The sequence below is a fragment of the Terrapene carolina genome, unplaced genomic scaffold, assembly GCF_002925995.2.
Source record: "Terrapene carolina triunguis isolate 2854851 unplaced genomic scaffold, T_m_triunguis-2.0 Scaffold833, whole genome shotgun sequence".
NCBI classification, from domain to species: Eukaryota; Metazoa; Chordata; order Testudines; family Emydidae; genus Terrapene; species Terrapene triunguis.
In genome coordinates this window covers 2,395,465-2,457,002 of record NW_020665184.1, presented here as the reverse complement: position 1 = coordinate 2,457,002, position 61,538 = coordinate 2,395,465, and the positions used below count along the sequence as shown (strand labels likewise).

The 61,538-nt window shown below is 45.7% G+C and overlaps 1 protein-coding gene across 8 annotated transcripts; it reads left to right on the top strand.

Moving 5' to 3' along the window:
• Positions 1-5,606: 5,606 nt before the first annotated feature.
• On the top strand, positions 5,607-56,906 carry SMARCA4 (SWI/SNF related, matrix associated, actin dependent regulator of chromatin, subfamily a, member 4). Of its 8 annotated transcripts, none has more exons than XM_026660567.1 (35): positions 5,607-5,698; positions 14,649-14,898; positions 16,618-16,750; positions 17,525-17,923; positions 18,836-18,934; positions 20,314-20,572; positions 21,125-21,251; positions 22,030-22,203; positions 22,557-22,730; positions 22,893-23,060; positions 24,267-24,314; positions 25,321-25,451; positions 26,100-26,157; positions 28,205-28,323; positions 32,160-32,310; positions 33,735-33,898; positions 37,716-37,782; positions 38,361-38,471; positions 39,605-39,847; positions 40,713-40,826; positions 41,976-42,083; positions 43,155-43,241; positions 44,977-45,023; positions 45,222-45,388; positions 46,263-46,426; positions 47,405-47,632; positions 47,852-47,950; positions 48,214-48,291; positions 49,537-49,764; positions 51,014-51,267; positions 52,765-52,873; positions 54,669-54,770; positions 55,152-55,284; positions 55,991-56,130; positions 56,424-56,906. In XM_026660567.1, the coding sequence occupies exons 2-35, from the start codon at positions 14,677-14,679 to the stop codon at positions 56,454-56,456; spliced, it is 4,938 nt and encodes a 1,645-aa protein (XP_026516352.1). In that variant the 5' UTR covers positions 5,607-5,698; positions 14,649-14,676; the 3' UTR covers positions 56,457-56,906. The 8 variants fall into 8 exon arrangements, with proteins under 8 accessions (XP_026516352.1, XP_026516353.1, XP_026516351.1 ...); XM_026660568.2 differs by having other exon boundaries at positions 24,264-24,314; positions 49,537-49,755; XM_026660566.2 differs by having other exon boundaries at positions 24,264-24,314; positions 52,768-52,873.
• The last annotated feature ends 4,632 nt before the right edge of the window (positions 56,907-61,538 follow it).

The following is a 61,538-nucleotide window of genomic DNA, read 5'->3' as shown; positions in this document are numbered from 1 at the left end:
ACTCATATCGTCCCTCCCCCCATGAGCACCACCATCCCTGGGGCACTACTCCTAGTAGCACTGGTCTGCCCCCTTTCCCCCATCCCCAGGGCACTGCCCCCATTAGCGCCTGCATACCTGGTACACTCCCCCTCGTTATTTCTCCCCCATTAGCATCCCCATCCTCAGTGCACTGCACCCTGCTAGCATCTCTTCTCTCCCTATCAGCACCCCCATCTCTGGGGCACTGGCACCATTAGCATTTCCATTCATTCTGGGGTTCTGCCCCTCCTCAAGCATACTGTCCATTAGCATGGACCCCTCCTGCCACCCCCATGCATTAACAACCTTCTCCATCCTCCCCCCAATACTGCCTCACCCAGGGGCTGTGCCCCCTCCTCCAATCAGCCTCTTTCCTGCATCCTTTCTCCTAGTGATACTGTGCCTCCACCTCATTAGCATCCCCCTCCACCCAGGAATACTGTCCTTTCCATGCTCCTCAGTATTTTTAGGCTGGGTGCTTCCCCACCATCAGTGTCTGTTACCCCATCCACTCTACCCCAAGGTTACTGCCCCCCATAAGTATCTCCTATCCTGTGCGAACCAGTTTCTCCCATCAGCATCTCCCCCTCCCCTTGGGGTACTGCCTCTATTTTAGCATCCTTCTGCCAGGGGACATGCCTCCATCAACCCTTTCCTCACCTCATTCTAGGGATCCCGTCCTCACTACCATCATCTGCCCAGCCCCGAGGAACTGCTTTTCCCCATCTCTTCCCTCTAGCCTGCTGTTCTGCCCTCAAGAGCTATTCCCCCCTCCCCCTTTACCTTCATGTGATGTGAGGGGCTTGGCCTTCGATCCCTCAGGCCTACAACCTCCAGGCTGGACCTCCTACACATGTGCATGCTTTCCATTCATGTATATATTGTGGGGAGGGTTCAGATTTGCCACCTGCCTGGGACAGATCCACAGAATCAAGCCCAGTCACTTGTGCTTGCAAGAAGGGCTAGAAATCCTCTCCCCTAGCTGTATCCCATTGCTCATGCTCCCACTTCCTGGCGAGACACCCCTGTTCTCATATGTTGGGGGAGGAGGTTGAAAGGTGCACCGTTAGCAGCAGCAGCTGCACCAAAAAGGCACGTAACCACAGGCAACTCCACGGGCAAAGCCCATTGTCAGATGTGTTGGGGGAAGGGGTGAAAAAGAATTGCCCCAGTTCCACTCAGCTCATTTACATGAATTTGAGGGTGGGAGCGATTTAAAGAGGATCTGCTCACAAAGCCAATTCATAACCACCCCCTCTGCCCACAGCATTCTCCTCCCCTCCACCCCCGTGGTTTTCTAATACACACAAAGCACATTTAAATATGAATGGTTTCAATATGTAGCACAACTTCCAATTGGAAATAAAGGCAATATTTACTGATGCCCCAATATTCTAATAGTGGGTTTTAACTGTTCTCCTTTATCTCCTGTTTTGGGGGCAAATTTGTATCGCCTTTGTTGGTCACACACCAGTTAACAATGTAGTCTATTGTTTTAGGGCAGAGGCTCTTTGTTATATTTTGTAGCATGTAGCAGGTTTTTAATAACTGTCAAATATATTGTCTAACACTTATTTTTGTGGTGTGTGTTTCTAGTGATCATTCAAATAAAAAGTGTCTTTTAATTCAACATTCAAAACCTGCAGTATCTTAAAAAATGTAGGGCATTTTGTGATGTGTATAAACTTGACACAAATATTAGCCTGTGTTGAAGTCTGAGACATTTAACTATATATTAAATAATATCTAGTTCTAAATGTTAGATGTTTTTACAAATGTTTTCTCCTCCATTCCCATCTTTGAGAGAGAAATTACCCTAAGTATCTGAATTTCTCTTCTGCATAATTGTTTTGATGTCCAGATATTGGGTGCCCTATCTTTATTTTAAAGTACTACCCAGTTTTCTGCATGTCTCCTTCAGAGACGGAGGAGAGTGACAGAGATTTGACATTTGCTGGGAGGATTTCTTCAGGTTTTTCACTTCCTTTTTGATTGGTAGACTGGATGTATATCTTCATATGTTTTGCATTCATCTTTCTTTGGTCCCCCAGTGTAATGACAGATAAATGGTATGTAGCGTGTTCAGATCGCTGTGCCTGTGCTTTGCTAATCTTCTTGCCATTAAAATATGAAAGGGGATAGGCAAGTTAACTGAGAGAATCTGTTAATTTTCTGTGTTAAAATAATTTATATTTTCCTTTTTCAAAGATCAGAATCTAAAGAGAAGCAGAAGTGGGGATATAATTAAAGGATTTGTGCAGCTGTTTTTTAAAATTCATGAGTTGCATTAAGATCATATAAAAATGAGTGGCTTTTAAGTGTCTTGTAGCATATTTGATTACCTTTCTACACAGGTTGGGTTTTCAGCATAGTGGAACATGCTTATCACAGCAGACAGTTTAAGAAGGAGGTCATCTCCAAGTGAGACTTCTGTGGCATATTTCCTTATTCTTTACAGCTGGTATTTTCAAAGCAGTTGAGGGGATTTGGGTACCTGACTCCTTTGTATCCCATCCTTTGTGTAATTCAGGGATGAACATCAAGAAGAGAAAATGTGCCTTAATTTTATTTTTAATGCCTGAATAGTTTTCAAAGGTTTTAAACCTTCCCATGACTTTTATTCCTGTGTAATGAGAATTCTGCTATCATTTTCTCTGTCAAAGAAAACTCATAAATAAAGCTGATACACCACAAATTATAAAAGATACTTTAGCAAATAACTGTTAAAATTGCAAATGCTTAGTTTAACAACTAAAACAGTAACATTTTTGAAGCAAGCAAGCTTTCTTTCAGACTAGATAATTAAAAACATAAGAATGGCAGTACTGGGTCAGAACAATGGTCCATCTAGCCAGTATCTTGTCTCTGACCGTGACCAGTGCCAGATGCTTCAGAGGGAATGAACAGAACAGGGCAATTTTGAGTGATCCATCCCCTGTCACCCAGTCCCAGCTTCTGGAGTTGGAAATTTAGGGACATGGGGTTGCATCTCTGACCATCTTGACTAATAGCCATTGGTGGACCCCTCCTCCATGAATGTAGCTAATTCTCTTTTGAAGTCAGTTATACTTGTTGTGCATACCAAATCCTATGGCAACAAGTTCCACAGGTAGACTGTGCATTTTGTGAAGAAGTACCTCCTATTGTTTGTTTTTAAACCTGCTGGCTATTAATTTAATTGGTTAACTCCTAGTTCTTGTGTTATATGAAGAGGTAAATAGTCACTTTCTCCATACCAGTCATGATTTTACAGACCTCTATCATATCTCCCCTCTTAGTTGTCTCTTTTCTAAGATGAACAGTCCCAGTCTGTTTTAATCTTTCCTTGTATGGAAGCTGTTCCATACCTTAATAATTTTGTGTTGCCCTCCTTTCCACCTTTTCCAGTTCTAATGTATCGTTTTTGAGATGGGATGACCAGAACTGCACATAGTATTCAAGTTCGAGACGTACCATGGATTTATATAGAGGCATTATGATATTTTCTGTTTTATTATCTATCCCTTGCCCAATGATTCCTAATGTTCGATTAGCCTTTTTAACTGCTGCTGCACATTGAGTGGATGTTTTCAGAGAACTATCCACAGTGACTCCAAGATCTTTGTTGAGTGGTAACAGCTCATTTAGACCCCATCATTTTATATGTATAGTTGGGATTATATTTTCCAATGTGCATTACTTTGCATTGATCAGCATTTGAATTTCATCTGCCATATTGTTGCCCAGTCACCAAGTTTTGAGAGATCCTTTAGTATCTCTCTGTAATCAGCTTTGGATTTAACTATCTTTTCTAATTTTGTATTGTCTGAAAATTTTGCCATCTCACTGTTTACCCCTTTTCTCTATCATTTATGGACATGTTGAACAGCGTAAGTCCCAGTACAGATCCTTGGAAGACCCCGCTATTTACTTTTCTCCATTGTGGAAATTGATCATTTATTCCTACCCTTTGTTTCCTATCTTTTAAACAGTTACTGGTCCATGAGAGGATCAGTGAATTACAATAGTCCCTTCTGGCCTTATAATATGTGAATCTAAAAATGCACCAGAATGCTTTGGAAATAGGAAAAACATTACAAATGAATTAAGTATAATGTTTTCTGAGATCAAGAGGGAAGTAATGGTTCTCTAAGGTGGTACTATATTAATTTTTATTTCGATTGAAATTATGGCTATGAAATAAATAAGATGTTTTTGTGTGGAGAGAAGTGTGAGATCCCTGCTGCTTTAACAAACACGTTCACACAAAGATCACTAGTTTTGATTCTTGAGGCAGTGAATATTTTATAATATTACTTTAGCACTCGGGGTTTTGGTCTAGATCAGGGCTCAGCTGTGCTAGGCTGAGTACAAATACAGAATTGTCCATCAGCCCTGCCCGTCGGAAAAGATGACTATTCTGTGAAGGGTTCGGGGAGTTGGAGACAATCACCTATATATATTTTAAATGGAATATATGGAGTTTTTGTAATCATTTCAATAAATGTTGAATTTACTCAGCTGCACCCCATTATGTTAGAATAGCACCTGGGACCTCCAATCAGGGTCAGAACAAACCATTGGGTCACCCTGAACAAATATTTAACATTGTCCTTACAAAGTGTACTTTACAAACACGCAACAAAAAGACAGTGCCTGCCAGTATCTGTTTGTAGTGGATTGGAGCTGGAGAACATAGTAACCAGAGCAATGATGATGATCCATGCATAAGGGGCAGCATAGAAGAAAGCAAAAAGGTGTTTGTGGGAGGAGTGAACAAGTGGCAATTGAGGCTGGCATCAGTGTAAGGTGTGGGTTGTGATGAGATAAGAGTGGATAAGTAGGGAGGGGCAGAGTTGTAATGGGCCTTGGAGGTTAGATGTCTTCACTAATAATAGCTGGTGCTTTTCATCAGTAGATCTCAAAGTGCTTTACAAAGGAGTTCAGTATAATTGTCCCGGTTTCATAGATTGTGAAACTGACGCATCCAGTGGGGAGTAACTTGTTCAAGGTCACCCAGCAGGACATTGGCAAGCCAGGACTAGAACTCAGGTCTCTTGAGTCCGAGTTCAAGTCCAGTGCTCTGTCCACTAGCCACACAGCCGCCTAAGCTCCCCCGTTAGGGTTTATCTCAGCCAGCTAACACGGGTTAAAACGGTAACTGCCCTGTCAATGCTAGGATTACAACATGGGTTTAAAAATGCACTTTTTCTCCTTGTACAGATGCAGCCAAAGAGGGGAATGATGTGGTCAGTGTTTTGTATGGAATGACTGTTGTTGTTTGTTATTCGTATTGTGGAGGTGCCTAGCAGCCCAGAAGAATTTTTTTCTGTATTTTAATGGAAAGGCAAATAAGTTAAAATCCATTAAGTGCAGCAATTGTTAGTTTCCCATTTAGAGACACATAGCACAAATTGTAGCACACTTAAGTGTCTGGCTCTCCACCAGCAAAACTTGTTTGAGTGAAATGCAGCAGTTCTTACAGCATTAGAAAGTCTGAAAGGAGGTGAGCCAGTCATTTTACATCTTGACAAAGCAGATCTGTTTATTGGATAAATATGAGTTTTAGACAGAATAGTAATGACCAGTTTTCTTCTACAGCACTGAATTAAAAACTGGTAATCCTGAGACCTCAATCCCTCCTCCATCACCACATGGACTCTGGGCTGTGAGATATCAGAGACCTCAATGTCCACAGGTAAGTTCTGGGCTGCTGACTTGTTCATCTCTGGGCCAGCATTGATATTTTACATGCTACAGAGGTGAGTTTTAATCGTGGTTTATTGAAATATCACTTAGCTGACATTCGAAAGTGGAGTATCTTTCAATTTCAGTCACGTTAGAAATATGTTTGAGGAGCATATAATGCAGGGGAGAAAGAATCTTAGTGTTGCCGCATTTTCAGATCTGTAATAAACTGAACTGGGCGTCCTGTTAGAAAAATGGGGCTGTAGTGTCATTTCAGGTCTTTTGGATTCTTTTGTTGGTTCTAAGAGCAGACTTTCTTTCTAGCTAGAGCACTTAAATTACATTCGTATTCCTTGAAATACGGTATCATCATTTCATTTCAGGGCATTTGCTCAAAGCAATATTTTGCCCTTGAAAGCATTTGAAATCCTAGTATGGTGCAACTGGCAGATCACATTATCTGTTGACAGCAAGAGAATGAAATACATAACTTGCAACTGTGCCAATAAAGAATATGTCCCTTCATAAATTTCATTGACCATCTGTAAGCTGCAGGTTTGTAGGTCAGCCATTGCAAGCTATGAATCTCCTGCAGTGAATTGGGGCTCAGTCTTTTGTAGGTAATTGGGTAGTGTCCTCCTTTTTTGTCAAAATAAGATATTTAATTGTTCTTTGTTTTCCATTAGCTGTTTGGAGGGTGGGGGGGGGAGAAGTTGTGTGTGTTTGTTTTGGGGGGTTTTTTTGTGCCTTTTTTTTTTTTTTTTTTTTTTTTTTTTTTTTTTTTTTTTTTTTTTTTGTTTTTTTTTTTTTTTTTTTTTTTTTTTTTTTTTTTTTTTTTTTTTTTAAGGAAAGGGAAGAGGAAAATGTGCAATGACATGTCAGAAATTGGTAAGATTTCTGAGGACTGGAGAGCGACATGAGTGGAAAGACAATAGTCTAGATACAAATGCCAGAAACCCATCTACAGCTGAACAAAACCTATGATAAATGATGGACTTTGGCTTTCGTTTGGAATGTTTATCACTGGACACGTGTCATTTTAAAGATGTAACTTTTAAACAAATAAGTCAGTTGGCTGCTCCGTGCAGCACTAGAGAGATACAGCTATCAACGTTGTTCAACTTCTTAATTCCACATGACAGTGAAAATAGGTGCATCTGACCAATTCAGTTTCTGCTTCCAAGGACTTGGCCACTTAAGTGTGTTTACATGTACACAAAAGAAATAAACAAACTAAATCCAGAACTTAAAATATCCAAAGGTTTAAGTAACATTGTAGATAGGCTTTTTAATATTGCTTTGCTTTTGTTCTGAATGGGACTATTCTAAGCCTTAAGAGTCCTAAGGTTTAAACACTAATGTTGCATGCCTTTGCATTGCTTGATAACTGTTCTGTGAGCAGGATCCTAATGAAAGGCATCTTTAGAGTGGAAAAGAATCCATAATGTACTAAAATGTGCATTCTTCTAATGGAGCAAACCATTTGCACAGAAGAAAAATCTTACCAGGAAGAAAATCTAGTCAGTGGCTGGCTAGCCATCAGGACAAGAACTGAAACCCAAACTTCTTGAATATGGGAGAGGGCTAAACACAGTGGCACTGTGTAGCAAGTTTATCAGTACCGTTGGTAAATTTGCTCCCAGTGACAGCTGTGACTAAATATCTGTTTCTTTTAAATTCTGACTCATATTTGTGCTCAGGTCTGACTGTTTGAAGAGGAAACCTCCACTATGTCCAGGATTGGAAGGATTAGTTTTTTAGTGGCAAATGTTGGTAAACGTCAATTTCACTGTATATACATAAACCACCCAAAAAATTTCTATTGAGGGATCGTCAAAATGTACAGATAGAGTAAGAAAAGGACTGCTTGAGAACTTATTAGAGTTTGGTTGCAGGATATTTACTTTGTGTATTTTACATTTAATGTTGATAATTTGTGTTTTAACAGTTATGAAGCTTTAACTTTTTTTAATCTCAGCATCTGCTATCATTAAATAATTGTCTGACCCCCTCATAATTTCCCACAACTCTGATAATCTAAATAGATAAAAATTGGGGGAGAAAATGCTTAAATTTTCACAGTTGCGCTAAATTAGAGGTTTTAAGTCAATAAAATTGGGAAAGAATGCTTAAAATAAACTGATATTATTGATAAATTGATATTATCAATCTTTAAATGATTTAAAAAAATCAAATTTTGCCAAGCCTCATTATATCAAACTAAAATCTGGACTCCACTTGCCTTCCCATTTTCTTTTCTACATTTCCTTAACATATTTGTATCAAAACCATGCATTGCTCCTTTATAGTCTTGTCTGCATTTAATTCTGTGGAGTAATCAAAATCAGATTTGTGACCTCATAATCACTTTTGGTGATGTCATAGATACAGGCTTATGACTTCACAGCAGGATCAACAGAAGGTGAGGGTGAAAGGATGCAGGCAGACTTCCTTTGTGCCTTTTAATAAGTGCTACGTACGTCTTTGATTAAAAACGTTGTGTTATAGCCATTCCCTCTTCTTGTGATCAAGAATTATTAATCCCAGAGATTAGTTAGTGTGCAACTCTTTCTTCCCTGTCACCTCCTTGCATTGTCTATTTGTCTCTGGCTCTCTACAGATTCTTCCAATGAGCTGCATTTAGTTGAGGTCTAAGCTTTCAATGAATTTCATTGCTAATGCAAACTTGCCCTAGATTTCTAACCTCAGAGGTCCCAAAGGAATGCTGGAGGCAAAAACCAAACTTGTCACAATGTAGTGAGTGACTGCCACTACCTCTGTAGTTGTGATTCAGGAATCTGAAACTGGACATAAGATTTACTCAAATGCCATAAGGCCTCATGGAAAAAAGGATCTGCTCCAAATTCCTAAACCTTTGGCCTTATGCAGAGAAGCAGTGTCAACTGCTTGTTCGGGGGGAGGGATAGCTCAGTGGTTTGAGCATTGGCCTGTTAAACCCAGGGTTGTGAGTTTAATCCTTGAGGGGGCCACTTAGGGACCTGGGGCAAAATCAGTACTTGGTCCTGCTAGTGAAGGCAGGGGACTGGATTCAATGACCTTTTGGGATCCCTTCCAGTTCTATGTGATAGGTCTCTCTCTCTCTTTTTTATATATATATATATATATATATATATATATATATATATATATGAAGAAGAGGAGGTGACATTGGGAATAGTAAGATGAGGGAGGGCAGAGGGTGGACAGCGGATACGGGCAAGGAATGTGGCATTCTAAAGATCAAGTTTCTTCAGACCCATGTTGCAGCCAATAAGAAACATTTGCCCTCTGGACACAGCACGTCTCAGGGCACAATTTGGTCCAATTTTTACAACATGCAATTACGTCTCTTATCTGAGTGCAAGTAGATGCTGTAATCTGCAGGAAGTTTTAATTGAGGGGAAACCACATCTCAGTGCAGATAACTAATTTGTCTAATTTATCTCAGATTACCCTTTGTTGGAGTTAGCAGCCTTGCTTGATATCTGACACCTTCATATCTTTCAGGCTTGATTACTGCAAGTAACATCTGATATTTGGTAGTAAATTTGGTAAAGTAACAGCCCTCGTGTTAAAAAAGAACCACCTGTTTAGAACAAACTTCCCCAAACTGATGGGAGACAGTTGGGGAGACTTACATTTTTACAGGTCTCTGACAAGCAGAATTTTGAATTTTAGAGATAAAACTGATATATAAAAATTAGGGCTGTCATTTAATCGCAGTTAACTCATGCGATTAACTCAAAAGTAATTGCGATTAAAAATTTTTAATCACGATTAATCGCACAGTTAAACAATAGAATACCAATTGAAATTTATTAAATATTTTGGATGTTTTTCTACGTTTTCATAATTGTAATTGTGTTGTAATTGAAATCAGTGTATATTTTTATTACAAATATTTGCACTAAAAATGATAAAAGAAATAGTATTTTTTAATTCACCTCATTCAAGTACTGTAGTGCAATCTTTGTCATGGAAGTGCAATTTACAATGTAGATTTTTTATTATATAACTACACTCAAAAACAAAACAATGTAAAACTTCAGAGCCTACAAGTCCAGTCAGTGCTACTTCTTGTTCAGCCAATCGCTAAGACAAACAAGTTTGTTTACATTTACAAGAGATAATGCTGTCCTCTTCTTATTTACAATGTCACCAGAAAGTGAGAACAGGCATTTGCCTGGCACTTCTGTAGCCAGCATTGCAAGGTATTTACGTGCCAGATACGCTAAACATTCGTATGTCCCTTCATGCTTTGGAAGCATGTCCTCTGGAATGGTGGCCATTCTGATGACGCTCATTGAAAAAAAATGTGTTAATTACATTTGTGACTGAACTCCTTGGGGGAGAATTGTATTCCCCTGCTGTTTTACTTGCAGTCTGCCATATATTTCATGTTCTAGCAGTGTGGGATGATGACCCAGCACATGTTATTCATTTTAAGAATACTTTCACTGCAGATTTCACAAAATGCAGCGAAGGTACAGTACCAATGTGAGATTTCTAAAGATAGCTACAGCACTTGACCCAAGATTTAAGAATCTGAAGTGCCTTCCAAAATCTGAGAGGGACAAGATGTGGAGCATGCTTTCAGAAGCCTTAAAAAAAGGAGCAACACTCCAGTGTTCAGAACCTGAACCATCAAAAAAAGAAAATCAACCTTCTGCTGGTGCCATCTGACTCAGATAATTTAAAATGAATGTCGGTCCCCACTGCTTTGAATTGTTATCGAGCAGAACCCGTCAGCATGGATGCATGTCCCCTGGAATGGTGGTTGAAGCATGAAGGGACATATGAATCTTTAGCGCATCTGGCACGTAAATATCTTACGACGCCAGCTACAACAGTGCTGTGAGAATGCCTGTTCTCACTTTCAGGTGACATTGTAAACAAGAAGTGGGCAGCATTATCTCCTGCAAATGTAAACAAACTTGTTTGAGCGATTGGCTAAACAAGAAGTAGGACTGAGTGGACTTGCAGGCTCTACAATTTTACATTGTTTTATTTTTGAATGCAGTTTCTTGTACATAATTCTACATTTGTAAATTCAACTTTCATGATAAAGAGATTGCATTTAGGGTGACCAGACAGCAAGTGTGAAAAATCGGGACAGGGGGTGGGGGGGTAATAGGAGCCTATATAAGAAAAAGACCCAAAAATCGGGACTGTCTCTATAAAATCGGGACATCTGGTCACCCTAATTGCACTACAGTACTTGTATTAGGTGAATTGAAAAATACTATTTACTTTGTGTTTTACAGTGCAAATACTTGTAATCAAAAATAAACATAAAGTGAGCACTGTACACTTTGTATTCTGTAATTGAAATCAATATATTTGAAAATGTAGAAAAATCCAAAAATATTTAAATAAATGGTATTCAATTTTTTAACAGTGTGATTAATTGCAATTAACTTTTTTTAATCGCTTGACAGCACTAATATATGAAGAACATAGGGTTTGTAAGACTGGATCTGACCCAAGGACCATCTAGCCCAGAATCCCATCTCTGGCAGCAGTCAGTACCAGATGCTTTTGAGGAAGGTGCAAAGAACTATGCAGTAGCAAATGTGAGATAATCTGCCCCCCATGAGGGTCTCATCCTGGTCTGTAACAGTTAGAGATTGGCTTAAACCCTGAAGCGTAAGGTTTCATATCCCTTTCACAAATTTTGTTCTGATCACTCTGAATGGTTTTATATCCATATAAATGTCCCTCTTTTTGAAGCTTGCTAAATTCTTGAGAAACTTCCTTATTTTCTATCATGCTTACAGATGAGGGAGGGAGAGGAGGGACAGAAAATAAGGAAGGGATTAACACTGGAACCTTATCTAGCAACATTGATTGCTATCTAGTATTGACCAATTGACAGTGTCTTACAGAGAGAGATCTAGAATAAACATTCTACTTTATCAACACTCTGATCATAAAAGACAAACACAAATCCTTGAAGAGTAGTATATTTTTCTCCCGCAGAACAAGAAGCTAAAGAATTCTCAAATATTTAAGCAATACAGCTTGCAAAGTAATTTAAAAAAAAAACAAAAAAAAACGACTTTGGATTGTTCTTTTCATGACTGTGTCGGAGACATAAATTTAAAAAGCCTCCTTTAACAACCCAAATCTAGTATTTTAAACACTGAGATTTGTTATTGTTGATAATATAGCAGAACAGGTTTGCATTCTGTTCTTTCAGTTCCCACTTTTTGTGCTCTCAGCTACAATATGTGTCAGAGCATGAAATCCAGAAATGGATTTGGTTTCCCATGTGGCAGTTGGTTGTAAACATTTACGTGCTCCAGTGTAGCTTGACAGTTCTAAGAGAGCTGATTCTGGCGGGGAATTGTGTACATCTTTTCCCCAGACTCCTTGCTCTGAAAAGCTCTATAACTTGAGAAATGATAACACTGCATCCTTGTGGTTTTTATTTTTAAATCAGAAGTTTAAATTATATTGCCTGCCTCACAGGCAAGTGAAGCTTTTCTTGCGTAATCTGTTAGACTTTAATCTGGTCTGGGCAGTGAATATCTAGGCATTTTCTATCCTGTGGAAACTTCAGTATGGCTACGTTGATAAGTGAGACTGCAGGGATGCTACAGGTTTTGCCTCCATAACTCATTCTGACATGGCTGGGAGCAAAGAAGCATAAGCAAAACTGAATACAATAAATGTTCTCTTCCCCATGGCTTATGTTAACTGGGGATTGTGTTCTCTTTAACCATCGGGAATCTTTAAAAATATTTATAGTCAAACCTTTCCCCATACTTGAAATGAAAGCGGTTTTCAGTTGTAGAAATTGTAGGGCTGCTATCTGGACTCTTCTGATGGAAATATGCAGATGTGTGACTTGGAATTTTTATTCCAAACTGTACTTTGGAGCTACTGTTTCCATTGAATTTAACAGATTTTAACATACAAATGCAATAGTGGTTGCAGTTGTTGTTAACACAGTATTTCCACCTACCTGCGTTTTTGATGTATCAAAAATACAATCTGTTATGTCAATTTTTGTTTAAGAAAGGGACTTTCTAATTTAAATGGAAAAATAAATGAAACCTGGCCACATTTATTATCAGACAGTGTATTTAATTTGGCTTATGCTGTCACAGTTGTGGACTGTGGTTTGCTACCACAGGGGTTCCATTTTGCTGCTAACGCAGTCTATACTACCCAGGTCCCATCACACAACACAATTTCCTAGATTTGGTCACACAGGACTGGCAGACTTCCCTTGAAAATGTTCCAATGATTTGGATTTGACTCCACATGAGTTTGTCTTATACAATTTAGGTTCTATGTCAAGTTTTCTATTTGAGGTTTTCTGGTATGTATTAGTGACTTAACCCTTAAAAAATACTGGCATTTTACAGACTATGAGCCAAGCCAATGCTTTAGGGCACATACCTTCTGCAAAGAGTTAAATGGATAGAAGAATGTTTTCTGTAAGCATATTGATCTCTTCCAAATTAACATATTGAACTGTTATAGTTCTGACCTGGGTTCAAATTCCAGAGTTTTACTTCGAATACAAAACCTATCCAGGTGTAGGAGCAACAGAGACTGGAGACTTGTTTGCACCTTCGGAACAGCTTTCCGTGGTTAGCGATAGATTCTCCATCACTTGACATTTTTAAATCAAAACTAAGTGTTTGTAAAAGATGAGCTCCAATTCAAACAAGAATAAATTCAAGGAAGTCCTATGACCTGTGTTATACTGGAGGTCAGATTAGGTGATTGCAATGGTTCCTTCTGGCTTTATAATCTGAGTCTACACAGAAGTTACACTAGTTTAACTTAAATTGGCTTAAAAAAAAGTTTTGTTAAACCACTGTTTACGTGGATGCAGTGATATCATTTAAAAATAGATTATATCAGCCGAATTTGCAACTATGAATTTACTAACTGATGCAAATTAAACAAATATAAGACAGATTTAAATCAGTTTGTCTCCACACAGAAAACTGCACCAGTTTAACAAAAATTGGTATAAAATCACACTTTTAGTTCAACTGGTGCAACTTTGCATGTAGAGCAGGCCTTATTGTGATAACTCCTCCTTTGCATACACATAATGCCCAGTAATATTGATGGGTGTTAAGCACATACATTGCAAGGAAAGTAGACCCGTTAGTGAACTTCGTACATGCTAACGATAACGGTTTACAAGTTTTTGAAGGGTGTGAAAACAAAGGGGGGACTGGAATTATTGAGGGTGGCCCTAGTGGGTGCTACTAGAGTTAATGGGATGAAATTAAAGGGGAAATTTAGTCTGAATATCATGGAAAAACTTCTTGAAAATGAGATATACAAGACTGTGAAATCATCTCCTTGAAGAAGAGGCGAAAACTGCATCATTGTTGGGACATTAAAACTAGTCTGGATTGAGCACAGGGGAACAGTTCTCTCCTGGCTTCAGGGGGTTGGGGTAGGGGTAGGGGTGGGGGAGAGATTGGATTAACTGATCTTTTGTTTCTCATTCGTTTGTCTTTCTGACAAATGCAGACCAGAATAAAACTGTTAATGTACATTTTTATAGTGGTATAATTTCTATGGAATTTCTATTAAGCCCATAGTCTGGCTGCTTGGAACCCCATGCATCCAAGTATATGGGCAGCTTCCCACATCTGTCTTCTGAATTTGTTTCCCATGCTCATGCTCTTCTTTGGCAACATGGCCATTTCAAAGACTGCTATGTGTATTGAATAGTAGGGTGCTCACTTTAGTCAACCGCTGCTCCATGGAATAAAATAGTACTATTATGATTTATTTATTTACACTATTACCGTAGTGTCTAAGTGTCCCAGTCATGGATATATAAACGTATACCCTTGACCCCTCTCAACTTTATGGGGCGACACCTCTGTCTTCAAAGAGGCCAACCCTCAGTTTGCCATGTTGCAAGCTACTGACTGACTTACACTGGCAGTTCTAGCTAAAGGCATGCTCTCTTGCACTAGGATACTACTTTGAGCAATTCCATTGAAGATGTCCACTCCAGATCCTCCAATGGGAGGAACTCCTCGCCCAGGGCCTTCTCCTGGACCCGGCCCATCACCTGGTGCAATGTTGGGCCCCAGTCCTGGACCCTCGCCTGGCTCTGCACATAGTATGATGGGACCCAGCCCTGGACCACCTTCAGCAGGACACGCTATCCCACCTCAGGGGTCTGGGGGCTATGCTCAGGACAATATGCATCAGATGCACAAGGTAACCAACTGTAACAGTGCTCTGTTTGAGTGGGGTTTTCTCTTTTCCTGGCAGAGCTTATACGTTCCTTTTTTCCCTAGTTATTAAAAATAAGTGAACATAAAATGAAACGATTAAGAGTTGCCCTAATTTTCTACAGCATGCTATTTCCCCATAACTGGTAATATGTAGAGCAAGATATGATTCTTCCTAGGTCTTATCTTTCATGGTGGACCAAACCTGAAAGCAGGCGAGTATAAGTTAAAGGTGATTTGTGAAGGAAATAAATAAAGGCTTCTGCCTCATTTCTGTTTCTTGATAATGGATACAGAAGGCTTGGAAAGTAGTGGGTTTTTTTAAGTTAGTTTACTTTGTTTTTGATACCTGAGGGATCTAAAATATGGTTTTGCTGGAAAACGTGGGTCTCAGATGTATAGAACCCTGTAAATCTCCAGATAGCCACAGACCATGTTTGTGGATTGCGGATGGACGTGGATCCAAATTTTGTATCTAGAGCCCTGAAAATCTGCAGATATCTGCTTGATATCCGTGGACCATGTTTGCAGATCGCATGCGGATCCAAATTTTGTATCCATGCAGGGCTCTACAGATGTGAACTGAAAACTTTCTTGTCCCTAACTGAAGGGGCAGGGGATTTGAAACTTATATGTATACAAACTCGTACAAGAAAATTACTTTTATAGTGTTTTTGTTAATGTTCATTTCACTCAAATGCCTAATAAACTCATACAAGAATATAAAATATTCTTGTATGAGTTTATTAGGCATTTGAGTGAAATGAACATTAAGAAAAGCAAACAAACCCTCCCCCACCCCACATTTTAAGTCTGATTAAAAATATCTTTCCGTGTTAGTTCTCAACTTTTGTGATGTCAGAATTCATGAAGTTCTGTGGCCATCCATAGAGTTCCAGGGTGGAGAAGACCTCAGTTTTTAATGTAGTAAACAACTATGAAAAAGATTTAAAGAAAAACAAACAAACAAAAAACCCTCTTTTTTTTTTTTTTTTTTCAGGCCCTCTTCATACAAAATAAGAAAGCAAAGAAAAGGTCCAACCTCTAATTTTTTACCTCCTTGAGGTCACCTTTATCACACCCAATACACAGGGTGTTTTAAAAGTTGGTACACTGTGTTAAGGCATAACCTATTTTTCAGTTGCTGTTATGTGGACTGCAAAATAACACAAAATTGGACTTGGATCTCAAGGAATAAAGCATTTAGTCTTCGAGAGTTATATCTGACATTGTTTAATGAGATCCACCCAGCGCCTCTCAGTCTCATGCCACTGAGAACAAAGAATGCAAGATAATGTAATAACTGATGCCAAAGGCAAATTTTACAGCCTATGAGGAAATTTCACTAGATGCCCTCCATGCTTAATGTGGTTTTGTACTAAAATATATTTTTCCTTAAATATTTCTCCTGTGTTGATTTTCCTTCGCTTCATTGAGTGCTGTCTGTTTATATGGTATCCTGAGTGTGGCCAATAAATAGATCTTCCTTTTGAAGATGGATGTTGGTAGCATCTGGATCAGCATGCTACAAATGGTGCATCATTAATGTACCTAGGACACTACTAACCTAAATACAAACTGTACCACGCAATGCAGCAGCCTACTCTCTGCTTCCATCGGTCCTTTGCCTCTAGGAATACTTAGCTTTTTCTTTGATAGTAGTAATTTTTAAGCAGGTTTTGCGCTGTTCCTTTTTCCTTTGCAGCCAATGGATTCCATGCATGAGAAGGGAATATCTGATGATCCTCGGTACGGCCAGATGAAGGGGATGGGAATGAGGCCAGGTGGGCACACAGGAATGGGGCCTCCTCCAAGCCCAATGGATCAGCATTCTCAAGGTCTGTTTTTCTCCTGGGCTAGGGGCCTGGGAGACGTTTGCAAGCCAGTTTCTGAACAGGAGACTGAGCCCCAGTCTACAGTTCAGTTTCCTTGTTGATTACTGCTGCAGTGGGACTTTCCTTGGGATAGTGCACTATTCTAGTAGCAAGAGCAGAGAACAATATGGATACAAACTTCTAATTGTTGTGAAAGGCCACCTGTTCCTCTCCGTATTCTTTCTTTCTACCACACTGAGGACAGTAGCTACACAAAAGGGCATCTGGTGTCCTGGCATAGCCATATACAGCACAAAGTTCCCACAAAGGATACCCAGCCGTATCCTGTAATTTTCTCTGCTGCCACTGAAAGTGCTCCTGTGCACCCTTTGTCATGGACATGGGCAATGGTTCAAAAGACTCTGGGGAGAGGGTGGTTTTATGATGGAGAAAATAAATCTACAAGCAGGGAACAGATGGGGGACGCAGCATGTAAGAGACCTGCAGTCCTTCGCAGCCACCAGTATGTCTGTGAACCCTCCCTGGACAGATTCCTCTGTAAATCCTCAAACGGGATTATTATTTTTTGTTTTGTTTTAAACTTCTAGTTCCAAACAAGTTTTGGTGCAATTACTTTCACTGGGGACCCTGGCTTAAAGCAGTTGCAGCCTCCATTAAGAGTGATTAAATAGCTTTTCCCTGTAGCATTTTTTAAATAAAACTAGCCTTTCTGTATTATTGTGCAAAGTCCACCGCATGCTGCAATATAATGACCTCTCTCTCTCTCTCTCTTTCCAGGTTACCCTTCTCCGCTCGGTGGTTCTGAGCATGCCTCAAGCCCAGTTCCAGCTAACGGTCCATCCTCTGGCTCGCAAATGTCCTCCGGTCCTGGCGGAGTCCCGTTGGACGGTACTGACCCACAGGCATTAGGACAACAGAACCGGGGCCCAACCCCTTTTAACCAGAACCAGCTGCACCAGTTAAGAGCTCAGATCATGGCCTATAAGATGCTTGCCAGAGGGCAGCCTTTACCTGACCATCTTCAGATGGCAGTGCAGGGAAAGAGACCAATGCCTGGAATGCAGCAGCAAATGCCGACGCTACCTCCACCCTCTGTATCTGGGACAGGGCCAGTGCAAGGAGCAGGGCCTGGGCCTGGACCAGGACCAACACCTCCAAATTACAACAGACCTCATGGTAAGCGTCAGCTTTGTTGCTTCCTTAGTCTACATTCAAGACTCTTCCATTTCAGTACAGATGCACATAGACTGATGCATGGGGGTAGCATAAGGAAGAAGCAAGCCTACACTTTTCATTTATCTGTTTGGTACCTTACGTTAGTTTATGGAGGGATGTTTTGTTTCTATAATGTGTCTGGTCCTACGTGCACAAAGACTCCTTTGTCATTTTCAAAGTCCTGCACCATTTTGCCCCCACCAATACCTTTGCTCTCAATCCCTCGCATTCCTCCTAGTCCCCTCTCCTAATTGCTTCATGTCTCCTTTCACACGATTTTGTGTCTTCTGTCACAAACTCTTTCAAGCCAGCCTCTAAGCACCTCCCCCATATCACACCTCCCTTGTGGAAAACATTCCATCCTTTAAAAAGAACAGGAGTACTTGTGGCACCTTAGAGACTAACCAATTTATTTGAGCATAAGCTTTCGTGGGCTACAGCCCACTTCATCGGATGCATAGAATGGAACATATATTGAGGAGATATATATACACATACAGAGAGCATGAAAAGGTGGGAGTTGTCTTACCAACTCTGAGAGGCCAATTAAGTAAGAGAAAAGAACTTTTGAAGTGATAATCAAGATAGCCCATCCTTTATAGCTGTGCTGGTGTCACCCACATGCAGACATGTGTTTACATGTGTTTCAGTCTGTCTGAATTTGGACTCTAAACTCTTCAGGGAAGGGACTTCGTCTTTTAACTGCTTGGAAATGGCAATGTATGCTGACCATGCTCTCACTAATTAACAGCCTGAAGGAGCCTGGTTTTGTTCCCATTAGGTACATGCAAGGAACAAGCAGATGTATTAATAAACTGCAGCGAGAGAGAGAGAGAGTCTTATTGCTGTCTTTTTTTACTCTCCTTTGTGTAGGTATAGGAGGACCTAACATGCCGCCTCCTGGACCCTCAGGAGTTCCCCCAGGAATGCCTGGGCAGCCCCCTGGTGCACCCCCAAAGCCCTGGCCTGAAGGTGAGAATAACTAGGGTTCTTTTAAACAGTTAATTACAAGAAATTTCTCTGGCATTCCCTTCCCCAGCGCAGTGAAGGCAGCATGGGGATGTGCTACACAGGCATGTGGAGGAAGGACATACTGAAGTGAAAACTGAGCCACAAACGCTTTTTGTGCCTCGTTTTGTTCCCCCAGCACATGAGTTGCTGCAAATCCTAGAAGACCTTGATTTTGGTTTCTGCTACAGTGTGTCTCTGCCATCTGGGGGACTGTGGAAGATATTACAGCTTTAGCTAAGCTCTTTTAAAACCCTCCACTTGGAGTTTGAGCCTGCAGACAGACCAGTTAATTCCAATGCAGATTTTGAAGCCCCGGAGTGGTTTTTTGGCAGCCACTTGATGTCTTTGATCAGGTGGGTAGACTCCAATGGATGATCTTTCCAAAGAGCTGGCTCAGGCATCTACACGCTTTTGTTCTGCTTGAACTATTGTACTCTGGGGACAGCTGTACAAAGTTGCACAGTTCATCTTGTAGCTAGGCGGAAGGAATTGCATTTGGTTGCTGTGAAATTTACAGCTTGCCAGATGGTTGAGTGGAGATGGGGGGATAAACAGTAGGGCCTGGTCTACACTAGGACTTTAATTCGGATTTAGCTGCCTTAATCCGAATTAACCCTTCACCCGTCCACACTACAGTGCCAGTTAATTCGAATTAAAGGGCCCTTTAAATCGATTTCTGTACTCCACCTCGACGAACGGAGTAGAGCCTAAATCGATTTTGTTAATTCGAATTAGGGTTAGTGTGGCCGCACACCACCGAATTACTGTGTTTAAGTTAATGGGGTAGTGTGGCCGCACACCACCGAATTAATGTGGTTTAAAACCGAATTAAGGTGCTTAGTGTGGCCGCGCACAATCGAATTTATATAACCTGTTTCCCAAATTCGAATTATCTAAATTCGGATTAATCCTGTAGTGTAGACATACCCTAGGACTGCATGACTTGTTCATGGGTCAGCATGGGGAGTGTCCTGTGTTAGTAAGTACGGAAAGTGAATACGGAACATAGGCAGAAACAGAATTTTTTCCAGCGTTCTCTCTGAAGAGGTTATTTTGCCCTTAAACCTTGTAGCTGGGCTGCATGTCAGCTCTCGGTGCTACTTAGCGCCAGAATGTTCAGGCTTGGGTGACTGAAGTTTGTCCTGATTTCCAGAGGTGGTGAAGCTACTAGAAGCTGTGTGCCCCCAGCTGCTCTGAAAATCAGACCGTTTACTTAGGTGCCTAACTGGAGTCACCCAAGTCTGAAAATTTTGGCCGGGCCCACGTCAAATTCTGACAGGTTTAAAGAAGTGTGGGGGGACATGCAACCCAGTATCACTCCCAGTTTGGTTTTTGAACAGGACCAATGGCAAATGCTGCAGCCCCCACTAGCACACCTCAGAAACTGATTCCTCCTCAGCCAACTGGCCGTCCTTCACCAGCACCCCCGGCGGTACCTCCTGCAGCATCTCCTGTAATGCCACCCCAAACTCAGTCACCCGGGCAGCCAGCCCAGCCTGCCCCCATGGTGCAGCTCCATCAGAAGCAGAATCGTATCACGCCGATCCAGAAGCCAAGAGGACTTGACCCAGTGGAAATCCTTCAGGAGAGGGAATACAGGTAAAAGCCGTGGCTTCTGTTGGAATTGTGAGATGCTGATATCAAGTGGCTGGCTGCCTCTCCCCTTTTATCCTCCTCCTGGTGTCCTCAGCTCTCTTGACGAATACAGTGGCTCTCCCTATTTACCGTTCTTCCTCCACCCCCCCCATCAGAATTCCCAGTTGACATGTGCTGTACAGACTAACCTAGGACTTAGAAGATCTGTGCATAAGTTCACTTCAGAGCCTGTCAGGGCAACTCCTGAGATCTTACAGTTTACTGTGCAGACGCGCCTGTCTCTGCTTCTCCCAGGGGCTGATGTTTTCCCTGCCACTTCAGTTATTTTTCATGCCAGAGAGGCAGGCTACTGCTATGCCCATGTATTAAATGATGTTCCAAACAAAGATGTACACAGTTGCCAAGAACTTCCATTGTACTTGAGATACGGTGACTCAAGGACTGGACAAAACACAGATGTATTTGATAGTGGAACAGGAAAAGACTAAAAATGCCCAGACTTAAACTCATTTTGTTTGTCTTCATCTGCTACGAAATTGTGTCTCCCCCCCACAGATTGCAGGCTCGCATTGCTCACCGGATCCAAGAGCTAGAAAACCTCCCTGGGTCCCTGGCTGGTGACCTGAGAACCAAAGCTACCATTGAACTGAAAGCACTAAGACTGCTTAACTTCCAGAGACAGGTAGGTTGTGGGTTTCAGCCGCTGGCTTTCCAGTGTGCCGTGCCTGATTCAGAGCAGGAATTAGCCAATGACTGCAGATTTTGTAATGCAAGGCAAATGCCGGATACACAGGAATAAGATAATTCGCGTGCATTTGTGTCTGTGCCTGGCTTGGAAAAAAACAAACTGAACTTGGTACAAGAACCCCCAGCCTGCCTCCTGTGTTCGCTGGTTACCATGGAAGTGGTAGCTTACCTGGATACTGGACTAGCTGGAGCATTGGTCCATCCCATTTCCTGCTCTACTGCTCTGACTTGGCAGAAGGAAAAGATGCCTGATGAGCTGGACCATTGGGCCAATTTGGTGTGGCAGTGGACTAGATGAACCGTGCTCTGGCAGCATCTTTCTTCTTTTACATCTCAATTCTGAGACTCCATATGGAAGAGATTCTGATTTTTAAGTAGCGTTTGTTTTTTTGTTTTTCCACTGAGGGTGTGATCCGCCCCTGTTCAGAGGATCAGCACAAGGCTGATGCACCATGTATGTCGCATAAGGGCTTAAGATGTAGAATAGGCCTTTTGCTGGTGTACATAAGCAGAGTTATATTGTGACACTGCATATTTTTCCAGTTCCATACCATACATCCTTGACCTGAATCTGTTGCCCAAGGCATCTTCAGAACAGTATTTCAGCCTTTGATTGTATGTTTGGCCTTTTTAATGCCATGCAAAACTTTGGCACTTATAGAATGGCACACAGAGAGAAATTAATTTTTTTTAAATGTGAATTTCTTGAAAAGCTCCGTCAGGAAGTCGTGGTGTGCATGAGACGAGACACTGCCCTGGAAACGGCGCTGAATGCCAAGGCATACAAACGCAGCAAGCGGCAGTCCCTGCGCGAGGCTCGCATCACAGAGAAACTGGAGAAACAACAGAAGATCGAGCAAGAACGGAAACGCAGACAAAAGCACCAGGTAAGTTGTTCCCTTCCTGTTACTTTATTTATTTTGTTTGTTGTTAAGGTTGGGATTTTCAAAGTAGGGTAAGGAATTTAGGATTTCTTTGGGAATTGGGCACCTAAGGACCATAACTCACTTGTTTTCCTGTAGAGAGAGTTAGAATACAGAGGCCATTAAATTGAGAGTCGTTACTGAGATGTTAAATATATTTTGGGCAAATTACAGTCAAAGATCTTTTTTGTTGCTAAATTCATGCATCAAATGGCTTACAACATAAAAAGACATTGATTATTACAGTGCAGAACAATAGATGGCTAGTGTGTGTATCTTGACTTTGTAGCCCAATTGCCATCACTTTGTCCCTTCAGGAATACCTCAATAGCATTCTCCAGCATGCCAAGGATTTCAAAGAATACCATCGATCCGTCACGGGCAAAATTCAAAAGCTTACAAAAGCTGTGGCCACTTACCATGCGAACACTGAGCGTGAGCAGAAGAAAGAGAATGAGAGGATCGAGAAAGAGCGAATGCGCAGGTTGATGGTAAGTTTCCCATGGGACTGCAAAACGGTTTACACGCGCGCACACACACGTTCTATAGCTGAATGGTGTAAACCGCCTGCAGCATGCTTGCATAGAATTTGTAGCTGGCTAAATTTCTCCTCCTCGGGGCTGAAAGGATGCTAACCTTGCCTCTTCCTTTAGGCTGAGGATGAAGAAGGGTATCGTAAGCTTATCGATCAGAAGAAAGATAAGCGCTTGGCATATCTACTCCAGCAGACAGACGAGTATGTGGCCAACCTGACCGAGCTGGTGCGACAACACAAGGCTGCACAGGTGGCAAAGGAGAAAAAGAAGAAAAAGAAAAAGAAGGTGACTTACCGATTAAGCCGGCTTGCCGCGAGGATTGTTCGCTCTGGCAAGAGCCGGGTCTGGAGTAAGGCAGGGGTTTGGAAACGGCTGCAGACATGTCTCTAAGGTCATGCCTTGTTTCTGAGCTGTCCTAGCCCAGCCGTTGCAGTTCAGGGCGTCTGCTGAGCCGAGAGAGTCGTTCATGCTGACTGCTTGTTCATAGACAGATGTGACGAGCAAGTTCACTTCTCTTGTAATCAAATGCTATGTTTGAATTTGGGACTCCAGAACTCAAAGCCTAATGCGTCATCTAACCTGCCATACCTATAAGCAGGTTACCCTACTTGAGAATGCATCTCTAAAACCAGAATCTTCATGCTGTTTCCCTTAATTTTTCAACAGAAGGCATCATAAATCGCAATGTGAATTTTTTTTTTTTCTTGTGTAGTAATACAGTGAAAGAAACTGAAGACTGGTCTGTTTTGCCATCTTAAATATAACTAATGGCAATTTACTAGAGAGAATTTACTGCAAGTTTTCTAAAGCACAAACTCATTTGGTGAGAGTCACTAGATCAGAAAACTTGCAGTAAATTTTCCCTAGTAAATTGCCATTAATTAAATGGAAGTTTTTTGGTTTCTTTCACTGTGGGGGAAAAAATGGAAGAAAACTGTGTTGTGAGTACAAGGGGATAAGCTGGTAAAACTGATAATAGTTTTTAAGTGTTAGGTTTTTGGAGATAAGGATATCTATTCCAGGAGATTTAAAATGCGGGGTGTCGACTTTTAAAGAACTATTTTGATTTCCTTTCAATAGTACGGTGTGCAGAATTTTCTATACTAATAAGAGCTGTCTTTGCATGCTATGGTGATCGGTGTTATACAAAAACAAAACTCCCAAACAAACACCAGAGGAGAATAGCTATCTTGGATGTAGTAATCAAATCATCAGTCCTAATATAACATTGCATGACGATGATAAACCAGTCTAAAATGTTAGCTCTTTTGAAGGAGGTTTTCTTGGCTAGAACTTAATTTACAAATCTGTTCCAGCCTGAGCAGCTTCTGCACTTCACTGTTTGTGTCCTCCCTTCCCACCCTCCTTCTTCTGAGTTGGGATACTTGCATTATAAGCATGCGATTCCAGTGGAGTGCTCGTATTGTCGGTTTGATTTTTGTTTCCATTATTAAAGGGTTGCTATGAGTTGTATTCCCTTTCTTTCAGAAGGCAGAGAATGCAGAAGGGCAAACTCCTGCAATTGGACCAGATGGCGAAGTAAGCACAAGAAACTTGTTTCATGTGGTGCCAAGTAGGATGGAAAACTTTTGTTAGCCACACACTGAAAGGATCAGTTATGATGATGACGATATTTTGGATTGAAAGAAAAACAGCACCGAGAAGTGGAGTGTAGTAGATGGCTAAATCAAGACGTCCTAAAATAGAACATTCAACTTTGTAAAGAAATGTTTGTCTCTTACCCTCTCCACCCGCATGAATGGTTCTGGCAGCCTCTCCAACCTGCCATGTCACTGCTAATTTTGGCAGCAACTCCAGTGTGTTCACACTGACTCCAATCCTGCAAACATTTAGATATGTCACGTAGGAGAGGAAGGATGTAGAGTAAACAAGCCTGGGATTGGGAGGCTGGAGTTAATTCCCAGCTCTGCCACAGTTTTCCTCTGTGACCTTGGGCAAATTTGTCTGTAAAAGGGGGGTGACGGTGTTTTCCTACCTACAGCAGTGCTGTGAAGATCAATACGTTAAAGATTGCGAGGTGATTAGATACTATTGGGATCAGGGCATAAGAACCTAAGGGAGAGCCACCCATAACTTCAGGCATGTGAGAAGTCCCAGTGAACTCAGTGGGACAAAAGTGCTTACACATATACCTAAGAAGTTGCAAGATCACTTGTGACAAAGGAAGTGCTGAGTGGCAGTGAATTTATAAGAGAAGCTGGAGATATTTCACATTAAGAGAGTTCTTTTATTCATGCCTTCAAATACCAAGCAGCACTTTTGTCACAGCTAGGCCAGGACAGTGGTTTCCTGTTTCTTGTTTTTGAATTAGTGCAAACCAAAAATTTTAAAAACAAACAAACAAACAAAGCTTTGATCTATTTATTCTTTGGATAAAGCGGTGTTTTCAAACTTTAGTGGGTGTCCCATAAATATTTCGGCAATAGCACTTAACTGGTTTTAAATAAAGTGCTGGCTAATAGAGCACAGAGATGCTTTAATTCCAGATGGAATACTGAAATGTACATACATTGTGCTTTCTCAGCCTCTGGATGAGACCAGCCAAATGAGTGATCTCCCTGTGAAAGTGATCCATGTGGAAAGCGGTAAAATCCTTACTGGCACAGATGCTCCAAAGGCTGGACAGCTGGACACGTGGTTGGAAATGAACCCAGGGTAAGCCATCACCAGTTCCCAGATTGCCATCTGGTGGTGTGCCAGAAGGCTGACAGCCTCACATTTGCGGTAATGCATTCTGTGGCTTTGCTTATAAATCCTGTTCCATGCTCTAACTGAAATGGGTCAAAAATTACACCAGTTCACGGTCTGGGATACTGGCCCCAATCCTGCAGTGATTGTGTGTCTCCAAGGTTCCTCCCTCACAGAGATCATTGCAGGATTGGGGCCTGTGTTTAGTTCAGGCAAGAAACGCCCAAACTATCAGCATAGGCCCAGCCTAACCCCTTGAGAGTCCCAAAGGGTAGGAAGAAGTATGTTCTACCATTAGAAAGTGCAGATTCCTTTAACCTGACTTCAGCGGTCAGGGAGCTGCTAAAATTGTGTGTGGGAAATACTGTTGCAAAAGGTGCTTAATTGGTGGACCTCTACTTATGCACCCAGACCCAATAAGTTTTTCTAAGCACTGGTCCTAAAATCTGGGATTAGAAAGGGGAAAAAATTAGTCAAATTCCTGTGTTAAAAGTAGCAGTAATCTCACTCTAGTTTGAGTTCAAAGGCTTTTAGAGTCCAAGCTAGTCGCATGTTTGTGCATTACTCTGTCAGAATCAGAACTGATATTAAATATTAATATTTGTATTGAATTAGATATGAAGTAGCTCCCAGATCTGACAGTGAAGAAAGTGGGTCAGAGGAGGAGGAAGAGGTAAGTGGATGTGCCTTAAGTCATATTTTTTGGGTGCTTTTGTATTTTAAAATAGGAAATAACCAGTAGACATAAAGTCATTAAACTTAATCCACTATTTATTTTCAAATATAGTTCAATATCGATTTAGCTAAAATGAGTTCATTTAGGACAAATCTTGAAACAACTGATGTGTGCAGTGTGAAAACAAATAACCTCGTGCTGTCATATTTCCAACCCCATTCCACTTGGCGTCTCTTCTTCTGTGTCATGTCTTAACGAGGACACAACCATGCAAGCCTTTACTTCTGATAGTAGCCTGACATTGCCATCATACATCAATAAGGATTTAAATACATAAGAACTGCCATAGTGGGTCAGACCCAATGGTCCATCTGGCCTGGTATCCAGTCTCCAACCATGGTCAGTACAAGAGCTTCAAGGGGAGTGTACAGAACAGGGCAATTTTGCAGAGATCCACCCCATCTTCCCCTGTCCTGCAGGATCCTGTCCCTGATCTGTAAGGCAGTGTCTGTTTCTTATGAGTTCTTAAAGGTTCATAAACAGTGTGAAGCTATGTACATTTAAAAAAGTAGTAGGTCCAAGATGCACCAAGAATCTTTGAGTGCTCTACGGTTTGGGTGAAGCAGAGGTAATATTTTGGGGATAGGGTAAATTTTTTTTTTTTTTTTATTTAAATGAGGTTGAGCCATTAATCACTGCCAATCTCCTTGCCTCTTACTGCTCTGCCGCTTGTCGTGTGCTAGACTGATATTCTGCACTGACAGCTTAGGGGCAGGACACGATTTTGCCCACATAATGGAAGTTCCCACTCCCCTCAAAGAATTTATTTTTAAATGACTTTGGGGAAACGAGGTTGGGTTGTTAGAATATGTATGGCGGGAGGTAAGGTGCATCTGTAGGTCAGCTTTGAATGATCAGCATTCTAGAGTTTACATGGAAAATGTTTAAATTTGGGTGCTTAAGGTTGGCTCCTACATCCATATTTAGGAAGGAGACAAAGCAGGGATTTATGTAGGTACCTACATAAATGGCGTGATTTTTTTTTAAAGGTGCCACGCATCTACAGGTCCCACTGAAGTCAACAGGAAAAGCAAGTGCTCACCATTTCTGAAAAGAGCTGCTTTTATTTAGGTGTCTAAATATGGGTGTAGGAGCCTCATGTTTGGAAATTTTGGCCTAAGGGTTTATTTCTACCCAATTGATCAAAGATTGTTGTTGTTGTTGTTGTTGCCATTTTCTAAAAGAAAATGACACAAAAGGGCCACAAATATGACCACAAAGTACAATTGTGGTATCTAGATCCACAGGGAGATGCAAAGCGATTCTGTAGCTTTATATGTGCATTTCCTGGTGATTCCTACTCCATGGAGAGTCAATGCAAATATACATCTCGGATGCATGCCAGCCAATCAACTGGCATGTATATTGTCCTTCATTTCCTCTGTGTGCTGAAGTCTCCTGCATCACCAGCTGGTGAACGAAGCTGTATGCTTTATAGCAGGGGTAGGCAACCTATGGCACACGTGCCGAAGGCGGCACGCGAGCTGATTTGCAGTAGCACTCTCACTGCCCAGGTCCTGGCCACCGGTCCGGGGGGGGCTCTGCATTTTAATTTAATTTTAAATGGAGCTTCTTAAACATTTTAAAAACCTTATTTACTTTACATACAACAATAGTTTAGTTCTATATTATAGACTTATAGAAAGAGACCTTCTAAAAACGTTCAAATGTATGACTGGCACACGAAACCTTAAATCAGAGTGAATAAATGAAGACTCGGCACAGCACTTCTGAAAGGTTGATGACCCCTGCTTTATAGCATCTCGGCATCAGGAAGGAAGGAAAGAGGTGTCTCCAGATTGGTGACTTTTTTGCAAAGTCTGCAGCATGTATTTAAAGAGTTTGCTGCATGTTAAGTGGCTTATGCAGATTTGGCCAGCTCCACCTTACTGTGAGGCTACAGAACACTGCCTTCTCCCTTGTACGTGAGGATGAGTGTGTGTAACTTGATAGTCCCAGTGATGTAGCCTTCAATTTCTGGCAGGAGGAGGAAGAGGAGCAGCCGCAACCTGCTCAGCCTGCCCTGCCTGTGGAGGAAAAGAAGAAGATCCCAGATCCAGACAGTGACGATGTGTCAGAAGTCGATGCCAGGCACATTATTGAGTAAGCCCCACCTAGTCACTTGTTGCGTCAGTATTTTAAATCCTGCTGCCCTTTGTTTCCTCTTTGGGGGGCAAAAACAACCCAGGATTAGCCTGGATTGATTTCCATTATTCTGGATCACTTTGTTGGAGGCGTAATTGACAGGCACTAATAACTGGCAAGAGAAGACTTGCGAACTGCTGTTTCTCTTGTCCCGGCATGAAGGGCAGCGTTCCATTGTGAAGTCCCTCTTTCGCCTGGCTGGCACATGGAAAAAAAGTATACTTCACTGTGAAAGTTTTGCATTTTGTATACTGCTAGAATAGCTTTAATTTTAATCCCTATTGTCAGTCTCTTGTAACTCCCTCCCACTAAAAATGACATGGAGGAGCTCTGATTTGTTATGCTTGGTCTTTACCCAGAGATTAAGGCTGAGAGATTCAAATTCACTTAATAGATTTAGATGCAATGCTTGTTAATTTTAATGAGAATTATGTCTGATTCTCCTAGGAAGCTTTGAATATATTGGTCTAGGTTTTTTTGAAAACAGAAGAGAAATTAACATGTTGGTTACCAAAGTGCAGGGGAAATCGGGTGCTGTTTTTTTAATTTAAAGTTTCATGCTTAGGTCTCCTCCTCCTCAGAGGGGAATGCTGCATTAGCTACGTTTTGAGAAGGGAAAAGGTATGCAGATGAAAATCGTGCGACAAACCCTGGTTGCACACCTACAAACATCAGCCGAGACACGAGGGGGTGAGGTCACGCTTGTGAAAGAGACACGCTTTAGAGGAAGAAGAGCTCTGTGTAAGTTCACAAGCTTGTCTCTTTCACCAGCAGAAGTTGGTCCAATAAAAGATATTACCTCACCTCCTTATCTCTCCAATATCCTGGGACCAACACAGCTACAAAAACACTGCCTACAGACATCAGTCATAGATTATAAAGCCAGCAGGGGCCACTGTGATCATCTAGTCTGACCTCCTGCATAATGCTGGTCAAAGGACTGTCCTGAATTAAGTCCTGTTTGAACTAGAGCAGATCTCTTAGAAAATCAATCAGTGAGGCTTGAACCTTTACCCTCTAGCTCCATAATTATGAGCCCCTATCACTCGAGCTACATAAGAACGGCCACACTGGGTCAGACCAAAGGTCCATCTAGCCCAGTGTCCTGTCTTCCGACAGTGGCCAATGCCAGATGCCCCAGAGGGAATGAACAGAACAGGGAATCATCAAGTGATCCATCCCCTGTCACCAATTCTCAGCTTCTGGCAAACTGAAGCTAGGGACACCATCCCTGCCCATCCTGGCTAATAACCATTGATGGACCTATCCTCCAGGAACTTTTCTAGTTCTTTTTTGAATCCTGATACAGTCCTGGCCTTCACAACATCCTCTGGCAAGGAGTTCCACAGGTTGACTGTGTGTTGTGTGAAGAAATACTTCCTTTTGTTTATTTTAAACCTGCTGCCTATTAATTTCATTTGGTGATCCCTAGTTATTGTGTTATGAGAAGGAGTAAATAACACTTCTTTATTTACTTTCTCCACACCAGTCATGATTTTATAGACCTCTAGCATATCCTCCTTTAGTCATCTCTTTTCCAAGCTGAAAAGTCCCAATTTTTATTAATCTTTTCTCATATGGAAGTTGTTCCATACCCCTAATAATTTTTGTTGCCCTTTTCTGAATCTTTTCCAATTCCAATATATGCTTTTTGAGATGGGGCAACCACATCTGCATGCAGTATTCAAGATGTGGGCATACCATGGATTTATATAGAGGCAATATGATATTTTCTATCCCTTAATGATTCCCAACATTCTGTTCGCTTTTTTTGGCTGCACTGCACATTGAGTGGATGTTTTCAGAGAACTCTCCACAAGGATGCGAAGGTCTCTCTCTTGAGTAGTAACAGCTAATTTAGACCCCATCATTTTATTCGTATAGTTGGAATTATGGTTTCGAATGTGCATTACTTTGCAATTATCAACATTGAATTTTGTCTGCCATTTTGTTGTCCAGTCATCCAGATTTGTGAGATCCCTTTGTAGCTCTTCGCAGTCTGCCTGGGATTTAACTATCTTGAGTAGTTTTGTATCCTCTGCAAATTTTGCCACCTCACTGTTTACCCCTTTTTCCAGATCATTTATGAATATGTTGAATAGCACTGGGCCCAGTACAGACCCCTGGGGGACACCGCTATTTACCTCTCTCCATTCTGAAAACTGACCATTTATTCCTACCCTTTGTTTCTTATCTTTTAATCAGTTACCGATCCCTGACAGGACCTTCCCTCTTACCCCATGACAGCTTCCTTTGCTAAAGAAAAATCTTCCAGCTGTCAATAAGCAGCAGGCTGTTACATTTTGTGGTGACCAGCCAGTCTAGAGAGACAGTCACCTGCATTAAGCCAATGTATTGCAATGGAATAATGTCCATCCTTTTTCATACAAAATATACCATGTGCTGTTTTTTATAAACCACCCATGGGTATGGAGATAGCCGTCTTGGCATAAATGCACCTATGTGAGCTGCTAGTTATTTTAAACTAAAGAAATGGAAGAAAAGAGGGTAATGCAATGTTGACATTTTACATGACAAAAAGTCAGGGATTACAGAGCTTATGGTTCCCATGGTGGCAAACATTGCCCGAATACAGGTAAGTTATCGCCATAGATGGAAAATGCTGAATGTTCCAAAGTGGGTCCAAGTTACGCTTCCCTCAGCAACTATAACTTAAAATTCTGGACACTTCTGTGCATGTAAAAACTGAACCTTAATATGGAAGTAACCTAGATTTTTGCTTTTAATATTTATAAGGACTTAGACATGCCATACTCCCAAATCTTCTCCCTCTTTCATGCTTGCTTGCATGCAAACACAGGTGAGATGTGTCAGCAGAACAACTCTGCCTTGCCTGCCCTTTGTCTCATTCAAATTGCAGCATCCTAGTTTCCTTTCTGAGATGTCCCCCGCCGCCCCCCCCCCCCCCCCCCCCCAAAAAAAAAGGTGTGAGCGCCTTAAATTGGACTTAGAAAGTATCATTTGGTTGTAGTGCTAAGCCTATGGTTTGTGCAGTTTCTGGTGCATCAGTTGGAAGAGGTTCTCATCACACCAGGAAATTCTAATAAGTGGTTTGCAGAAGAAACTATAACTGTGTGAGGAAATAGGTGAAGTGTGTTTAAAATTGTTGGGGGTTTTTTGAAACAGTAATTCCTTTAAAACAAACACAAGCTGCTGGATGATCTGGCAATAAGCATTTACTTACCATTCAGGTCAAGATTCTTGCTGTCTCAAAAGCGCACTGTGGTTTGGATCTTTAAAAATCATAATTAAAGATAATATGGGGATATACCTATCTCATAGAACTGGAAGGGACCTTGAAAGGTCATTGAGTCCAGTCCCCTGCCTTCACAGCAGGACCAAGTACTGATTTTTGCCCCAGATCCCTAAGTGGGCCCCCTCAAGGATTGAACTCGCAACCCTGGGTTTAGCAGGCCAATGCTCAAACCACTGAGCTATCCCTCCCCCAAGTCACTTAGGCACTGCTGTAAATCCCATCCCACCTGGTTAGTTTCCAAGGAGTTAAACGTGCCAGCATCATTTTTTGCTCCCTGATTTTAGAGAGCATGAGGCAAAGGGAAAAGTAAACTGGGATGAAAAGAGACTAAAATATTCTTTCAGAAGCAAAGAAGTTGATTGGTTGTACTTGGAGAGACGAGCTCATGAAATCCAAGGATTCGTGGGGTCCCCCAGAGGTCTTTGGGCTGCGGGGAAGCCTGTCTCCCAGAGAAGTGAGAAGGATTCTCTCCATATCCATTCAAAACTCTTTATTTACTTATTTATTTATTTTTTAGAAATGCTAAGCAAGATGTTGATGATGAGTATGGGGTCTCCCAAGCTCTGGCGAGGGGATTACAATCTTACTACGCTGTGGCCCACGCGGTCACTGAACGAGTGGACAAACAGTCCACGCTCATGGTCAATGGCGTCCTCAAACAATACCAGGTGAGACACTGAGGGAGGAAGTGCCCTGATTCAGGGTGATGGTGACTGAAATAGCTTATGCACACACACACAGCATGTCTGATCAACCACAGGTACGCTCAGCACTGGGGGGAGAACCTAGAAATTGCCAGACTGGATGAGACCCAAGGCCTATCTAGTCCAGTATCCTGTCTCTGACCAGCAGCTCAGAGAGAGGTTTTCTAGAACTCCGCAATAACAGATATAGGATAATCAGCCCCCCATATTAGGTCTCATCCTGACCTCTCATAGTCAGAGATTGGCATAAACCCTGATGCCTGAGATGTAATGTCCCTTCCAAAATATTATCATTCCTTATTAGAAGTAAATTGCACACCTTGCTCTGCCTTACAGCCTAGATAAGGAACTGTGACATGTATTTGAACATAAAACCCTCCTGAGATTGTTCCAGGCAACTGGTTTCACTTTGCTTGGTGTTGGGCTCCTGTCCTGCTTCCCTCACGGTTCTAATCAGGTGACACTCCTTTACTATGCTCAGTTATTTCTGTCTGTCTAAAAGCTGATTTATTCAAATCCATTTTGGGTTAATCGGTCATTATTTCTTACCTTTTGAACTTGCTGAGCAAAATTAATTCCAAGAATTGCAAGTGCCTCCATAAGCAAATCCACAATGTAATAAAGCTGACAAGCAAGTTTTAAACATGGGCACGCGTGTATATATATACATCCCCCCTTCCCCCCAAATTGCAACAAACAGGCTGAAGGTGACTGGATAATACTTGAATCATTTGTAGTGTCTGGGGAACAAAGTGTGACTCGACAGACGTTATCTGGCATTTTTAGTTGTAATTAGATAATTGTGCAGTACTTTGAAGATACAAAGCTGTATGGAAGGACGAACCTTTTGTGCTTATCCGTAGGCTCTGGTGTAAGACCTTACTTATAATATCGTGTATTGCACTTGTCAGTGAAATCCTGGGGATTAAAGATAGGAGCCTGTTGACTCACACCTTGTATCTCTCACACACTGCAGGAATGGAGGATTGTTCCCTTCAGTCCATGCAAACAACCAGAAACTTCTTAAGGTTCCGAGAGATGCAGATGAGAATAAAATGATCCAGGCTTCTAGGGAAGCCTGGGGGGGTGTCTTTTATAAAATAACCGATTAGCTAGACTTGGTCTCTGTAGCTTAAAGCAAAGAGCATTAAAGGGAGCTTTTTGTGTGGTACGCGTGATCCAGAAGGGAAAGGAATGGATCGATGCCAAAGCGCTCTTTGAGATAATTAACTCTAAAACGAGAGGTTTAATAATCTATAAATAATTCATCTACAGTGTTACGTAAGGTGAGTGGCTGCAAATCATTCACAAGGAAGTGTGGCTTTTTTCCTCTTAGATCCTGTTTAGTTTACATTCTTTGAATCGTCCTCCATTCTCTTTTTGTTCAGATTAAAGGCTTGGAGTGGCTCGTCTCTTTGTACAATAATAACCTGAATGGTATCCTGGCGGATGAGATGGGTCTGGGCAAAACGATCCAGACCATCGCTTTAATCACATACCTCATGGAGCACAAGCGTATCAATGGACCCTTCCTCATTATTGTACCTCTCTCGTAAGTGTGGGGCTCGAACTAATGGGGGATTACGGCACTGGGAAGTTTAGGAGAAGTTTTTAGTGAGCAACATTAATTCTAGCTGTGCTGTGGTTAGAGCAGGGAGGAAGAGGGAGTCAGGAATTATGAGTTCTGTTCCTCACTCTGCCACTGACTCACTCTTTGACCTTGGAATTCATTCAGCTGCCTTGCCTCAGTTTACCAATCTGCAAAATGAGTGCAGTGATACTTACCTGACAGGGGAGTTGGGGAGCTTTTGTAAAGTGCTTGGAGATCCTTGGATAAAAGCGCCTGTAGAAACCCCAATAATGCTGCGGTTGCCCTAAGCTTAAGGGCACCTTCCCAACTCAGTAGGTCAGCTTAAAAAATAAATAAATGAGCCGGTGTGAAGGATCAGAATTCAGGCATTCCTGTTTGTAGCAGAACTGTTCCTCTCTTTATCTCTTATACCAAAATACAGATCTTCGCCAATAAAATAAGACCACACTCCCCTGTGCGCACACATGACTGGGTTGTTATATTTTCATTTCAGTCCCTAGTGCAGTGGTCCCCAACCTTTTTTGTTTGGCGGGCGTCAGACGACAAGCCACAGAGGACCGTGGCGTGGACGAGCATCCACTGAAATGCCACCGCCAAGCGGCGTCATCCAGAGGCGTCGCCGCCGAAATGCCGCTGAATTTCGGCGGCATTTTGGCCGATGCTCATCCGCTGGCCAGTACGCGGGCGCACTTAAACGCCCCAGTGGGCACCATGGCGCCTGCGGACACCTCACTGGGGACCCCTGCCCTAGTGCATGGAAGGGTTCTTTGAGCGATTGCCCACACTGATTCCACTCTTGAGGCGTGTGCACCCAGTAAAGGCCACACCAGATTATTTTGTCCGGTAGCGTCTGATGGGGCTGTGTCTGTGCCCTGAGGGTCCTCACAGCCCTCCCACTCCAGGGCAGAAAAGCTGAGTGGCCCAAGCATCCCTCTGTCCATTCTTACTGCCTGTGGCCGCAACGCACCGTCTGCTTCCTCCACGCACTGCGTGACTGACTTAGCCTGGTGTATAATAGTACAGTGTTAATGGAGTTCTTTTTTTATGGGGTCCCGGGGTTCACTCCCCCCTACTGGCCATCCTGGGGATTAGCTCTGGCCAGGCATTGCGCCCTCCTCTGGTGATGTCTCTCCCATCATCCTGTCAGCCTGCGGACCCTTTTTGCTCCAAGAACTGCAGCTCCTCTTCGTGACTGGCCCTCTGACCAGGTTACTCCGTGGTTTCCCCTTCCAGGGTATGTAACAGTCTTTTTGGAACAAATCAGGCAGTCCGCTGTCCTCTGCCTGGTTGGTGCCACATCCCCAGTGGCTGGTAGGGAACCTGAGCCTGCCCTCTACTCTGGGTTCTGGCTCCGGGGCCCTTCAGTTAGCAGCCAAGGCCTGCACTGTCCTACCATGCTGCTTTCCCCCTGAGCTGTCTCCTACCTTCCTGGCTTCCCCCTCTCTGGGTTTGTCAGCCTCCCGACTGCCCTCTACGGTAGAACCGCAGAGTCAGGAACACCTCAGGAGTGAAGATAGTTTGTAACTCTGAACTAAACCTTATGGTTCTTTCAAAAGTTTACAACTGAACATTGACTCGGTACAGCTTTGAAACTTTACTATGCAGAAGAAAAATGCTGCTTTTAACCATCTTAATTTAAATGAAACAAGCACAGAAATCGTTTCCTTACCTTGTGAAACTTTGCTTACATTTTTTTAGTTCATGTTTAACACAGCACTGTACTGTGTCTGCTTCCCACCCCCCTGAATACTTCCAACTGAGGGGTGTGGCTGACCGGTCAGTTCGTAACTCTCGGGCTATACTGTATAGGCCCAACACACCTCCCTTCACCCAGGGAAAGGCTGCAGACTCCTGCCATGCAGCCCACTGCTGCGGTCACCTCCTGGGCTTTAGTCAGGTGCCTCCTGTTCCTGACCAGCTGAGCTTTATTTAATCAACCCCTGGCTCCTTCTCCAGTGCAGCCTGGGCAGGTCATTGGCCCATGTAGCCATCTTAACCCTTCCAGGCCCTGTGTGGGGTGGACACCCCATCACATACGGTCTTGGCAATGTAATATAGGTAAGTTTTAGTTAACCTAGACAAACCGAGAAACTTGTGGAGTAGCTATGGGCGCGCTAGCCACACATTTACAAGACACTGTTCCTTAGCGGAGGCTTCCAGATTGGATGCCAGTGTTGGTGGGACTGTCCTGCAGTCACTATTTAAGTAAGACTCCGGTTATCCACCTCCAGGCAATAGACAGCTGCTTGCTCATAGAATATCAGGGTTGGAAGGGACCTCAGGAGGTATCTAGTCCAACCCCCTGCTCAAAGCAGGACCAATCCCCAACTAAATCATCCCAGCCAGGGCGTTGTCAAGCCTGACCTTAAAAACTCCTAAGGAAGGAGATTCCACCACCTCCCTAGGGAACCCACTCCAGTGCTTCACCACTCTCCTAGTGAAAAAGTGTTTCCTAATATCCAACCTAAACCTCCCCCAATGCAACTTGAGACCATTACTCCTTGTTCTGTCATCTGCCACCACTGAGAACAGTCTAGATCCATCCTCTTTGCAACCCCCTTTCACGTAGTTGAAAGCAGCTATCAAATCCCCCCTCACTCTTCTCTTCTGCAGTCTAAACAATCCCAGTTCGCTCAGCCTCTCCTCATAAGTCATGTGCTCCAGCCCCCTAATCATTTCTGTTGCCCTCCGCTGGATTCTTTCCAATTTTTCCACTTCCTTCTTGTAGTGTGGGGCCCAAAACTGGACACAGTACTCCAGATGAAGCCTCACCAATGCCAAATAGAGGGGAATGATGACGTCCCTTGATCTGCTGGCAATGCCCCTACTTATACAGGACAAAATGCCATTAGCCTTCTTGGCAACAAGGGCACACTGTTGACTCATATCCAGCTTCTCGTCCACTATAACCCCTAGGTCCTTTTCTGCAGAACGGCTGTCTAGCCATTCGGTCCCTAGTCTGTAGCAGTGCATGGGATTCTTCCGTTCTAAGTGCAGGACTCTGCACTTGTCCTTGTTGAACCTCATCAGATTTCTTTTGGCCCAATCCTCTAATTTGTCTAGGTCCCTCTGTATCCTATCCCTACCCTCCAGCGTATCTACCACTCTCCCAGTTTAGTGTCATCTGCAAACGTGCTGAGGGTGCAGTCCATGCCATCCTCATCACCAGGCATGGAATCTGTGTTGACAACCACTCGAAGAAGAAAGGATACTTACTTGCCTTGCGGCAATTGGTTCTTCAAAATGTCTTGTCCACACAGTTTTCACAACCTGCTCTTTTTCTCAGCTACCCCAGAGTTCTGTACTGGTGAAAGAACTGAGGGGCCGTTGGGCCCACGCTACCCTTGATGCCCTCAGGCGAGGGGGAAGTGAGGTTACTTATGGTGCAGGCGTGGCCCCAACAGACACTGCTGGACAAAATAATCTGATCTCTCATGCATGGAGCACGTGCACCAAGAGCAGAATCTATATGGGCAATGCATTGCCAAGAACCACATTTACTGTAAGGTACATAACTGTTCTTTCTGGCAGAGAAGAAAGTACTGTGGCCACATCTCATGATTGTCACAGGGAATTGTTTGGATTGTGGTTGAGTGTCTTGGATAATGGATTTTGCAGCAAGAATTACTAGCTGGGAATAAAGGGTATTGATTTCTCACGAGCTGCTGGAGACTTTGATGGTTTTACAGCCAATGGGGGCTGCTTTGGGCTATAGAAGGTTTGGAGTCCATTATGCAAGGGTGGGTTTTACTGTTCTTTCTCGCTCCCTCTCTTCTAGAACGTTGTCAAACTGGGCATATGAATTTGATAAATGGGCTCCTTCTGTGGTGAAGGTCTCATACAAGGCAAGTACTGGAGTTCGGTCCTGCACTTCTCACTGTGAAACCGTTGGTTGCATACTCTGCAAGCAGCTTTTAGTACCTGTATAACCAACCCCGATTAGAAATGCAGTGTTCCCTTTGTCCAAACAAAAAATCAGCTGCGTAGTGACTATTCTTCTGTGTTTGATATGAATACTTGAACAAGAGAATGAATCTAACTCCCATGGCCTATATAAATATTCAAGCTAGATTTGTTTCCCCCCGCGAATCAGGAACATGGGACTTTCCACTCTGTTGCTAATAATCCGAGCTTGTGTATACAGTGCGGCAATGTGTACTAGAGGGGTGTGAATTCTGCAGTGTACTGCGTGCTGCAGACTAACCGGCCTGTGTAGACGCTGCTGTGTAGATGTGCAATAAGGAATTTTTAGAGCATGCCAGCAGGGTCTACACGGGCCAGTTGGAGCGCATCATGTTGGTGCGCTTTAGAATTTGTACCCCTCTAGTGGGGCATTGCTGCACCCTGTAGACAAGCCCTCGGTAACGCCCTCTGCTGGAAGTTACATTGATTTGAGTTTTTTCTCCCATTCCTCCTCTCCTAGGGCTCTCCAGCAGCAAGACGGGCATTTGTACCTCAGCTTCGAAGTGGGAAATTTAATGTCTTGCTCACAACCTACGAGTACATCATCAAAGATAAGCACATTCTTGCCAAGGTGAGTGTCGTGTTTCCCATGGCTAACTGCACCTCTGACACCTTCATGGCTGCCTTAAGGGCCACCCCACTGAGGGCTCAGTCCCCCAGCCATCACCTTTCTCAGGCCCCGCAGTTTTGTGTTCTCAGGGTTAAGGAGTGATCAGCCTTCTCTCATAAAGCAAAGTGTTCTTCATTCAGAGCAAAAGCATTACAGAGAAAACCTATCTTAGCAATAAACAGCTTAGATACACATGCCTAGCTTAGCAGACGCTCGCCCATCTTTCACTTGGAAACCCTGGCAGATCTAAAGTACCTCAGATCCTCTCGTGGGGTCTGTCTCAGTTCGGGGTTTGCGCATGTGAGTTACCCTCTTCCGAGGTCAGGCTGTCACTTGATACAGTTTCAAGTCTTTTGTCCTCTTAGACCTCCTCCTGATCAAGTCAAGGCAGTCTATGCAGGTCCTCCCCAGAAGTGTGGGAGTGTGCAACTTCACAAGACTAGTTATCTGGATTATTTCAATAGTGGGGATTTGCATTAGTTACCTCCCAGAAGCTTCTCTGATCTAGTGATCTTTATCTGTATCTTGTGTCAGTGAACTACTAAATTAAGCTGCACTGATTAGGGCTTTGTGCCAGTTTAACTATATCCAGTTAAACTGGTGCAGCTTTTCTCACGTAGACATGGCCTTAGCAGGGAATTCTCTTTTCAGTTACTCGAACTGGGGTAGTAAGGGAAATGTATTTGGCTATGGCCAGGAAGCTAAGGAATTACTGAAGATGGTACAGGGTGTGTGAGATGCTAGAAATAACTAACTGGGTAACATCTCTCTTCCTTAATCATTTCTCGACATTACTGCCCCTTCCCTTTTCTTTACATTCTCTCCCTTATTCCATCGGCTGTCTCAGTTCTCTGTGCCACAGGCAAAAAAAGGGCTCATGAATGGGAGCACTTTCCCAGCAGCAGCCTGAATGAAACTTGACTAGGTTTTTACAGTCCTAGTCAGTTCTGATCGGTCTCTGGTGGTGCCCCCCCCGCTGGGCAGGCATAGCTGCATGGATGGTTAAGATTTGTGTGATTCTCCTGCGTCGGGTAGCTGCTGTGCTTATGAAAGGTGGGATTCCCACAGTCTCTGTTGTGATTCCGTCTCTGCAGATTCGCTGGAAGTACATGATTGTTGATGAAGGTCACAGAATGAAGAATCACCACTGTAAGCTAACCCAAGTCCTCAACACACACTACGTTGCGCCGCGTCGTTTGCTGCTGACAGGAACTCCACTACAGAATAAGCTGCCAGAGCTGTGGGCTCTACTCAATTTCCTCCTTCCCACCATCTTCAAGAGCTGTAGCACATTTGAGCAGTGGTTTAATGCTCCGTTTGCCATGACCGGAGAGAAGGTAGGTGTGGAAGTAGCCGTCTGACAGCAGTTGAGTTTGGACAGTCTTGTGCTAATATAAGGTACCAAATCACTGGGTATCCACAGTATTTGGTTGTAATTAGTTTCCAGCTATTATCTGGTATGCTAGCTCAGCAGTCTCCATCTTAATTTGCTAATTAGGGGAGGGTTATGGTCTTCAGTCAGTTTAATTTCTGGGCCTTGACACCAGAGAAAGTGACTTTGAGCCATACGGGATAAACCAGAGACTGGTAATAAGCAAATGCTGGAATAAAGGCAAGGTGTCTTTCTGTCATAGACCTCCATCCATCCCAGCAAGGCGCTGCTTGGTTCTTGTCAAAATGGATTCTCAGATTGCACAGAATCCTCAAGGCTTTTAAGTGAACTGGTTATATTCATTCAAAACTCCTCCCTTAAAGTGCAGGGACTGGGGACGTGAATACCAAGTAATAGAACAGCACGGGGTTTGAACCGTTAGAGTTTTCAGTACAGAAACCCCAGACTTGGACAGCAGCATAAGAGAGTTTGCAGTTTTGAGAGGTGTGTGGCTGGTCAAAACTGTAAGTCATCAGTTGCACAGTTTATGGAGGGAATCTTTAGGCCTTATTTCTATTCCCAGCTCTGCCATTTCCTGCTGGGTGACCTTGGGCAAGTCACTTACCCTCTCTGAGCCTCAGTTTCTCCATCTGTAGAATGGGCATAATCAGGACCACCTTTGCAAAGTGCTTTGAGATCTGCTGGGAATGTGCTAGACAAGAGCTAGGGGTTATTTTTATTGGGATCTTGCAGTATTTAGTGAAAAATGTTGAGGAGAAAGAGACTCAAGTTATTCTAACCTTTTTTTATTTCCTGGGTGGAAAAAATAGGTGGATTTGAATGAAGAAGAAACTATTCTGATTATCCGTCGTTTGCACAAAGTGCTGCGTCCCTTCCTGCTAAGACGGTTAAAGAAGGAGGTAGAAGCACAGCTGCCTGAAAAGGTAAAGCTTGTAAGGAAGACACTCTTTCCCACCACCACCACCCCACCACACACCAGGCTTTCTGGATGCATTTTTGGAAGATGTTCTTTAGTCAAACACAAGTTATTGTGCTCAGTACAGGGCTAGTGGAGTGAAATTCCTGACCTGTGCGGTTATACAGGAGATCAGACTAGATCTAATGGTTCCTTCTCGCCTAAATGATTCTAAAATCTATGAACTATGCTGCACTTAAATAGTGTTTTAGTTGTAAGTTTATTCATTGTTTTATGTTGCATCCTTGCTGTAAGTCATGTAGCTGAAGTGAGAGACTATAAGAGAAGCTGTGACATCTTCTCCTGAGGAAAGTGGGGAAAGCCCCAAGATTTGAGCATTTACAGTTGGACAGGAGGAAGTAGTGAAACATGCTAGAGACAGCGCTCCTGCCCTGGCCCATGAGTGGGGGATGAGGTAGTTGAACTAACCCGTTTATTCTTTTTTAACTTGCATATAGTTGTCAGTTAAGCTGCCTGCTGTTTGCTCCAGCATTTGACAGCTGGTTCCATGTTGTCCTCACTAGAGGCTTTTGCTTTTTATGGTTTCCCTTTCTTCACTCCAGTGCTAAGGGGGGGAAAAAAACGTTCCAACTTCCGTGGACTCCAAATTAGTTTCCTTTCTAGGAACTGCTGCAACGATATGGTATTTTGCAGCTTTTCAGCTTGCTAGTCTCATCCCATTGGGCTAAGCTAGCCTGATGAGAACAAACCGGATTGGTAGCTCAGCTCCCTAGCGCTGAGGTGGTAGGGCTCAGAGTGGGGAAGATGGGAGAATAGTGATGGCTGTTCGTGCCCCACAGTTCCACAGGAGTGACTTGTATGCCCAGTCTACCGCTCCTGGGGTCAGCAGCATCATAAAGACACCACACCGAGCCCTGTGGTTAAAGAGTGTCTCGTCAGCACTCTGGCCAGCTTGAGAACAGTGCTGATTGGTTGGGAAGTAAGTCCCCGTCCTGTGGTTGGCAGAGAGCTCGGAGCAGTACAGCAAAGGGGCGGGGGGTGCAGGGCTACAAGCCAGTGACTGGGGGATAGGAGTGAGATGTTTTGGGAGCATGCAGAGAATCGCGGTGGGTTGGTTACTATCGTTTGTGATGTTAAACTCTCCTCTGCTTTCCAGGTGGAGTATGTGATCAAGTGTGACATGTCAGCATTACAGAGGGTGCTGTATAGACATATGCAGGCCAAGGGCGTGCTGCTCACCGATGGCTCGGAGAAGGATAAAAAGGTGTGGCAATAGGGCCCTGATTTGTTACTTACTCTCCCTGCGTTTACATGCAGCAGGGCCGAAGAGCATTTCACGTACAGGGGCCTGTTTCCCAGTCAGCGTAGCTACCATCGCTCGGGGAGGTGGAGCTCCTACAGCAACAGAAAAACCCCGTCTGTCTACACTACGGGGTTAAAGCAGTATCGTTATGCCACCATAGCGCCTGTAGTGCAGACGTGGCCTTAAAGCCCCAATGCGCAGAATGGATGCAGCAGGAGCAGAGGCAGTGCAAGCTTCCTCCACGTAGCCAGGACCTAAACCTGTGCATGCCTCTCCCAAGACTGCCCAAAAGGGCTCCGTAAAGGGTGGTGGACCCTGTGCTGTGGATAACTGTTAGGAATTTCATGGAGAGCACCAACTTGTTTCGCACAAGCCACTCAACAGCTGTCAGATGGCAGCAGCTGGTTGGGCCGGGTTTAAAATGAACTGAAGATGAAGTGTTCACTTCTCCAGTATGCAACCTCTGAGCTGTCCTTTCACCCTCATTTTAAAAATCTATTCCTTGGATTGTGGAAGAGGATTTTAAGGTTTCTCCTTAACACCTTGAAGTTCACCTTTCTGAGCAATGTGTTCCATTGATGGACTGTTGTCTCGCCGTTCTGGGCAGCTTTCACAGCAGTGGGGCTGGGGGAATTGGCCTTGCTAGTGTATGGAGGAGGTTTTGGAGTCCTTAATTGGGTCCCCCTCCTAAAGTGGCAGCTCTGCTACTAGAGCTGTGACATTCACTTTTGAAAACTGAGTGAAGATGCATCCCGTGTCCCGTCCATGCTCTAACAGCCCTTCACTGTCTTCAGTGTTCTGCACATGTAGTTAGCTACTAAAGCTAATGTGATCGGCCTCTGAATAATTTTGCCTTTGTCCTCAGCTGCACCCATCTGCTTTCCCTCATGTGAGATTTCAGATTTTTTGCCAAGAGTGTAGGATGCCATGACTGCAGTGGGGGGGGGGGGGGGGGGAGCAGATCCTCCGCGTTCCCTTTCACAGCTTGTGTCTGCGTGGACATATTTGTAATTTTGTGTCTTCTTCACACAGGGCAAAGGTGGTACAAAAACCCTGATGAACACCATCATGCAGCTGAGGAAGATCTGTAACCATCCGTACATGTTTCAGCACATAGAGGTAATGTTGTAGTATTTTTTTGTATCCGTGTTCATAGAATCCTAGGCTATCAGGGTTGGAAGGGACCTCAGGAGGTATTTAGTCCAACCCCCTGCTCAAAGCAGGACCAATCCCCAGACAGATTTTTGCCCCAGATCCCTAAATGGCCCCCTCAAGGATTGAACTCTCAACCCTGGGTTTAGCAGACCAATGCTCAAACCACTGAGCTTTCCTTCCCCCCCCCCCTCCTCCTCCAAGGCTCCTCTGAGGATCTAGGCACCATAGTGCACAGATCAGCCTTTCTGTAAAATGGGTACTATATGAACTAAGCTGTTCTTGGACGCTGCAGGGTAAATTTTCAGGGCAGCACTGTGTAGCGTTCCTGTGTCTCATCTTAAAATGTTCCCCTGTAGCATCCAATGTTGGTTTAAACCTATTCAGACATGGAGTGTTCAATGAAGTGATATCAATTAAAAATGGCAAAATCAAGGCTCATTGTCAGGCTGATCCCTTTGGATGCAGTCTCTCCTCAGAGACAACAAAAGAAGTGTTCCACTAGTGAATCCGTGCTCCAACTCCTCCTTGGGATCGTCTGCACCTCAAGTGACCCCAGACAGATGCTTTAAAATTACTTTATTCCTACACATTCTTTCCAGGCCTTCCTACAGCAATTGAATATTTTATGAATTAACCTATTGCCATTTATAATTAAACCGCTTTCCAGCCGAACAATAAAATGGCTAATACCAAACTTGATGCACAATTCTGCAGTGAGAGCGTCAGCCACAAGGCTAACCCAAAGCATGTTGGTGTTACACTGGACCAGAGTTTGACTTTTCAACAACACCTCGAACGTCCAGTCTTGTGTCGCACTTATCAGAAAATTGGCCAGAACATCATGGGGCTCCAGGCCACGGACCCAACGAACCGCAACAATTGCCTTGGTATATTGTGCAGCTAAATGCTGTGCACCAGTGTGGTCTGACAGCCGTCCTGCTAAACTCCTTGACATTCAAGTTACTAACGCTACGCGCATAGTGTCGGGACGCTCCAGTCGACTTCAGACCACTGGCTCCCGGTCCTGTCGCACATCCAGGCTGTGCAGCTTAGAAGAGCTCCTCAGACATCTCGCTTTCTCAACCATGTCAATGCAAACGCAGGGATCCCGCTGCACGATGACCTGCAGAACCCGCTAAAGACGAGATTAAAATCCCACAGCCCTCTACGGACCGAATCAAGACCCTTACACCAACTGCGACGCTGAGGCTCCATGGAGAGTCACACGGAGCGTTTCGACCGCTCTAAACAAACAGCTCGTCGTTGACCCTGCCAGGGAACCACCGGGTTTTGATTTGATGTCGGAAAGGCTGGTGCAGATTGAATCTCATCAGGACATCTCATGGGAGACTTGGACAAACCCTCTTTACATGGAAAATGAGGCAAACACCTGCATGCAACTGTGGTCACCACACTAGAGCACACTGTATCTGAGTGTCCCCTTTGTTCCTTTGCCGGGGGCCTGAAGGACATTCACCCGCTTGCTCCGGCCGCAATGTGCTGCCTCTCAAACCTAGATATACACTTGTTGCTATCCACCCAAGCCATACGAAAGCAGAAGATGATTAGACCTATTTGAGCTGAGGATCAGTTTTCCATTAGGGCAATTCCAAGAGTTTGGTGGATTTATTGGACACTTGTGTTTATATAGAAGAGTTTGGTGCAATCAGTGTGACAGTGTTTCTGTTTCTGGTTGCAGGAATCCTTTTCAGAGCACTTAGGTTTCACTGGAGGTATTGTACAGGGGTAAGTTGAATGCTTTTGAGCTTTACAAAGGAGGGTATTTGTAGTTGAAGTGTGGTGTGGTTTATCAATGAAGAATTACTTGGATTAGGTCAGTGTATTAATGTAGCAAGCACTGGTAGTTCTCATTTTGCATGCGAGGACGATGCCTTTTTTTAGCATCGGATTCTCACCTATTTCCAATCCTCTCTTGTGAACTAGACTAGACCTGTACCGAGCATCTGGCAAATTTGAGCTTCTGGACCGGATCCTTCCCAAACTACGAGCCACCAACCACAAAGTGCTGCTGTTCTGTCAGATGACCTCGCTCATGACCATCATGGAAGACTACTTCGCATACCGTGGCTTCAAATACCTCCGGCTGGATGGTGAGTGTAGCTGGTACCAGCGAGACCTGCAATCCCCTCCTGAACGCTCTGCTTTGGCCATCTCAGTAGGTCAAACCCTGCATGTGTAGATAACGAATGATCAAATAACAAACCTCCTTCTAGTGCTCCTTTCCATGCAGTGTGCTTAGCAGCACACGTGGGAAACGTGCATGAAACTAACAATGCCATTCATAAAAATAAACCAGGGAACTATCGTAACACTCGCATCATGTACTAACTCTTGGTGAAGCTGGTAGGATTACACTGTTGCAGTGTTGTCATTGCACACTTGCTCCTGGACGTGTTTCTCCTTTAACCTTTGATTGGGGAAAAAGGATTAACAGGGTTGCACATACTTGACACTTTTTTTTCTTGTAAGGTTAGTTTAGGGAGGTGGTTCACAGCTAATCCATTTACCGCTTTCCACCTCCTTTAAGTTGGTGAAAGTCGCCTCCAGGAAGAGCCCTGTTCTGTAGGCTGACATGGCGCATAGGCCTTGTGCTGTCTCTTGGAATTTCACCCAGCATCAACAACTTCTTCTTGGATGTTTGTAACCTGCTATCTTTGATACATTGATCACCTTATGTTACATTTTATATCCTGGAAGATCCCAAAGGGCTTTCCCACTTGACACACACACTGCACGCACAGACCTCAATTTGTCGTCATGACTACTGATTTTGGGTGCTACAATATTAGGGGTGCCCGACTTGAGCCACCTCCAGTGGATCTGGTTTTCAGCGGGTGCAGGTGCTCAACATTTTCTGAGCAAGCTGGAACCCCTCTTTGCTCTGTGGAGTCTTGAGTCCATGTTAAATAGAAAACTTTGCAGGGGAGGAAAATGGTGACCCCCCTCTTCTCCCTGGGCTTCTAGGAACCACTAAAGCTGAAGACCGCGGCATGCTGCTGAAGACCTTCAACGAGCCCGGCTCTGAATATTTCATTTTCCTGCTGAGCACTCGAGCCGGAGGGCTGGGGCTGAACTTACAGTCTGCCGATACTGTGATTATTTTTGACAGTGACTGGAATCCGCACCAGGTAAAAAACGCTCCTGAATTGGTGGGGATCCCAGTACGGGGTTGGGCGTGGTTGCCTCTCTGTGTGTACGTGGGACACGAGTCTCGCGTTCCTAGAATAGCAAGAGGAAGGACTAGTGTGTTCCTCTTGGATGAACTGTGTGCCTGTAATGCTGGTTTAACCGCCTCACAAGGATCTAAGAATGCATCTACACTGTAAGGTGTGTTCTTAACTTTGGTTAAAATAGCAATGAGGATGCAGCAAACTGGCTTTTAACCGGTTAGCAGCTGGAATTCATCCTCAGACTGTCTTAAAGGCTTTCACTTGAGATGCTAGTCCTAGCAAGGTTGCCATGTTTTCTCTGCTGTTCGTTAGTTAAGCAGAGTTGAGAACATTTTTTTTTTTCTCTTTTGCCTGTCTCCCAGTTGTCTCAGCTCCGACAGGCAGGGTGGGCTGGCATACAGCGGGAGATCCTCTTGTGGCTGATGCATAATTATCATTGCTAACAATGCTAATCAACATGATTAACAGTTAGCACTGGTAGTGACTGAGGTTAAAGATCCCCCATCCCACCCACGCTAAATGTCGTATAAAGACACGGAAGCCCACTGCTATCCTCTTATTCCACGTTACCCTGTGGTTCACCAGTGCCAGTAAGAATCCACGTGTAGACACTCCGCTCCGTCAGGGAGGGTGAGGCTTGGGAGGCTAAGTACAAGAGCACTTTCGCAAGAGTTCGCTGTAATAGCTAGGCACAGTGACCTATTTTTTCTAATGTGCATTGAATCGCCAAGTACAAGAGCAGTCAGCAAAACGAACTGCTTCGATTAATTAAACTTCCCCAGTGGATGTAATGGAATCCTCTGGAGTTGTTGAGGTCCTCCAGGTAGCTCTGAGAGGCATGTATACTTTTCCCGTGATGTATTTAAAGGCTCAAATATTTACCTGGGAAGGAGTGAGGTTTAAATTACTCTGCAAACAACGTGCTCCCCTCTTCAGGATTTGCAGGCCCAGGACCGAGCGCATCGTATTGGGCAGCAGAACGAGGTGCGTGTGCTCCGCCTCTGCACTGTGAACAGCGTGGAGGAGAAGATCCTGGCTGCAGCCAAGTACAAGCTGAACGTTGATCAGAAGGTCATCCAGGCCGGCATGTTCGACCAGAAATCCTCCAGCCACGAGCGGAGAGCTTTCCTCCAGGCTATCCTAGAGCACGAGGAGCAGGATGAGGTAAGGGGCGGTGCAGGTCACCCTCCCTGCTACTCCAGAGCATGAATGGTGAACGCGTGGCTGGCTTGTGCTCCGTGGCTCTGTGTCCCCGAGGCCAAGGGCATGTGGGCTGGAAGGAAAGAGCATGAACACTTGTTTCTCTTTTGAAGTGAATTTTAGTGTCGGTGAAAGGTGCCGGATTGACAGCCCTGGAGACTGAAGTCCTCTATTTATCCACAGAACAGATACAGCACGGGCAGCGGCAGTGGCAGTGCAAGCTTCCCCCACACTGCCTCAACCCTGTGCCTGAACCCTGACTTGGAGGAGCCACCTCTAAAGGTGAGAGGGGCAGTTCAGTCTCCATGCCCATTCAATCCTTGGCCTCCCTGCTGAGACTGCCAACAAAGGTGCCAGCTCTGGTGGTGGTCTCTTGCAATGTGGATACCTGTCCACTAGACACTGGACTGAGACCACCAAAAGTCATTTCACACGGGCAGCCGAACAGGCGTCAGATGGTAGCAATGTTCGGTGTTCAGTTCCCAGCATACGAACTGCCGCGGCGTCTTCTCTCGCCATTAAGCCAGGCGTTTGAAATCTTGCAGGAAGAAGATGAAGTTCCCGACGATGAAACGGTCAACCAGATGATTGCCCGTCATGAAGAGGAATTTGACCTTTTTATGGTGAGCGTGGCAGAGGCCATGGAAGAGAACTGAGCCCCTCTCTCTCTTCCGGGTAACACAGGCAATGGCATTTCTGATAGAGTTGAACTTGTTATGTTTGAACCAACATTGACTTGAGTAAGGACTTGGTGTCTAGTGGTTAGAGCAGTGGGGCCTGAGTCAGGGCTCCTGGGTTCTAGTCCTGGCTCTGGGCGGGGAGCAGGGTCTTAAAGTTTGAGCAGGTTCTGCCCCTGCCTTTGTTGTTGTTGGCTTACCCTAGATGTAATGGGGGAAATACTTACCATAACGTGCTCCTGAAGTATGTTGGTGAAGTGCATTGAGATCTTCAGATGAAAGGCAGTAGGACAGGCAAAATATTTATTTATTCAGCTAGGAGATCTATAGAATGTTCCGTGTGACTCAGAGAGCACAAAAGACTCCTTTAGAAAATGCCACTCCTTCAGCAGTACTCTTAATGCCGATACATGCGGGTGGAGGAGTGGGTTTGCCCATGTCTGCCCCACGTCAGACGCTCTAGGCTCCTGTGAGCCTGGATAAGTCAATAATCGGGTGATGGGCTAGTAACGCTGATGGAAGCGATAACCGCACACTAACACTGCACCGTAGGGACAATCCAACTTCAGCGAAGACAGCTGGCCGAGATGACCCCCAGTAATAGCTCTTGTCTGTCTCCAGTTTCAGTGATCTCTTCTAGTACCTTGTCCTTCAGAGTGGTCAGTCTCTTATGCCGGCTAATATGCTCACGCAGCGCTTAACCTGATGTATTTGTTGAGCTGTAATGAATCAGTAGGTATTTAAATAATTGTTAAACAAACCCCTTGGGCTCCACAAACACACTGCATTCCTGCTGTATCCCTCCCCCTGCAAAGCTTCCCAAGGGCCTTGCACTCAAAGATGGCAGAACAGCACTCCTCTGGAGCCAACTGGCATGGCTCCCGCGTGACCGAGAGTCACCAGAGAGCACCCCTTCCCGGAGGCTGCACACGCTGCACTGCAGCATTCCTTGCTCCTTGGTCCCTGCTGGATGCCTGGGCCAGTTCGATATTTCCAAAGCCGAGATCAGTCACGTCCTGGTCCATCTGGGGTCAGCTGCATGACCCACAACGTCTGCTGTAGAGATGACCTGCCTCGACTAACCAGCGCCTAAATGGGCCAGCTAACCCCCCGATAGATGCATTCGGGCAATGGCCACAGACCCCCTGTCGCTGTGCCAGCGGTCCCCCCAGCAAACACCTCTTATTTTAGCGCATGGACCTGGACCGCAGGCGGGAGGAAGCACGCAATCCAAAGCGAAAGCCACGTCTAATGGAAGAGGATGAGCTGCCATCCTGGATTATTAAGGATGATGCTGAAGTGGAGAGGCTCACATGTGAGGAGGAGGAGGAGAAGATGTTTGGGCGAGGGTCACGTCACCGTAAGGAGGTGGACTACAGTGACTCGCTTACCGAGAAGCAGTGGCTCAAGGTATACATGGTACAGCATCGTTCTCCAATGGCCTTCTCAAATCTATGCTTCTACTGTGTTTTTGTCTATGTGCTAAAGAAAATACCCAGTACTGGAGACTCTGATGGTGCGTAGCGTAAAATAAGCCAGCTTTGGATGTGTGGCTGAATCCCCCAGCATCCATCATTACCAACTCGAGGAAAATTGCCTCTTGCTCAAAACCCTTAGTGGAGATTTGGGTAGCATGAATTGGTCATATTGATGCATGAAATTAGCGACCCATTCGCTTATTACCAAACATCCGTTTCTCTTTCGCCATCTGATGCTGGTACTGGGTATTTGAAAAACTCACCTCACCCCATCACAGGGCTCTAGAGGGGTTTAAACAATTGAAGCCACACCATAGCTGACTGCTACTTTAACAGCTGTCGAGCCTCCCAGGCAGAATGCACTTGATGGGCAGCCGAGTGCCTGCCGGATTCTAGGTAGCCGCAAGGTTTATGAGCAGCAGGGAGAGGGAGGCTGCAGCAGCTCAAGAATTAACATTAATGGGATCTTAAGAGCTTTTCTTGGGCAGGAAGCTAGAGATGATGATTTAGCTGTAGAGAATAGAAATACCCCTCTTCCTTCTGTGGAGGTTAACCCTTGAGACACCCTCTGCTTTCCTCCAATATCCTTCCAGCAGCTACTTTCTTCCTCTTAAAATACCTCCGTGTTCACCTAAAAATCTCCCCTACGTCTGGGGCATTTTCCGGCTTTGAATTTAAACGGAGGGCAGTTAGAGACCGTCTGATCAGCTGGGTGTAACGAGCGGAAGGCCGGTCTGTAGAGGCCTTCCGTTCTTGAGAGGAAAAGCCCCAAACCATGCGCATGGTTCAAATGCACTCAGCAGAGCAGAGATGCTTTAGCCCATTACCACTTCCAAAAAATGCTAGAGCATTAGCATGTGTTGCCAACCCAGGGGCCTTTCCCATATGGGTAAATTGGAAGGGGTCCCAATATGGAGAAGGGGGTCACCGTATGAAAAAGTCTGAGAACCCCTTTTCTGTAACAGCCTGAACTAACGTCTCAGGTAGGGAGGGGGTCTGTCCGCAAGCAAGGGGCAGCACATCCAGCCCCAGCCCCACTGGGCAGGCCGCTCTGGTCACTAGTGCAGCAAATTAAAAGCCTCATATAAATGGCAGTGCTTAGCGTTTCCCAGGCAGCTCCCTTGCCCTTTCTTTGCACCTTTGCCCAGCAGTCTCAGTGCTAGCGGCTGCTCTGTTGCTCCCCTCCGTAGGCTATAGAGGAGGGCACACTGGAGGAGATCGAGGAGGAGGTTCGTCAGAAGAAATCTTCCCGCAAACGCAAGCGAGATGTTGACGTTGGCTCTGCCACCCCGACTACCAGCACCCGCAGCCGGGACAAAGACGATGATAGCAAAAAGCAGAAAAAGCGCGGCAGGCCTCCCGCCGAAAAGCTCTCCCCAAACCCCCCCAACCTCACCAAAAAAATGAAGAAGATTGTAGATGCTGTGATTAAATACAAGGACAGGTAAGAGACGCAAGGGATGGGCACTCTCCTCAATACTCCTGCCTAGGGTCTGCTTTTCTGTCTTTTTAATCACCAGTGCGCGCACACGTGGGGGGAGGAACACCCAACTCCTAGTCCCTGCCTGGGCAGTCATGGCATGAACCCACGGCACTTCTCTGTCTTATTCCCCATCTCTCAAATGGGAATCCTTCTTACTTGCCTCCCAGGGAGTGGCTGACGTTTGCAAAGCACTCTGAAGACGAAGTTCACAGAGTACTGGCAGTTTCTAATTCATCTGCCAGGGAATGTCTTGTCTGTGGGTTTTCTGTAGGCTGCTGTGTAAAACGAGCAGAGATTGCGTCCTGCAGTTAAGGCAATGAAAGGAGGGTGGACCAGGATGCATGTTGTGTAAACTTTGGGAGTCAGGCGGTAATTGCCTCATTCCACCCAGTTTGTGCCCTGCCTCGCAGGCAAACTGCAGCAACTGACAAATCCAGCTCCTGTCCCATTTCTCTCCAGCGATCAGCTGATCTGCTAGGTCCTTCTTAGGATCTTCCATCTAGGCTTGAAATGTCCTCGTGGCGCATGTCTGCGAAGCGGCATGCTGTCGGAAGCTTCCGGTCAAACACAGTGACAGCCCTGCTGTTGTGTGCTGTGCGCTACTGATCGCATGACGGTTGGGGCACGGCTGGAGAGCACTTGTGACCCTGCAGTGCTCTTCCGGCTAGCGCAGTAGGGCGTTGCCAGTATTGCTATTTTCTAATAGAGGGTTGCAATTCAGGCATCAGCAGTACAGGGCAGAAGTTAAACACGTGGTCTGTGTGAAAAGATCAAACTCTTTCCTGTGGGATTTTCTAGGCTCTTTTATTTGGCCAGTGAACAAATAGCTTTTCTATCCTCTACTTTTGATGAATTGACTCAGAGCCTGGAAAAGTTCCCTGGATCGAGGGAAGTATTAAATGTCTCAGCTCAACATGCTAAGTGAGTTTTGAACCATCGTGACTGGCCAGCGCATTAGAGCACATCCTGGAAGAAGCATAGTGGAGTTGATGCCTGCTTCACTTAGAAGCTCTCGTGCAGTCTGCTTTCCCCGCCCCATGTCTTAGGATCCTTTTAAGAAACATCCAGGTTTTTCCCTGCCTGATTCCAAACAGGCTGCTGCTTTTCCTCCCCATACTTTAATAAACCACTAGATTTTGTGCCGCTTAGAAAGAGGTCCAGTGACATGGGCCAGCTTTCAGAGAGTTGTAATGAAAGTGCTGACAGGCTCTTGCTGTAGTGACCATTAGGCAACACAGTAGCCCTGCCAGCTTCTTGGCTAGCATATTCAATTGTCCGTCCTTCGGCACTGAGCAGGCCTCCATGCTAAAGGAAGGACGTTCTCCTGCATGGTGGAAGAGTGTCTTGTGATTTTGTCTGCGTGGCAGTTCTGCATGGCAGGCTGGGAGCTGCTGCTCAGGTGAGAGGGGACGGGGATTGACTCTGTCTTTGATCTTGTATTTCTTCCTTGTTTTGTAGTAGTAGTGGACGCCAGCTTAGCGAAGTCTTCATCCAGCTGCCTTCTCGTAAAGAGCTCCCGGAGTACTACGAGCTCATACGCAAGCCAGTGGATTTCAAAAAAATAAAGGTAACCCTGCCCGCCCTCAGTGGATGCTTGTGGCGCCATGCAGCACTCTTACTTCACATCGTTGATTTGTGTCTTCACCGTGATTTAATGCAGCTTGGTGCATCCAAAACAGCCTAGCCCGGTCCTCTTCCTGTCCTGTGGCACTACCACTGCTGTCCTGCCACTACCTGTTCTCTCCTCTAGGCCCAGCCCAACTCCCTCCCTGTGTCTCTACCCTGGTTGCTCCCCACACACCCACCTGTTCCCTGGTCTCCACTCCTCCATCTTTGCTTGTTCCTGGGCCAACCCTTAAGCTGGGATCAGTCAAATCACCCTTACCAAGTGCTGTTGTTCCCCACCATTAAAAGCCTTCGGAGAGCTATCCAGACGCTACCCCGCTGTGTCGTGAAGCTCTGCCTCGAGCCCCCTCCTGCCTTTAGCTCTACAGAGCAAGGACTCCTCTAGTCAGGTTTTGTAGTTGGACAGCTGGGCTGCCAGGTGCTTTGGGCCAGCCCCCTCGAGAGATGTGACTAAATGGGCTGGCCTGCTGGGACCCGCTAACTCTCTCCCTGCACTTACTGGTGTGTTCCAGGAGCTGGGCGTCCAGCCACTCCTCGTGCTGCCCAGCAATCCCCTCCTCCCTCAAGCCAGACTTGTCTCCAGTCCCCCCAGGAAAACCGCTGCATCCTTCTACCCACCGAACTGGAGTCCTGTGGGGCTAGCATCAGTTAACCCTTGGTGGGCTGGGCAGCTAATGGAAGCGTTCGGCCTTCTGTTCTCTATCCGTTCATATCCTGGCCTCACCACTGTCCTGCCTCGTTAAGCGAGGTGTTTCACCCTCCCCCAGCATTGACCGGTGCAGAGGAAAATGAAAATGGAGGCCAGGAGGCATGCACGGAACTGGGGCCTGAGTCTGGGAGCCGGATTCTAGGCAGTTTTATTAAAAAAAAAAAAAAAAAAAACCAGCCCAGGGAGAAAGTGCAAACACCCTCCTTCTAAAAGCAGGTTAGACAAACACCTGTCAGGGATGGTCTAGACAATACTTAGTCCTGCCTTGAGTGCAGGAGACTGGACTAGATGCCTCTCGAGGTCCCTTCCAGTCCTGTGATTCTTGGCACTCTGCCCTTATGTTCCTCCCTCCACCTTCTCAGTGACACCTCCAGAACTGTGCCCAATGCTGCTCCCACCCTCTTCCCTCCTGGCTCTGGGCTCCACCCAAGCTTGTCCCAACTGCTCCCTGCGTCTCCTTCCCCTGCTCATACCTCCACACCTGCAGATCCACATTGGCCAAGCACATCTTCTCTCTGCTGGCCACACCTGTTCTCACAAAGCCTGTCCCACGGGGCCCCACCTGGCTGCGTCTGTGGCTTGTGGCGCCTGTAGGGTGCAGACCTCTTTCTTGGTGGTGCAATGCTGTGTGCTAAATACAGAATTGTGTGGGGGGAGCTTTCCTTCATGATCCCAGTTATCCGGCCACTGCAGCTGGCTGTGACGACAGCCACTCACCTGACTGTGTAAGGTGCTGCAGTGGGCTGGGAACAGCACTGCCTATTGCAGGCTGTTGACTGAGGGTTGCCAGAGGCTACATGGCACAGCTGTGTAGGTGCATTGGGGAGGGCTGGGAACAAAGCCCCAAGGGGCAGACAGCCGACTGGGGTGTGTGGTCTTCCTTGAGCTTGCTGGAGCCGTGCGCTTGGCGGGTGCGAATTGCGAGGCCGTTCTAGGTGATGTGGAAGGCAGCATTGGGTAGCCAGCAAGGGAGCAGTTGACTCGCTGGCCATGTGTGAGGTGATTCTGACCTTTGCCCCTTTCTCAGGAACGCATCCGCAACCACAAGTACCGCAGCCTGAATGACCTGGAGAAGGACGTCATGCTGCTGTGTCAGAACGCACAGACCTTTAATCTGGAAGGCTCTCTGGTAAGGCGCCTCCCTCCCCGCTGCCAGGGCTCAGGCGGGGGCAGTGACCCTCTCTCTCTCGACCCCGGGTGTGATTGGGACTAAACACCCCTTTTTAGAGAATCCCATTCAATCCTGCCAGCCAATTAGATTGCAAGATGGCCAGCCCTTTCTTCCTAATAAAAGCTGAAAAGCTGATCTGGTTAAAGCTGGATTATTCCTAAGCATGGCAAACGCTTAATACCCAGGCTTTGGCGTGAGCTGGCATCAGTTAGATTAAGCAGGCGTCGCGTGGTGTGACAGAGGCCAAGGCTCTGGCGCCTCGAGCAGGGAATGGCTGTGGGGCGCCACAGCTCTCTCCAGAAGCCGACTCACCCAGGCCGCTGTGGCTTCTTCCTCTAGATCTACGAAGACTCGATAGTGCTGCAATCCGTCTTCACCAGCGTGAGGCAGAAAATTGAGAAAGAGGAAGACAGTGAAGGTGAGGAGAGTGAGGAGGAGGAGGAAGGAGAAGAGGAAGGATCTGAATCAGAGTGTGAGTACTCTTCTGCTGCTGCCTCCGCTAAGCAGGAGTGTGTGCATGCAGGTGCCTGCCATATTCAGCTCTCGTGTGCTCATTGGAGACGGTCTCCGCGAAAGGGTGATGACCAGCTCGAAAGCTAACTAAGACCACGGCCCCTGCCCTCTCCTCTCTTCTCCAGGACAGGACTGAGGCACATTGGCAGGGCACTGTGGCTGGGGGAAGCTCACACTGCCCGGCCTGTGTTCTCTCTGTTCTGGGGCAGGGAGAGGACTGCAGGCGCCAGGGCTGTCTTGGAGGAAAGGAAGGGAAATGCATGTTGGTTCTCTGCATGGGGGACGTAACTCCTCCCACTTGCTTTCTAGGCCATAGCTGCTCAACCAGGTAGGTCAGGAGATCTCCAGCAGCAGCTGAGTTAAAGGACAACATGAAAGTTACCAGGGATGCAGCAGGGGGGGGGAGTCTGATGCAAGAGCAGATGCTCTGGAGGTACGGTGTTGCGTTTGTCTGTGTTTTAGATGGCAGCTGTTGGAAGGTAAGCAGAAGGCACTGCTCTCGCCCTGAGATGGAAAGCGTTCTAGAAGTGCCATGTACTTACTATGTCTGTGTTATAACAGGACGGGTCTAATGTGCAGCAGAAGCTTTGTTGCTGTGTGGCAGTGCCGAGCCGTAACCTGTGCAAGTGTTCAGACTCTCTGCGTCTCCTTGTGCTTCCCTGCAGCTCGCTCCGTCAAGGTGAAGATCAAGCTGGGCAGAAAGGAGAAAGCACAAGACCGGCTGAAGGGTCGCAGGCGCACGAGCCGCGGCTCCCGGGCCAAGCCAGTGGTGAGTGACGATGATAGTGAAGAGGAGCAGGAAGAGGTAAGTTCTCCACCCCCAGCTGCTGCCCGTGTAACCTTGTATGTACTTGCCTGTAGCTAGTCTGTAACGGCTCCACAGCGGCCACCTAGTCTTCTGTGCGGTGATGTGTTTAGCTTGGTGTTTGCAGAGTACCTGACGCAGGGCTATAGCAGGAGCGGGAGGAGCCCTCTTTAAAAAGCAAGGACTGGGAGGACTCAGGAAAGCTGATGGGATAAACGTCTCTAAGCACTCAGCCCTGCCACGGGAATGTCTCCACTCTAATCTCTCCCCGTCCATCTCCTCTTGTCTTCCAGGATCGCTCAGGAAGTGGCACCGAAGATGATTAAGCAACATTCCATGGTCCAGACCACCAGAGCCGATCTTTCCAAAGCGGACGCGCTGTATCGCTTTAGCTCTAACGGGTAGCAACAAATGTAGTATCAGACTTCAGTAAACTGTATAAAACTCTTCCATATTTATACTGCAGAGAAGATGTAGGACTGTTTGTGTCTTGCCTTGTCCTGACATCAGTAGCGTTTGTTACAGCATTAACTGTTTAAGAGAATTATGAATCGGGGAACACTTGATATCTATTTTTTCTTTTTATGGCAGTACTGTTTCAGTTGCAGTATTGAATCACTGTAGTTTTAAACTGTGGATGCATGTGTGTAGCACTCCACTCCTAGTACTGTATTTTATTAAACCGGTCAAACCGCCAGCTGCCCGCCAGTTGACAAGGGTGGCGGCGGTGACTGTGTGTGTCAATGTCACTGGATTTCAAACAGTAATAAATTAAACAGAACGTTACTTTTTTTTAGCTGGGTCGTTTTTCTGGCTCCCTGAACGTGTGTTCAGTTAATTAGGCCCCACAACCCCCTTCCTACTGCTGCCTGATCTGGCCTTCAGCTGTTCCCTCCCTCCCCCACCCCCCACAAGAAATGCTCTGAGGCTGACCCCGCAGCTGGTTCTTGGCTCGGCAGTTGTAGCAGCAGGGCTGCATCAAGACCTTCTGCCTCTCTACTCGCTATAGTAACCGTCTTGTGACCGCACACATTAGATCACCCAGCATAGCAACCCCCAGCGACCGCCTGGGTTGTTATCCACCCGTGGGTTACCCTTACCTGTTTGGTACAGTCGAGGCCTTGTGGCCCGTGAGTCATATTAGACCTAGAATTAAGCAGCGCTGCCTCTGTAGCATCTAACTGTCCTGCTGCACCCACCCCAATATCCACAACTGACACCTGGATAAACCAATCAGCAGGACAGTGGTTTAGATTTGAATTTATCATCCGCCATCAGTGCTGACATCCCCTTGGGATGAACGGGGCCAGCTCACGCCCCTGAGTTAGCCTTGCTGGCAGACTCCACTGCATCAATTTGCATTTGTCAGCCGTGGAAGGGATTCTTTGCACCCCCGAGGGCTGGCGATTTAATTAGTGTATTAATGAACGTTCGGATTGTGGAACACGGTTCTGGAGACAATTTAAGAATTGACCGTCTCGTTTCCAGCCAGAGGAGGTGCCCGGAGCCAGCAGGGGAACGCTGCCGCAGTAACCTGCGAAGAGAGGCCAATAACACCCAACCATGAAGTTCCTGTCTTCCCAGCAAGTTCCACTAGGTGGGGATGTGCAATCGAATACGCCAGGGACCTGCGTTGGCTGGCTACTGCACCCCCTTGCAAGGCCTGTGCTTCATTGTGGGCCCAGAGAACCAAATTGCAGCAGCCTCGGGCGTGGGGGGGAGAGCTTCTTGTTTGTTAACGTATTTTAAACCTAATTGTTCACCAGGGTTTCTTTTAACGATTTATGGGCTGGGCTGAGAGAGACAGGTAAATAATCCACCTCTTTTGGATACTAGGGAATTATTTACTTATGTCTGTGAAGTCCCAGAGGTTCTCTGCTTCCCTTTCCTCTGTGCTCGCTGGCACAACAGCCTTTTTCACCTAACAATCTTTAATATTTTGACAATGAAAATTGAGGGCAGCCAGGGAAGATGAGTGGGAAGGAACGGTTCCTTACCTAATGGGAACTGGTTCTTCGAGACGTCTTGGCCGCGTGGACCCCACTTACGCTCACATGTAGCGCGCATGGGAGCCGTAAGTGGATCCACATGGACAAGAGCTCTCGAAGAAGCGGGGGGGTTCCCGTAGGAGCTGTAGCCAGCTGGTGCCCTGGCAGCGCCTCCCCTCCTAGAGCCAGGCTGCACTGCTCGGAAGCAGCCGAGCTGTATTTAATCTGCACCGCCACATTTGGAAGCTGGCTGAAGGTGGGGCCGGTTTGACTGTGGAACGTAAGCCGTGCTCAAGTCGCTCCTTCCTGGGATCTCTTGTTCTCGGTGGCTTGACTCAAAGATCTTTCTGACTGGAGGGCAGCAGACCAGCGCCTGGGGCAGCCCTGCCTTCTCCTGTGATCGATGCGCCTGGCTGAAGGATCGGATGGCTTACTTCATCCCCAAACATCACAGGATCTAGCCGCCTGCCCAGCTGTTGGAAAGCAGGGAAGGCCGGGGAGGGATGACCGCTGTCTCTTGCATTCCGCGGCGCTCACGATAACACCAGCCACGTGGATGCAAACTTCCCTCGCCTGCTTTTTGGTGGTGCCATCTGCCCATGTAAGGCAGAGCCGGAAATCCGGCTCCCCCACTTCCTCGCGTCCCACTGCAGTTGCACCAGGAGTGACTCATTTGCTCTGTGCTAGGCACTGTTCTCTTGCCTTCCTTCCTGTTTGACGGGACATGTCCCGGGAGAGGCGCAGGCCTGTGTCATTCTGTAGGAGATGGGGGGGAGGGGGTCGTGGGCCTGCCTTTCCCACACTGCCGTTCTCAGGGGTTTCTTTTCCCCAAAGGGAAAGCAACCCAAGCAGAAGGGGCTGGTTTGCTCGGCGCTTTGTCCCACGGTAGCACAGTCGAATGGCTAGCTGCAGGCTGTGAAACTCCAGGTTTGGGGGATGATCTCTTGGTTTGTCCAGTGCTATGGGAAGATGCTTTTCAGAAAAGAACAAGAGATAAGGGGTGACATTTTCCAAAGTACCCCAGTCATTTAGGAACCTAATCCCGTTCTCCAAAGGGACTTAAAACCCATGGTGTCTAACCCTTCAGTCGTTCTCATGGCTCTTCTCCGCCCCCTTCATCCTTCTTGAACGGTGGGCCCCAGAACTGGACACAGGGTTCCAGCAGCAATTTACTCCAGTCCCAACTACAGCGGTAAAATAAACCTCTCTGCTCCTACTCCGAATTCCCCTCTTTATGCATCCCAAGCTCCCATTAGCCCTTTCGGCTTCAGTGTCACACTGGGAGTTTACGTTCAACTGATTATCTACCATGCTCCCACAGCCCCTCCCCCCCCAAGTGTTTTTTTTTTTTCCCCCCCCCCCCCCCCACCCTGAGAGCATGGCCTGCATTCTTTCTTCCCAGCTGTGTACACTTCCATTTAGTCATAGTCAAACCCGTATCGTTTGCTTTCGCCCAGTTTACCAAGTGACCCGGATCGCTCTGTCAGTGACCTGCCCCCCTCATTTGTGTGTCATCCGCAGACTTTCTCCCTGATGATTTTGTTTTCTTCCAGGTTCTGCTCTGCCACTAACTCTGTGTGTGTGAACTTGGGCAAGTCATTTTGTTGCTGTGCTGGTTTCCCACCTGTACAATGGGTTTAATAGCCCTGCCCTGTCTCCTGGGTGGCTGGGAGAATAAACACAGTAAGGATCGGTAGGCGCCCAGATATTATGGTGATGGGATCTAGCTAGATGCTTAAGCCGTGATGCTCGCTGGGGGTGAGTTAACCACAGCTGCCGTTCTTCCCAGGCCTGCGCCGCGGGAATTGCCATCGGCTTTTGACTGGGAAAGTCCCTGCTGGAGAATGAAAGCCCCTCCCCTGCCTTTCACTGAATCCTCTGTGGAAAGACACCAGCCTCAGCGAGGAGCTCGGGGGGGGGGGGGGTTCTGGGCAGCAGGTGTGAGCTAATAGTGACTTTTCCAACGTAGCCGCGTGCGCCGTTCAGACCCCTGGAGAGCTCGGCGATAGGGCGTGGACCTTTGTCACTAAGGCAGCAGCGTGATTTGTAGCAGCATCGTCCACTCCCCACGGCTGGGTCGATGCTGTGCCTTAGCAACGCAGGTTTCCACCACGCTGCCTGACCTCTGGTTGCCAGCAGCCCTGTGGAAGTCCATGCCAAGGGACCCAATGTTGACGGGTCGAGCTGGGCTGGGACAGCCGCCGTCCCAGCCAGCCCGGCTCATGGGGCTGCAGTACTGCGTAGAACTGCTGCAGGGCCGGCTCCGCACATGTCCCTCGTTGCCCACCCCCTGCTGTGCTGCAGGGCCTGTCTGCACCCAGGTGCCCTGACTTAAACCCTCCTGTGAAACTGGTTTTGGTTTAAGGGTGACTTCACTTCAGCTGATCAGGCTGAACCAGAGTAAGCCTGGTTTGAACGGAAATCCGAGCATCCACACAGCCGGGAGCACGGGTTTATCGTCGCGCTTTTAAACTGGTGGCGCTCTGCACATGCGCCCACTCTAATAACCTGACCCCTACCCAGCTGTCTAGCTCCACCCTCCCACCCCCGAGGCCTTCCCAGGAGCCAGCTGCAGCACTCCCTGTTCTCAAAGGGGGCTGCGTGGTCCCAGGGGGGCCTGGGCTGGAATTAACGGCACCGAACTCTGAGCCTGCCGTGTTTTGAAGACGCTGCCCTAGTTTTGCAATCCTGCACCGGCTGCGTTAGGGCAGCATTGCAACACAATGTTGGCATCCAACTGCCTTAGCTTGCCTCCCCACCCCCAATATCACTGTAGCTAGGGGGTCCCTTGGGGGCTACCACCAGCTGGGACGATTCCAAGCAACTGTGGGGTCGGGGCCCCACCCAAAGGTGGCTTAAGGCCCCTTTTGCATGTACACAGCCCTCCAGGACTGGGGCAAATCCACCCCGCGGGCGGTGGAGGCTTGTGGTGAGAGGACCGTGCCATCAGCACACACCTAGAATCCTAGAAATGCAGGGCAGGGCCCCGAGGCCACGTGGGAAGAGGAGGCTGCACCTACCCAGGAGGGAGAACCGAGCTCTGAATCTGAGCTGCCCTTTCCTAGAGACACATTCCAGAAAGCCCCTCCCGGCCCACAGCCCCTGCCCTCTGGGATGCTTTTCCTCCGAGCTGCCCATTGCCAGAGGCTGGCTCTGGGGAGGAGTCCGTCAGCACATCTCCTCCCTCCCTTTCCCCCTGCGGCTCCCCAGCCAACCAGCGAAGGAGCAGGGAGGAGTCCCACAGTGGCCTGATTTCTTTTTAAGGTAAACCTGACTCCTCGCCATGTAGACTTGGCTCCATTTTAGCAGCTGCCAGATTCCTCAAGTACAGCCAGCGCACAGGCTGGGCCTCGCTTCATGGACGTCAGCGACCCGAGAGCGCTGCTGGCGTTATGAACACGGGCAGCTCCACTCACTCTG

Bases quoted from the DNA above. Each gene is read 5' to 3' on its own strand.
- SMARCA4 (XM_026660564.1), top strand. From the start codon at position 14,677: ATGTCCACTCCAGATCCTCCAATGGGAGGAACTCCTCGCCCAGGGCCT. The intron at 24,315-25,320 runs GTAAGCACAAGA...GTGCTTTCTCAG, and splicing joins CAATTGGACCAGATGGCGAA to CCTCTGGATGAGACCAGCCA. The intron at 43,242-44,976 runs GTAATGTTGTAG...TTCTGGTTGCAG, and splicing joins ACATGTTTCAGCACATAGAG to GAATCCTTTTCAGAGCACTT.